Below are 72089 nucleotides of genomic sequence, written 5' to 3'. Positions count from 1 at the left end.
GATTTTAATATATTTGTACTATATTATATGTCTAATATCCACTTATAAGTGAGTATATACCATGTGTGTCTCTCTGTTTCTGGGATACCTCACTCAGGATGATCTTATATAGTTATTATCATTTGCCTGCAAATTTCATGATATCCTTATTTTTAACTGTTGAGTAGTATTCCATTGTGTTAATGTACCACACTTTCTGTATCCATCCCTCCGTTGAGGGACACCTAGGTTATAAAAGAAGGGGGAGATGAAAGACCTGGAGGGGACAGGAGTTTCACAAGGAGAGTAACAGAACCAAAAAACCTGGGAACAGGGGTCTTTTCTGAGACTGATACTCCAACCAAGGACCATGCGTGGAGATAAGCTAAAACCCCTGCACAGATGTAGCCCATGGCAGATCAGTCTCCAAGTGGTTACCCTAGTAAGGGGAACAGGAACTGTCTCTGACTTGTCCAACAGTGGCTGGCTCCTTGATCATCTCTCCCTGAAGGGAGAGCAGCCTTACCAGGCCACAGAGGAAGACAATGCAGATAGTTCTGATGAGACCTGATAGCCTAGGGTCAGATGGAAAGGGAAGAGGACCTCCCCTATAAGTTGACTTGGATTTTTTTCTTCTTTTATTTATTCTTTATTAATTACACTTTATTCACTTTGTATCATTCCCCCCCCCGTGGATCCCTCCCTCCTCCCGTCCCAATCCCTCCCTTCCTCCACCCTCTGCAGGCATGACCCTCCCCAAGTCCACTGATAGGGGAGGACTTCTTTTCCTTCCTTCTGATCCTAGTCAATTAGGTCTCATCAGGACTGGCTGCATTGTCTTCTACTGTGGCCTGGTAATGTTGCTTCCCCCTTAGGGGGAGGTAATTAAAGAGCAGGCCAATCAGTTCATGTCAGAGGTAGTCCCTGTTCTTATTACAATGGAACCCACTTGGATACTGAACTGCCATGGGCTACATCTGTCTAGGGGTCTTAGGTTATCTCCATGCATAGTCCTTGGTTGGAGTATCAGTCTAAGGAAAGATCACTGTGCTCAGATTTTTTTTTTGCTCTTCTTGCTCAAGTTCTGTTGCTCTTCTTGTGGAGTTCCTGTCCTCTCCAGAGCTTACTATTTCCCACTTCTTTCCTAAGGTTCCCTGTACTCTGCCCAAAGATTGCCCATAAGTCTCAGCATCTGCATTGATAGTCTGCAGGGCAGAGCCTTTCAGAGGTCCTCTGTGTCAGGCTCCTGACTTGTTCCCTCTTTTCTCCTTGGACCTGGAATTTAAATGTGATGTAAGCTAATGTTTAAAAATATTTAAATATAGTCTTTCTAAAAAATAAATAAATAAAAATTTAAAAAATGTTTTTTCAAGAAAAAGAAAATGTCAGAGGCAGTCCCTCTTCACATTACTATGTAACCCAATTGGACTCTGAACTGCCCTGGGCTCCATCTGTGCAGGGGTTCTGGGTTATCTCCAAGAATAGACATTGGTTGGAGTATGAGTCTCTGGGAAGTTCCCTGTGTTCAAATTTTCTTGTTCTGTTGCTCTCCTTGTGGAGACCCTGTCCTCTCCAGCTCTTACTATTTCCCAGTTCTTACATAAAATTCCATTCACTCTGCCCAACACTTGCCCATCAGGCTCAGCATCTGTTTGATAGTCTGTAGGGCAGAGGCTTTCAGAGGCCCTCTGTGGTAGGTTCCTAGGTTGTTTCCTGTTTTCTTCTTCTTCTGATGTCCATCCTCTTTGCCTTTCCGGATGGGGATTGGACATTTTAGTTAGGGTCCTCTCTCTTGCTTAGTTTCTTTAGATGCACAGGTTATAGTGGGTTTGTCCTATGTTGTATGTCTATATGAGTGAGTATATACCAGGTGTGTCTTTTTGCTTCTGGGACAACTCACTCAGGATGATCCTTTCCAGATCCCACCATTTACCTGCAAATTTCATGATTTCCTTATTTTTCATTGCTGAGTAATATTCCATTGTGTAGATATACCACAATTTCTGCATCCATTCTTCAGTTGAGGGGCATCTGGGTTGTTTCCAGCTTCTGGCTATTACAAATAAAGCTGCTACAAACATGGTTGAGCAAATGTCCTTTTTGTGTACTTGAGCCTCTTTTGGATATTGGAGCTACCACCATGGCATTAGCCATGAGTCATACTGTGCAGACTGCTCAGACCCTGAATAATCTTTTAGCCAATGTAGCTCATGCCTTAGATGTACAAAAAGGAATTAATGCTCAACTAAAAGGAGGCTTGATGGTGTTCAATCAGAAGATTGACCTCCTGCAGGAGCAAATTGATATCCTATGGCAAATGGCTCAACCAGGCTGTCAATGAAAGTATGCTGGACTTTGTGTCACTAGCATACAACATGAGAATTTTTCCTGTGCTGCAAATCTGTCTAAACAATTGTCTAGCTATATTTTAGGTAATTGGACTGGAGAATTCGATACTACGATGGAGCAGCTGAGAGTGGCCATCATTGTCACAGTAAATTCTAGCAGAGTGGACGCAGGACTAGCCACAGGATTATCACCATGGATTGCTGCAGCCATGAATCATCTGAAGGAATGGGCGGGCATGGGAGCATTAGCAGGCCTTCTGGTGTTGGTCTCCTTGGTTTGCCTGCGGTGTATATGCAAGATTAGAGTCTCACAACAGCGTAATGCAGCCATGATCATTCAGGCCTTTACAGCCATTGAAGCAGGACAGTCTCCCCAAGCATGGTTGGCTACCATAAAAAGCTAAAATGTTATGCTCAGGATGCAAGGCTAAGCACTGCACTCAGGGTCAGCCGCTTTCGACCCAGAGAAGAGCAAGTCTGATTGCATGCGAGTTGATGCCCCAGGTCCCACCTCTGAGAAAAAGGTATAGGACGGGTCTGATGCTCTTTGGGTGGATGACACCTAAATGAACATCAGTACAAAGTCCCAATTTATTTCTAATATCAGAGATCAGACCTCTACTCTTGCCTGATGCGTCTAAAACAAAAAGGGGGAACTGTAGAGAGCTGCGTAATGCCGCGCCTTAAAGATGGAGCTGGGTTCTGCCTTCCACCTTCCCGATGGTGAGTGCTCTCTGTCACAAGCAACTCCACATTTGGCTAAGGCTGAGGATCTGGCTTGCTTCCATGTATGTGGACCTATCTGCATTGCCCACGTGGCACGCCTGGGTTGGCTACCCAGAGGCTATTTAAGCTGTGGGCTGGCTTTCCCCAGGGGCTGATGATTGTTCAAGGTTCCTGAATAAACTGCATTGAAAAAAAAAAAAAAAGAAAAAGAAAATGAACAGAAATCTAATAATTATCCATGATGATGATGATAAAATAGTAACAATAATAAACAAGATAAAATAAAAAACAAGTAAACCAGAATAGAATAAAATAAAGAAACAAAAACAGACGAAAGAGCCAACTCACAAGACACACATACCCATGCACAGGCTCACACATTTGCACATGCAGAAAATCTGTGAAAACACAATCAGAAACTATAATATGTAAGCAAAAGTCCTGAAAGGTTTTTAAAACAGTGCTTTGACAAAGCAGTATGGACAAAAAGCCCTCAAAAATAACACTGAGTTTGTTATGTGTTGGCCATCTACTGCGGGCCCTAGGGCCAACCCTTCAGTGTGGTTTGTATACCCAGTGAGATTCCAGTAGGGAAAACTAATTTTTTTCTTTGTAAGCAGTTATGAGTTGGACTGGATTTGGGGTGAGAGATGGGGGCTTGTGTCCACTTCCCCTTTTAACACTGGGACACCATCTGGCAGTGGTGGTGTGGGCTTTGTACCTGTGAGTTCATTGTCAGTCCTATTGTGTGTCAGTCCTATCGTGTCTGGAAATTCTTGTTTTTCTTGCTGTCCTCCACCCCTACTGGCTCTTATAATCTTTCTGTCTCCTGAGCTTGCTGAGCCCTGAGGGGAGGGATTTGATGGCGTCATCCAAACTTTGTTAGGGCTTCTATTGCTGTGAAGAGATGTCATGATCACTGCTACTCTTATAAAGGAAAGCATTTAATTCATTATTAGCATGGTGGTGCACAAACAGACATGGTGCTAGAAAAGGAGCCAAGACTTCGACATCTGGATTGGCAGGCAAAAGAGAGACACTGGGCCTGGCTTGAGCATTTTAAATCTACTCCACACCCCCCCAATGATACACTTCCCATAACAAGACCACACCTAACCATTCAAGGACACTCCTCCTAAATATGCCACTCCCTAGTGACTAAGCATTCAAATATATGAACTTTTGGGGGGGTCATTCCTATTTCAAGCCACTGCACATCCCATTTCAGCTAAGTATTTCAAGGGCTCTTCTTTTCCTTTCATTGTTCAGTTGTAGGTCTCTGTGTCTGTTTCCATCTCCAACTGAAGGAAGCTTCTCTGATAATGGCTGATCAGGAAGCAGATCTACAGGAGAATGTTGCTAGAAGTCATTTTATTACTGTGTTCCTTTAACAGAACAGTAGTAATTGTTTTTCCCCTAAGCACATGGTCTATCTAGTACCAGGTTCTTGCCCACCCTAGCAGTGTCTGGCACAGACTTCATCTCATGGAGTTGGCCTTCATTCCAACCAGAGAGTGGTTGGTTACTCCACAACTTTTGTGCTACTTTTGCACCAATATATTTTTCAGGACTGTCACAACTATAGATCACAGAGTTTGTAGCCAGGGTGGTGTTTACCTTTGATCTCTGGTAGAGTGTAGAGTACCTTCTAATACCATATACACTAGCCAGTGGGAGGGCAGGCTCTAGGTAGGCACCAGTTTGGCTTCTCCATGTTCAGTAAGTAATGCATGTGCTGACCTCAGCAATACATCCTTACCATCAGTCTGTGGAGAGCAACCGATAGCCTTGGCAATAAGCTGGTTTGTATAGGGGCTTTCATGAGGTCCCTTTGGCCAACAAGTTGAGTTGGCACAGAGGTTTCATTTGGTGGTGAGAGATAGCTAGTTGGGGCCTTCATCTCTCCAGCTATTTGGTTATTCCATTTAAATTTCTTTCATATATGTGCATATTTTAAGAAACTTCAAGGACACTGTCCTCAGAACAAAACAACAGCCTACAGATTGGGAAATGATCTTCACCAACCCTATATCTGACAGAGGGCTAATATCCAGTATATAGAGAACTAATATAAAGAACTAAAGAAGTTAAACAGCAAAAAATCAAGTAATCCAATTAAAAAATGGGGTGCAGAGCTAAACAGAGAATTCTCTGCAGAGGAATATCGAATGGCAGAGAAACAGTTAAAGAAATGCTCAACCTCATTAGCCATCAGGGAAATGCAAACCAAAACAACCCTAAGATTTCACCTTACACCCATCAGAATGGCTAAGATCAAAAACTCAAGAGACAACACATGCTGGAGAGGTTGAGGAGAAAGGGGAACCCTTCTCCACTGCTGGTAGGAATGTAAACTTGTACAACCACTCTGGAAAGCAATCTGGTGCTTTCTCAGACAACTAGGAATAGCGCTTCCTCAAGATTCAGCTATACCACTCCTAGGCATATATCCAAAAGATTCTCAAGTACACAATAAGGACATTTGCTCAACCATGTTTATAGCAGCTTTATTTGTAATAGCCAGAAGCTGGAAACAGCCCAGATGCCCCTCAGTGGAGGAATGGATGCACAAATTGTGGTATATCTACACAATGGAATATTACTCAGCAATAAAAAACAAGGAAATCATGAAATTTGCAGGTAAATGGTGGGATCTAAAAAAGATCGTCCTGAGTGAGCTATCCCAGATGCAGAAAGATGCACATGGTATATACTCACTCATATAGACATATAATATAGGATAAACCTAATAAAATCTGTACGCCTAAAGAAACTAATCAAGAGGGAGGACCCTGGCTAAAATGCTCAATTCCTATCCAGAAAGGGAAAGAGGCTGGACATCAGAAGAAGGAGAAAAGAGGGAACAAGTCAGGAGCCTGACACAGAGGACCTCTGAAAAGCTCTGCCCTGCAGACTATCAATGTAGATGCTGAGATTTATGTGCAACCTTTGAGCAGAGTGCAGGGAATCTTAGGAAAGAAGTGGGAAACAGTGACCTGGAGAGGACAGGAACTCCACAAGGAGAGCAACAGAACCAAAAATTCTGAGCACAGGGGTCTTTCCTGAGACTGATATCCCAACCAAGGACTATGCATGGAGATAACCTAGAACCCCTGCATAGATATAGCCCATGGCAGTTCAGTATCCAAGTGGGTTCCATTGTAATAGGAACAGGGACTGTCTCTCACATGAACTGATTGTCCAGCTCTTTAATTACCTCCCCTGAGGGGGAAGCAGCATTACCAGGCCACAGAAGAAGACAACACAGCCACTCCTTATGAGACCTAATTGACTAGGATCAGAAGGAAGGAAAAGAAGTCCTCCCCTATCAGTGGACTTGGGGAGGGTCATTCATGCAGAGGGTGGAGGAAGGGAGGGACTGGGACTAGAGGAGGGAGAGAACCACGGGGGCGGGGGTGATACAAAGTGAATAAAGTGTAATTAATAAAGAAAAAAATTTTTTTTGCTGAATTGTTCTTACAATTTTATTTTTGTCTTTTTTTTGTAAACAAATACAATAGTTCCAGCACAAAAATACAGTTTTGAATAGATATTAGCATGAGGGAAGTAGCTTTGATTTTCTAACAGTGGGTAGTTTAAGTACATTTCTTTTTTTTTTTTTTTCAATGCAGTTTATTCAGGAACCTTGAACAATCCTCGGACCCTGGGGAAAGCCAGCCCACAGCTTAAATAGCCTCTGGGTAGCCAACCCAGGCGTGCCACGTGGGCAATGCAGATAGGTCCACATACATGGAAGCAAGCCAGATCCTCAGCCTTAGCCAAATGTGGAGTTGCTTGTGACAGAGAGCACTCACCATCGGGAAGGTGGAAGGCAGAACCCAGCTCCATCTTTAAGGCGCGGCATTACGCAGCTCTCTACAGTTCCCCCTTTTTGTTTTAGACGCATCAGGCAAGAGTAGAGGTCTGATCTCTGATATTAGAAATAAATTGGGACTTTGTACTGATGTTCATTTAGGTGTCATCCACCCAAAGAGCATCAGACCCGTCCTATACCTTTTTCTCAGAGGTGGGACCTGGGGCATCAACTCGCATGCAATCAGACTTGCTCTTCTCTGGGTCGAAAGCGGCTGACCCTGAGTGCAGTGCTTAGCCTTGCATCCTGAGCATAACATTTTAGCTTTTTATGGTAGCCAACCATGCTTGGGGAGACTGTCCTGCTTCAATGGCTGTAAAGGCCTGAATGATCATGGCTGCATTACGCTGTTGTGAGACTCTAATCTTGCATATACACCGCAGGCAAACCAAGGAGACCAACACCAGAAGGCCTGCTAATGCTCCCATGCCCGCCCATTCCTTCAGATGATTCATGGCTGCAGCAATCCATGGTGATAATCCTGTGGCTAGTCCTGCGTCCACTCTGCTAGAATTTACTGTCATAATGGCCACTCTCAGCTGCTCCATCGTAGTATCGAATTCTCCAGTCCAATTACCTAAAATATAGCTAGACAATTGTTTAGACAGATTTGCAGCACAGGAAAAATTCTCATGTTGTATGCTAGTGACACAAAGTCCAGCATACTTTCATTGACAGCCCGGTTGAGCCATTTACCATAGGGTATCAATTTGCTCCTGCACGAGGTCAATCCTCTGATTGAACACCAGCAAGCCTCCTTTTAGTTGAGCATTAATTCCTTTTTGTACATCTAAGGCATGAGCTACATTGGCTAAAAGATTATTCAGGGTCTGAGCAGTCTGCACAGTATGACTCATGGCTAATGCCATGGTGGTAGCTCCAACAGCCGCCAATGAGATGGCAGTAACAGTGGCGGCTGTAGTTCCAAGATCCCTTTTCTGTCTGAAGAGAGTCATAGCGTGAGGGGCATCAATGGGCACAGGCACCCAGCGAGGCATGCGAGTAACCAGGGCATACCTAAATTCACTAGCATTCCAGCATTGGGCAAAAAAGCAAGTATCATCACCACAATTACTTGGCTCTATCTGGCTAATAATGAATAAAAATGGGGGATATAAACAAACAGGTGTGGGCTTATAGGAAATATTATGAGAAGCCTTAACCCCCTCGTTGGAACATCTTGCATTAGTTCTAGAACTAGCAGTGGTGGTGTCCGAGGTCTGAGTAGGTTCAGGAGACCATTGCCCCCAGGGGCGAGACATGCTCCATGTAAATTGACTAACTCCATGTTTTGCTCCACTTTTGAAAGTCATTTAAGGTTCTTAAATTATTTTCCCCCTTTTTTAATTTTTCCTCAATTACACTTTATTCATTCTGCATCCCCCTATAAGCCCCTCCCTCCTCCCCTCCCAATCCCACCCTCCCTCCTCCCTCTGCATACATGCTACTCCCCAATAAAAAAAATGAAACTTCATTGCAGCCAGTCCTGAAGATAACCTGATAAGCTAGGATCAGATGGAAGGGGAGGAGGACCTCCCTTATCAGTGGACTTGGAAGGGGGCAGGGAGGAGATGATGGAGGGTGGGATTGGGAGGGAAAGAAGGAGGAGGCTATGGCTGGAATACAAGTGAATGACCTGTGATTAAAATAAAAAAATAAACAAAAAAAAGTAATAAAATCTTTGGTTCAAAAAGCACACACTAAAGAAAAAAAGAAAAAAGAAACTTTCTACAGTATTAGGTTTCCATTCAGTCCCTCAAATGGCCCTTAGTTTTAGGTGTCCCTTCCCATATTCCCTCCTGTTTCTCCCTCTTCCCTTCTCCTCCCCACTTGAATTTCCCAATGCCCCTGTCTGCTCATAACTGTCTACGCTATTTCTGAGGAAGATCCTTCCCTCCCCTTCAGTATCTTCTTTATAACTAGCCTCTGCAGTTATATGGATTGTATCCATCTTACTAGAAGAATTAACAGCTACTATCCACATTTAAACAAAAAAACATACCAAGTTTGTCTTTGGGGCTGTGAGTTACCTAACTCAGGAGGATTTTATTTCTAGTTCCATCCACTTACTTATGAATTTTATGGTACTGTTTTTTAACTACTGAGTGATATTCCATTGTATAAATGTACTACATTTTCTTTATCCATTCATCCACATATGGATATGGACATACAGATGGTTTCCTATTTCAAGCAGCAATACAGAAGAAATAAATATGGCTGAGCAAGTGTCTCTGTTATAGGCTGTAGAGTCCTTTGGCTATATGTCCAAGAGTTGTACAGCTGAATCTTGAGGTAAACCTATTCCCAGCTTCCTGAGGAGTCACCACACTGAGTTCCGCAGTGGCTATAAAAGTTTATGCTCTTACGAGCAATGACTATAAACCAACTACTGTCTTAAATTCTTTCAATCTTCCTGAATACACAGTGAAGTTGATTTCCCCCACTTCTCTTTTTCTGGTTAGGAAACTGAGGCTTAGAAAGAGATTTTTAAACCTAGGACAGAGTAGAGCCTGGGCTTACACAGTGCTTTTGAAGCAAGGTTTGTTCTGGCAGTGTGAGTCTTGCTATGATACCTACCAGTTAAAGTGACTCTATCTTCACAGAGAGATTCTTGACTCAACTGAAAAGTTACTTTTTCACATTGTAGTTGTGACTACAATGATGGAAGTTTTAGTTGAAGTCACGTGGTCTTTTGAATACAGACTGCTAGACATCATCCCAACTGCTGGCACTGAGATGAAGACCACTGGCTTTTCTCATATATTTTCTAACACACACTGAAGCCAGTTGGAAAGAAACACCTAAAATTATGAATAGAAGGGGAACTGTCTGTTCTACTTATGAAAGCAAGCCTTCACTGCAATTGCTGTTCTAGCATTAGGCTTATTGTTGTATTCTAAAAGAAAAATCTGGTTATGATGGGCCATAAATCTTCTGGATCTCTTGTCTGGACAGAAATTTTCATCTCTTAAACATTTTGATAAGTTGGCATTGCTGTTCTGTCAGAAGATCTCTGCTGAGAACACCCACCCATTATTAGTAAAAATCAAAATAGCTATAGCTCTGTCTTATTTTTTTTCCTCTTTAATTTTATTTGTATATTTATTTATTATAATTTATTAATTTTGTATCACCGCTGCAGCACCCTCCCTTGTCTCCTCCTAATCCCACTCACTCTCCCTCTTCTCCCTCTATGCCCTTTCCTTGGGGAGGATCTCCTCCCCTTCTATCTGACCCTAGTTTATCAGGTCTCATCAAGGCTGGCTGCATTATCTTCCTAGGTGGCCTGGAAAGGCTGCACCCCTAGCAGGGGTTGATCATAGAGCCTGCCACTGAGTTCATATCAGAGACAACCCCTTTACCCCTTAACTAGGGGACCCACTTGGAAATTGAGCAGACAATGAGCTTCCTTAGAATAGGGGGTCTAGGTCCTCTCCATGCATGATTCTTATTTGGAGTACTAGTCTCTGCAGGCCCCCCTGAGCCCAGGTATTATGACTCTGTTGATCTCCTTGTAGAGTTCCTATGCCTTCCAGGTCTTTCTAGATCCTTCTTCTTCCATAAGGATTCCAGCACTCTGCCCAAAGTTTGGCTATGAGTCTCAGTATTTTCTTCAATATCCTGGTGGATAGAGTCTTTCAGATGTCCTATGAGGAAGGCTCCTGTCCCGTTCCTTGTCTTCTCCTACTTCTGATGTCTATCCTGTTTGCCCTTCTAAATGAGGATAAAAGATCTTCCCTAGGGTCCTCCCTGTTGTTCAGCTTCTTTAAGACTACAGATTTTAGCATATTTATCCTATATTATGTGGCTAATAGCCACTTATAAATGAGTACATATCATTTGTGTCATTCTGCTTCAGGGTTACCTCACTCAGGATGATCTTTTCTAATTCCCATTTGCCTGCAAATTTCATGATTTCCCTGTTTTAATTGCTGAGTAGTATTCCATTGTGTAAATGTGCCACACTTTCTCTATCCAATCTTCTGTTGAGGGATATCTGGGTTGTTTCCAGATTCTGGCTATTATGAATAGAGATGCTACAAACATGATTGGGCAAATGTCCTTATTGAATGGTGGGGCATCTTTTGGTTATATGAAAGGACACTGTCATCAGAACAAAACAACATCTTACAGACTGGGAAAAGATCTTCAACAACCTTACATTTGACAGAGGGCTAATATCCAGAATATATAAAGAACTTAAGAAGTTAAACACCAACAAACCAAGTAATCCAATTTAAAAAAAAAAATGGGGTACAGAGCTAAACAGAGAATTCTCAATAAAGGAATATAGAATGGCAGAAAAACAATATCCAGCTATACCACTCCTAGGCATAAATCCAAATGATGTTCAAGTACATAACAAGGACATTTGTTCAACCATGTTTGTAGCAGCTTTATTCATAATAGCCAGAACCTGGAAACAACCCAGATGTCCCTCAACGGAGGAATGGATGCAGAAAGTGTGGTACATTTACACAAAGGAATACTACTCAGCAATTAAAGCAAGGAAATCATGAAATTTGCAGACAAATGGTGGGATCTAGAAAAGATCATCCTGAGTGAGGTATCCCAGAAGGAGAAAGACACACATGTTATATACTCACTTTTAAGTGGATACTAGACATATAATATAGTATAAACATACTAACATCTGTACACCTAAATAAGCTAAGCAAGAAGGAGGACCCTGGGTAAGATGATCAACCCTCACTCATAAAGACAAACAGGATGGAAATTGGAAGAAGGAGAAAACAGGAAACAGAACAGGAGCCTACCACAGAGGGCCTCTGAAAGACTCTACCCAGCAGGATATCAAAGCAGATGCTGAGACTCATAGCCAAACTTTGGGAAGAGCACAGGGAATCTTATGAAAGAAGGGGGAGATAGTAAGACCTGGAGATGACAGGAGCTCCACAAGGAGAGCAACAGAACCAAAATATCTGGGCAGAGAGGTCTTTTCTGAGACAGATAATCCAACCAACAACTATTCATGGATATAACCTAGAACCACTGCTCAGATGTAGCCCATGGCAGCTCAGTTTCCAAGTGGGTACCTTAGTAAGGAGAACAGGGACTGTCTCTGACATGAACTCAGTGGCTGGCTCTTTGACCTCCGCCCCCCCACCAAGGGGGGGAGTAGGCTTGCCAGGCCACAGAGGAAGACAATTCATCCAGTCCTGATGAGACCTGATAAGCTAGAGTCAGATGGAAGGGGATGAGGACCTACCCTATCAGTGGACTTGGAGAGGGGCATGAGAGGAGATGAGGGAGGGAGGGTAGGATTGGGAGGGAATGAAGGAGGGGGCTTCAGCTGGGATTCAAAGTGAATAAACTGTAATTAATATAAAAAATAAAAATTTAATTAAAAAATGAAAGAAAATGATCAATGTCCTTAGTCATTCAAGAAATCAAATCACAATGACCCTGAGATTTCACCTCACACCCATAAAAATGGCTAAGATCAAAAACTCAAGGGGTGATGCATGCTGGAGAGGATGTGGAGAAAGGGGAATCCTCTTCCATTGCTCATGGGAATGTAACCTTGCACAACCACTTTGGAAATCAATCTAGTGCTTCCTCAGAAAATTATGAATAGTGTTACCTCAGGACCCAGCTAAAGCACTCCTACACATAAGCTCTGTCTTATTTTCAGTTGAACTTGACCTTAAAGAAATACTGAATGTGACTTGTTTAGAGGGGAGAAGAGGGGAATTACTTCATATTCCTGCCGCTGTCAGCTCATCTTAATCAGGAGTTTTACGCCAGCAGGAACTCATGACATGATGAATTGCTAAGTGCAAAACCTCGGCGGAGGCGTGTTCCTGCTTCACAGTGATGGAAACACGCTCCCGTGAATAGATTTTCATGAGGCAGCCCTGTCACTTTGTCTGCCGAGATGAAGTAATTTCCCTGTTACTGAATCTTTAGATCTTACCTGGGAGAAAAGTGAGGAAATGCTTGTATCGCTTTTTAAGGAAATCGTGAGCTTCTCTTTTCCATTTGACTTTAATCTTCAAATTACACTAAATCTAATTTTACTTTCATTTTACATTTATGCAAAAAAGACAGTAGCAACTTTTTCTTATTGTGGATAATTTTAAATTTTCAGTTTAGTAAATATTTTTATTTAGGATTCTTCAAAAGGCTGTCAAAAATATTCTGGTCATCTTTTCAGTTCCTCCACATTTTCATTTTATCAGCCACTCTCAGAATCATGTCTTTGTGCTTTGTACCAAGGGCTCTGTCTCAGCATCACTGCCTCTACTTTCCATTCTCAGACATTACCAGACTCTTGTTTGTTTGCTTGCTTGCTTGCTTGCTTGCTTACTTAATCTTGAGACAGGGTCTCGTGTAGGCCAGACTGGCCTTGAGCTCACTATGCAACTAAAACTTACATTGGACCTCTGACCCTCTTACCTCCATCTCACTTGTGCTGGAACATAGGCCTGCCCCATCATGCCTCCTTTATGTGCTGCTGGGGATCAAGCCTATGCTTCATGAGTCCTGAGCAAGAACTCTACCAACTGAGCTATAATCACATCCATGGTTACTTTATGGCAAGTGGGAACCGACTTTGTCATAGATCAGGAAGCTGAGAGCCCAGCAGATTCAGCTTCCTGCTAAAAGCTGCTCTCTCTGGGCAAAGTGGTGCCTTCATGCTATGTTCTCCAGAAGAGAAAAAGACTATGCCCTCACAGAAAAGCAGACAGAAGGACAAGTCAACGCTTGCCCAGATGCTGGGAGAAGCCTCTTCTACATAGGACATAATCCCTTTTTTATGGAGGACCTCTCATGGCCTTATCATCTTTTAAAGTTCCCACCTGTTAATACCATCACACTGACCAAACTTCCAGTTGGCCTGACTTTTAGAAAGAGCGTATTTGAACCTTGCCACACACTTGCCTTTTCTCCACCATTTATGACACCACCATACTCGTGGTGCTGCTCCATCTGATGGCATTTCTAAGAGGGAAATCAGACCTCCCTGTGTACAGTGGCTTCCTATTACCAAGAGGTTCATGTATAGTTGTGGACAGAACAGTGGCAAAGAGAACCCCCACAGGAAAAAGCCAAAGGCCATGGAAACCAAATGATTAAAATTCTTTTTATCAGAAGACCTGTAACTATCAGAAGAAGCTCACCAAAGAACTGAATCCACCATGGGAGCAGGGAAGCCTCAAAACCTCTTCAAAGTTGATGAGCGCTGTGACTCCGTGGTGTGCTGTTTCCATCTTGCACCTGTTTGTGAGTGAGGCTGTGGATCGGTTACCTAGTTCCTCTCCCTAACATTGTCTTGTGTATAACAGAAATGAATGGTGGTACTGGGCACAGGATGCCGTTCCCAAACCTGACAGAGGTAGTTATGTCATCCACATCTTCTGATGCACTAAGCTCTCCTCATGTATTAACCAGTTGAGACTTTAAGCTACCCTTCCCTTGTGGAAGTGAAGGGGTAGCTGGTGGTGTGTCTATGGGTTGGTGAAGGAAAAGGTGTAAGCTTATTACTAGATGTCAGACAGACGTGACATAAACTGCTATTTGTCCCTCATTCTCTCCTCTTATTGATTTAACTCTGTATATCAGCAATAAAAAAAAAAAAAATGGTGCCCTCCAAAAAGAAAAGGCATTTTTCTCAGTCACCATTGTAGTTAGATGTGATCATGTGACTAAGTTCTGGTGAATGAGTAGGTTGGGGAGGGGAGGCACGTGCTACATGAGACTTTCAAGGAGTATCCTTAAAAAGAATGTACTTGTTGTCCTACCCTTTCAACCGTCCAGCATCTGGAGATGTGACAGATGTTTGGAAGTGACAGGAGTTGCTAGCCCAGCCATTTTGGACATTAAAGGTATTTTATTTTAATTATTAAAAATGGCTGAACTACAGGTAGAAGGATCCAGGGTCTCCACTGAGAGATAATACATTTTCCAGACAGCATTAGAGCACTTAGAATAAAAATTAACTTCTGGATTATTGGGGCCATTAATATTTTTATTCCCCAGTTTACGTGTTATGACACTAACATTGTAAAAATATTTGATGACTATATCCATAAACCTATGATGTTGGTTTATAATTCAAAACTAAAAAGGAGAGCATTAGCTTCAGAATGATTATGTGTTTAAAATATTATCTAAACTAGCTTCATAAAGTTTATTTGTATTTACAATTTCTCCTAACAATGTTGTAACGAATAGAAGTATTCATTATATATGAATAGAAATATTTCTAGAAATACCATTATTTGGAGCTGTGGTATAAACGCTGAGAGGAGTGATGGTAAGCCCCATATCTAGAAAAAAGAAGGCCTAATAGAAGACATTTTAAATTTTGTGTCATTGGCCACATTTTCAGTTTTTTAGTAGCAACTTCATTCTGACATGGCCAAGATGACGTTATCTATCTCTGTCCTCTGATCATATATTACCATAATATTCAAATTACAACTGACAATGAAACATCCAAGTCAGTAACTAAGGTATCAATTTAAATGTTGACTTTAAGGTACTATCAAGCTTCTGGAGAAGAGGGGTCGTCCCAGCTGTGGACCTTGTGGATAAGTGATAACAAGACAATGATAATATCACATTATGAAATGTGTGGAGAGGGGTATAAATGATGGGTGGATTCTTCATTCCGGATTCTTTCCTCTTTTAAAAGCTAAACCCTGTGACTATACTACCTACCCTCCCCCCCCGAGTGGGGGGGAATCATGCTTAAATGATAAGGATATTGTACCGGATTTAACAGAGCTGTTCGAACATTTCATTTGAAATGCCAAGAGAGTAGTAGGTAGGTATTTACCATTCCCCATCCATCATGAGATCATGCCCAGATGGGCAGAGCACCTGCTCTGACTCGAGACAATCAGCCCAAGCAGAAACAACATGGAGTGGTAAGCCCACAGGCCCCAGCAGCAGGTGACTGACACCTACCAAACAGTTCTTGACTGAACCTCACTTGTGTCTTCTCCGATTGACGGATAATAAGGAAATTTATCTCATGCTATAAGGCCATTAAGGAAAGGATTGGATGAGCATTAAAGATTCTGTAGTGCAGGATAAGAATTTAGTATAAGGCTGGCAAGACGGCTCAGCAGGTGGAGGCTCTTTGCACGGACTGACAACCTGAGCTGGTCCACACGGAGGCAGAGGAGAATCAACCCTAAGGCTTGCCCTGTGATCCACATATCTATGCTTTATACTTTTAAAACATAACCTAGTGTGGGCTGGAGAGATGGCTCACTGCTCTTGCAGAGAACATGGATTTGGTTCCCAGAACCCATATGTCTGCTCACAGCCCTCCTCTCCAGGTGATCCAACACCTTCTGTCCTATGTGGGCTCCTGTACTCAGGGAACACACATTCATAAAAATGAAAGTAAACAAGTCTTTAAAGAACCAAGGACTATTCATGGAGATAACCTAGAACCCCTGCACAGATGTAGCCCAGGGCAGTTCAGAGTCCAATTGGGTTACATAGTAATGTGAAGAGGGACTGCCTCTGACATAATCTGATTGGCCTGCTCTTTGATCACCTCCCTCTGGGGGGGGAGCAGCCTTACCGGGCCACAGTAGAGGACAATACAGCCACTTTTGATGTGAACTGACAGACTAAGATCAGAAAGGAGAGGAGAACCTCCCCTATTAGTGGACTTGGGGAGTGGCATGCAAGCAGAGGGAGGAGGGAGGGTGGGATTGGGATGGGAGGAGGGAGGGGCTTATGGGGGGATGCAGAATGAATAAAATGTAATTGATAAAAAAAAAAAACAAAAAAAAAGAAAGAGGAGGAAGACGAAGAAGAGCTACTACTAAAGCTTACTGGGAGCTGGAGGACCAGAGTTCAGCTCCCAGCACCCACACTGGAGGCTCATAATGGCTGTCTCCAGCTCCAGATTTGATACCCTCTTCTGACCTCCTTGGCCACATGTTCTCATGCACAAATCCAAATGCATACATGTAATTTTAAAAAAAACAATAAAGATGAATACATTTTTTATAAAGCAATTAATGAAAAAAGAGGCCATGAATTCAAAAAAAGAATAAGGATGGGTATATAGGGGAACTTGAGAGAAAGAATATTTTGTTTTGGCATGGTTTTGCTTTTCCGAGACAGGGTTTCTCGATGTAGCTTTGGCTGTCCTGGACAGGCTGGCCTCGAACTCAAAGAGATCAGCCTGACTCAACCATGTTTGTAGCAACTTTATTCATAATAGCCAGAACCTGGAAACAACCCAGATGACCATCAACGGAGGAATAGATACAGAAATTGTGGTACTTTTACACAATGGAATAATACTCAGCAATTAAAAACAAGGAAATCATGAATTTTGCAGGCAAATGGTGAAAAAAAATCACCCTGAGTGAGGTATCCCAAAAGCAGAAAGACACACATGGTATATCCTCACTTATATAGACCTATAAGATAGGATAAACATACTAAAATATGTACACCTAAAGAAGATAAACAAGAAAGAGGTCCAGGGGTAAGATGATCAATCCTCATCTAGAAAGACAAAGGGGATAGACATTGGAAATAGGAGAAAGCAAGTAACAAGACAGTATCCTACCACAGAGCATCTGAAAGACTCTACCTAGCAGTGTATCAAAGCAATGCTGAGACCCATAACCAAACCTTTGGCAGAGTGTAGGGAATCATATGAAGGAAGGAGTAATTAGTATATCCTAGAGGGGATAGGGATCCCCACAAGGTCCAAATATATCTGAGCACAGGGGTCTTCTATGAGACTGTTTATCCAACCAAGGTCCATGCATGGATATAACCTACAACCCCTGATCAGACATAGCCCATGGTAGCTCAGTATCCAAGTGGGTTCCCTAGTAAGGAGGACAGGAATTGTTTCTGACATGAACTCATGAGCTTCCCCTCCCCGCTGAGGGAGGAGCAGCCTTTTGAGGCCACAGATAAGGACATTACAACCATCCTGAAGATACCTGATAAGCTAGGGCCAGACAGAAGGAAAGAAGGACACCCCCCCCTCAGTGGACTCGGAAGGAGGCAAGGAGGAGATGAGGGAGGAAGGGGAGGATTGGGAGGGAAAGAAGGAGAGAGCTACAGCTGGGATACAAGTGAATGTATAAAATTATTTAAAAATAAAAAAAATATATTAAAATAAAAAAAAAAGAAAATACATTCTTGCCTGAGCTGGAGAAATGGCTCAGAGGTTAAGAGCACTGTCTGCTCTTCCAGAGGTCATGATTTCAATTCCCAGTAATCACATGGTGGCTCATAACCATCTATATGGGAATCTCATGCCCTCTTCTGCCATGCAGGTATACATGCAGATAGAACATTCAAATACATAAAATAAACAAATAAATAAAATCTTTTTTAAAAAAAAACAAACAGGTTTCTAAGGGATAATAATAAAATAAAAATAAGATAAATCAAAAATTAACACAGTGGAATTGGACAAGACCAAGAAGCAGAAGGAAGAGACAAAGCAAAGGCATAAGAAGCAGAGACCCTTCGCTCTACAGAAGCTTTTCAGTGTCATGAGGTCCCATTTATTAACTGTAGAACTTAGGGCCTGAGCTGTTGGTGTTCTGTCTCCAGTTGCTGATTTGTCCCCTTTCTAATCAATTCAAGGCTCTTACCCACTTTCTCCTCTAGCAGATTTAGTGGATCTGGTTTTACGCTGAGGTCTTTGATCTACTTGGACTTGAGGGTGATTAATATGGATCTATTTACATTTTTTTTCTATATGCAGACATCGAGTTAGGCCAGCACCATTTGTTGAAGAAACTGTCTTTATTCCATTGTATGGTTTTGCCTCCTTTGCCAAAAATCAGGTGTGCCTAGGTGTGTGGGTTTATTTCTGGGTCTTTGATTAGATTCCATTGATTAACCAGTCTATATCTATGCCAGTACCATGCAGTTTTTATTACTATTACTCTGTAGTAGAGCTTGAGCTCAGATATCAAAATACCCCCAGAAGTTCTATTATTGTATAGGATTGTTTTAACTATTTTTTTCCCAGACAAAGTTTAGAATTGTTCTTTTAAGGTCTATGAAAAATTGTGTTGGTATTTTGATGGGATTGTAGTGAATCTGTAGATTGCTTTTGGTAAGATGGCCATTTTTTTTATTATGTTAATCCTACTGATCCATGATCATGGGAGATTTTAGAAATGAGGGTAGAAATCAGACCTGGGGAGAGTAGGGGCAGGAGGGCAGAAGGCCTTCAGAGAAAAGAAAATACATTCTTTTCTCACATAATATATGCTGATATATCTCCCCACCCCCCGTACTCCCTTTACAATTCTCCCCCACTTCCTCTCCCATCTGAATCCACTCCTTTTCTGTCTCTCACTAGGAAAAAGAACAAAACAGACTGCTAAGGGATAATAATAAAATATAACAAAATAAAATAAAACATAAAACAAAAAACTAACACATGACTTTTGGACAAGACAAACAAACTTAAGGAAAAGGACCAAAGAGAAGGCACAGACACAGAGACCCACACACTTAGGAATCCCATAAAAACACCAAACTGGAAGCCATAATACATACACAGAGGACCTGTTTTCTAGAGAGAGACAGAAAGGGAGTGAATCCAGATGGAAGGGGAGGTGGGAAGGAACTGGAAGAAGTAAAGGGAGGGAAAAATCAAGATCAGGGTGAATTGTGTGAAAAAAAAATCTATTTTCAATAATAGGAAAAATAATACTTTTTTATTATTTTGCAGTGCTGGCAATTGCACTGAGGACCTCTCATGTGCTCAGTAAATGTTCCATCACTGAGTTGTATTGTCAGTCCCAGGACCCTTCTAAGTTTTAAAAACAGTTGAGACTTTTCTTTCTTGCAGTAATGAATTTTATGCAATAGTCAATTGTGTGCAATTTCTTCTCTCTGCCCTTCTCTCTTTTACCTTATACTACACTTTGGATATGAAGTGTCCCTCACAAAGGTTCAAGCGTTGACAGTTTGGACTCCTGCTAGTGCCACTGAGCAGTGATTGGGTCATCAGGGTGCTCATTTCATCAATAGTTCATATAAAGATCAAAGGGGCTATTACGAGAGTGGCCTAAGCAGAGGAAGGAGGGCATTGTGCTGTGCCTTGGAGGGTCATCTAGATGACCAACAGAAACTAACTCAACAGCATCTTTAGAAATTCCTTGTCTCATAATGCCATGAGGGAGGGTGTTTATTGTTTTGTTTTTCTTTTTTACTTTTATCTTATTTTATTTTATTTATATATATTTTCTTCTTTGCATATATATTATGGTTTTCAGTTTAGTGCTTTTATGGAATTGTGTAAGCAAATGAATCTCTGAATCTATATCTATTTTGTGCACCTTTTCCTGGGCTCTTCTCCCTCTCTTTGTTTTGTCCTATTTTTGTAGATTAGGTTTTTTGCTTTATCTTTCTATGTGCTATATAAGAAAAATGCTATTTTTGATAAAAAGGGAAAAAAGAAACTGAAAAAGGAGAAGAAATATTTCCAACCACTGAGCATTTTTTCCGAAGCTCTGTGGTTTAAAAAGAAGTCAACACAAATCACCATTATGGGCAAATGGAGAATTACCAAATTGTGCAATTTGGCTGATTCCTTTTATGCAAGGTACCTTTATTTTAGTCCCATCAGAGTAGCACAGTGTTGCTGATCCTTTAGATGTAAAATAAACAATGCCAACAAAACAACGATTCAAAATGTTGGTGCAATATATTTTCTTTATTTAAAAAAATGTAGTTGAACAGCAGCTGTGGCTTCAAAAGAAAATTCTTTTCAGTGTGCAAAGAGAAACGGACAGAGATGAAAAGTACTAATCCATCCTTTCTTAGTACAGTCAACAAACTGTTTCTCAGTTCGACAGACAACTGGGACAAAACTAATGAGTCAAACGCTAAAACATCTTCTGAATGTTCTCATAGAGAGTACTTACAAATGCTATGTACAGGCTGCCTTGACAGAGCACACTTTGAAAAGTTTCCCAGATAAATGTTCAAAATTCTAACCATCTATGAGAAACGGTTGATGATTTCAAGGGCGTTTTCACAGTAATCAATGCATCAAGAAGCTCTGTTGCTCTCACAATGAATAGAAAGCTTAAGGTGTGATGCGCCTTCCAATGGCTTAGGATGTGCGATTCATCTTTAACCACATTAGTCGTCTATAAAGCCTAAAGAGTGGACACTTCACATGCTATGTACTCGTTATTAAACTTCATTATCAACACTGCAGTCAACACTGACCATATATTTTCTCAAACTTAAAAACAAATGCGAAGAATACACTACAGCTTTTTTTTTTTTTCAGCATTTCAAAGAGTGTATTGAAGCTGGCCACTTATTTCTGAAGCCCTGATGGACAGGTGCGGGGTTTCTCGGCCTCAGAACACAGATGCTTATTTCTTGCCACAGTCACCATCATTACTGTGACTCTCTCCATCCATAACATGGGCACTAGTAAATCTGGAACTGCTCTGTTTGAGAGAACAACAACATTTTTGAGGTGCAGGTCTGCTGGTGTCAGACTGTCTTCAACACCTTCCCAGGACTATTCAAAGACTCGGCATGGTGAAGACCGCCTACAACCCCTCACCCATACTCTCCAAAGACAGACTTGGATTTGTATGGATTTACCCGCATTTCAGCAGGGATCGCTGGAGCAGAAATATTTAATGCTTACCTTTGGACCCTCCAGGAAGATGCTAAAGATGAAGCCCAATGGAAAAGGATGAGCTTCCAGGTTAAAGTCTGAACTCAGCTGAACTTAAAACCAGAATGAACTATGGTGTAGTGCCTCTCTAGAAAATGAGTACAGACATTCTGCTGCTTTTTTAAGTAAAAACCAAGCACCACGTGAGTACAGCCAATGCTCTGAAAACCCCAAATGTAATACAATTATGACCGTATATCCTTACAAAGTACTTTAGGTGGGAAATGGATAATTTGTATGCAGGGAAACATTGCCTACACAATGTGTACGCAGGAATACATATATACATGCATGGATTTAAATAGAAGAATGAATGATAGGTAGATGGATGGATGGATACAGATGATAAAGAAATAGATTTTCCTTCAATTCTCCCATGAGGTAGTAACCTACATTGTACCTCTGTGACAGGAAGATTTTTAAAATAATTTCACAATTTAGACTTAGACTTCATGTCGAGGGAGCACCACCCCTAAAAATATTGAAAACAAATGACTTTGGGGTAGTAGAATTCCTCCTCCAGTGGATTTAAAGTTGGAGATTTTGCCCAGCCCTTCTCTGTGCTACACTCCCCAGGCAAAAGCAGAAGCATATTTGAACAAGATCACCTCTTCAGACCAGCTTTTTTGAATGTGCATCTGCTCCAGACACCCCTTCCCTATCCTTACAGGGAGAGAAAACCATACACAGCAAGAATTCACTCCACTCCTTGTCTTGCTGTTTATCTAACCCCCATGTCTTTGGCTTTCTTTCTATGCTCTGATAGTATGACCATGTTTCTTTCCCTTGATTTCGTTACTCTCCCCACAAAGATACTTATTAAATACACTCTGCTGACAAGAGCTTATGTTATGTGATAAGCAATAATTGACATGCCATCTCTGTCAAGCTTGATTAGGGAAATGGGGGTTGACAAGAAGAGAAATCTTATTACCTAGCCTCTAGGATCCTGCAAATGTGATTGTTCTAGAAATACCTTGCAAATATGTTTTTCTCAGTGCCTTCTGGTAAACTCCCCTAAACTCTACCCCTAAGCCTACAATATAGATTTTGTCTATTCTAATTCAACCCACTTTCTGTTGTCTCAAATAATGAAAGTCTGAAACATTTTTAGAATTCCCTGGTTTTGTCTGATATTATGCCTCTTTAAAGTGTTTGCTTATATATAAGATATTATATAAGAGGATAAACAACATCTTATTCATACCAAGGTAATGACGGAAAGTGACAGATTCTTTTTACTTTTCAACATTTGTAGTATTGTTCTACCTGTGCCAATAAAGTTTTATTACTAACAAAATGTTTAAAAGTTCTCCCTGATATTTTGAAGTATCTTTAGACTGAACTAGCACAAATGTCTGTATTTGTTCTCCTTTTGACATTACAGCAAACTTAACTATAGATGAGATAGTTTTCCAGCAAGTATTCAGTTTGTCACTCAAAATATTGGTAATCTTCATAAAGTTTACTCTTAAGTAAATGAGTGGAGGTACTGCATTTGAACATTTAGCAATTCCCAAATCACATGTTTATCCAGAATACTATGATGATAAGACATGAAAATTATAAAACAGAGAACTGCAAAGCTCATCTTCAAGTCAGGGAGAACTCCCACCTGTCCCACTCCATCTCACAGTGCCAAACGCTTCACCGTTTGCTCAATTATTCTTTCCATCTCTCCAACAAAGGTGGATGCTTACACTTCCTGTTCTTACGTGTCCCCAGACTTCCCTTCATCCATTCCCCATTGGTTTGGAAAAAGGTTCCCTTTTCCTCTTTTGAAAATGTATTTGTGTCTGAAGCAGAGTCATATTTGAGTGTGGTGTGTGTGTTAGTGTAGTGTTTGTGTGAATGGTGTATTGGGGGTGGGGAGGAACACCTCTGCATTTGTTCATAGAAGCCAGAAAAGGGATCAGAGGTCCTGCTCTGTCAGTCTTTGTCTTTTGTGAAACTCTCACTGAACCTAGAGCCAGCGATCTCCAGCAATCCTCCTATCTCCCACCCCGTGCCACCACCACACTCAGTACTACAATTAAGGCATGCAGGTACACCTGGCTTTTTGTGAGTGCCAGGGATTCTGATGCAAGTCCTCAAACTTGTGCAGCAAATGTCTTGTTCACCAAGCCATCCCTTCAGCCCCTTGGCTTCTTTTTTATTCAGTTGTTCTTGACAACTTCCTATCTCTTTAACAAATCCATCTGAATTAACCCTCTGCATATTACCCAATCAAGCTATATGGCTCTAAGGTACCCCTCTCCCTCGAGAATATTATTGTGGAATGATAGCCATTTCTGGGATAGTTTACCAAAGACCCAATTAATGTCCAAGAGTTCCGGCAGAGAGAAAACCTGGACTCTTGGTGTCTTCTCCACTTCTACTGCTGTCTTGCTGTGCTATTTGTCATCTTAAGAGAAGGTACTTATGGCTATTTCTCTCCTCTGGCTTTATCGTTCTCAGTTATAAATTACATGTAGGACTTGGCAGGTCCATGTGTTACACCATTTGATCACCAAAAAGTAATTTAATGGTTACATCCCCATTTTCAGATAAATACACCAGCGCTCAAAGTGATTGAGTTATTCTCCCAAGGACTCACTGTGAAAGCATGAGAAGCAAGTCCTCAGCCCTCAGGAACTTACAGCAGTATCAGTGCTATCTGCCGGGCCTCGGTGGCACCATCTTTTAAAGAGCAAGGTCTAAGTTCACACCTCTCATAATTATAAGAGTGGATATAATAGGTAATGGGATCAAGATGCTTCACTCTGTACTTTTCCTCTTTTAATCTACCTAGAGACATTCCCTTTTAATCACCTGCAATGAATGATTGCTTATTACATAATTTTATGGCCCAGATAAATGCAACACTAAAGCTGATTGAATTACCCTTGGTAATTATAGCACGCGGGGAAAAAAAAATAATCACACTTGCTTACCTTGACCTACTTGAATGAACTGATAATGTTCATTCTTAGCAGCCATCCCGCCAAATGTTCCCTATCTCCATGCAACCGTGGTGCAGCCAGGAATAAAAGCCCAGTGAATCAGAGAGTTTTAGGACGGGTTTTTACAGAAAGCTCTACTAATGCTGTTCCTGAGCTCTCTGTAGCGATTATACAACTGCCCTGCTTCCCATGATGCACTGAACAGAACTGTATGCTTCTAAGTTTTTGCATAGGTTTGTATTTGTTGAATAATACAACTAACCTGCTATCTAGGAGGCAACACATTGACCTGAAAAGGGGAATAATATGGGTGACCACATCTCTGGAATAGTCAATCCTATTCTGCCCTTTCCAAATTACCTCATGGATAAGTCCACTAATCAGCCACTGATGAATTCTGCAGACTATGCCACTCACATGAGACAAGGACTAGAGCCGGCAATGCTGAGCAGGGGTGGTGGAATCACAAAAAACATCAGTAGCTCTCCATGGTCTGAATGAGTAATGGGATATGATGGCCATTTATAGGTCATCTGCAGATTTCCTTAATGAAATGCCAATGAAAGCGTGAGCCCTGGCTTCTGAGAGATTCTGAAAAAAGCATTCAAAGTACAGCATTTACCTCTGTTGAGTGGGTTCAAACAAAGGTATCACCTCCACATTTTAGCCCTCAGCCTTTGCAGTCATATCAGCTAGAATAGAGGTTTGGGGGTCCATTCAATGCAATATTCACTATGCAGCCAAAAGAGACTTGCCCCAGATATAAAAGGTTCTAGTTCCTGTCCCATGCTGTCCTTGTGACCTTGGGAGAAGAGTGCACATTCTGTACCTTAGCCGATGATCAGGAAAAGTCTGTCCTTCCTTTTTCACAAGGCATTGGAAAGTTAACTTAAGACAAAGGAGCTTTCACAAGAACAGACAGTATGAAAGAAATGGAAAAACATCACTGTTAAACAAAATCCTAGTGGATCTAGCCTAACATTTTTTGTTTACCTTGTCACTATAAGAAACCTGAAGTATATCAGAACCTCTAGAGGTGCCTCGGGTCACCACCCGATGTTAGCTCCCTGTCACACGCAGTGTGGCAGTTGAGAACTCGGGTTCAGCGGATGTTGCACAGGCCCCAGAAAACCTTGCAAAAGTTCACATGCTGTGGAAGCCTTTTCTGAGTTTCCATTTCCTCCTCTGAAATGGGGTGATACATTCGTGAGAAAATCCCAATGAATTTGACTATCATAAGTAAGGATTAAATGAAGGAACTAACCCATGTAAGAGGATTTAACATCAAATCCAGCACACAGTGAGTGCCTGATCAGTGTTATAAATATTATCTCTTCAAATGTCTTCCATATGACAAGAATAGAACCTCCAAGCAGTAAGGATTTCTAGAATCAATTAAGTTTAGAAACAGATAAATTCTAATATAGAGACCAAGAAGGTGCTTAGAACTATTAGTGAACAGGCCAGCCCTTCAAAATGGAGGCATGTCATCAATTCTTTACACGATGTGTCTGAAGATTAAAATGCTTTTTTTCTACAAAAACTTTGCAGATCTGGGCTTGAAGCGGTCAAGCTTTGAGAAATATTGTTCTCACAGATCATATCTTCATTACATTATGATATTAAAGCTCCTCAAAATATAAGAAAGAGAGCCAGCAAAGGGATTCAGCAGGTGAAGGAACTGGCCACCAAGCCTGAAACCTTGGTTCAATCCCAGAGACCTGCAGGAGGGAAGGAGAGAGCCAACTCCTGCTAGTTGTCTTTGACCTCTAGCATATATGCTGAGGATGTGCTCCTTACCTTGAAACACACAAATAAATGAATTTAATTTGGAAACATTTTTAAATTTTGAGGAGATGAGAGAGGGAAGAAATGGATGGGTGCATCTAGTTCATTGTTAATTCACTAAATTTCAAGGCACTTTGAATTATCTCCTTCCTGTGAAATTCCTGTTTCTGTTTGCCCTCCAGCCAGGCTCATGAAAGAGAAAAGGTTGTGTGCAGTTGGCCGCTGCCCAAGCTGAGTAATGAATATAAAATACCTCATTACAATATTTATTTACACCGTGCATCCTCCTTTATGTGTGCTTTAAAAATTCCATGGAAGTCTTAGAAAACACATTAAATGAACCAGAAAAAAAAATGAATGTGTATATTTAGACAGGCTGTCATGTATTTCTTTCATGTATTACATTTTATTTATTTCATTTGCGTGCTTTGGGCTGACATGCACACATGTCCCACGACATGCAAGTGGACGGCAGAGGAAAACTTTCCTGAGTCAGTTCTCTCTTTCCACCAGTGTCTGGACCAACATGAGACACACATCAAGGGAGAGAGCCAGCCCCTGACACTATTAATGATACTCTGCAGTGCTGGCAGATGGGAACCTAGCATAGCTGTTCTCTGAGAGGCCCTACCCACCAATGGATAGGAACAGATGCTGAGACTCAGAGCCAAACATTGGATGGAGTGCAGTGAGCCTTGTGGAAGAGTGGGAGGAAGGATAGAAGGACCTAGAGGGAACAGGAACCCCATAAGTCCAACAAAGCCAACTAACTAGGGCCCAGAAGTGGGAGGAAGTCTTATAGAAACACCAACCAAGGACCATGCGTGGACTGGACCTAAGCCCCCTACACATATGAACCCATGGGCAGATTGGTCTTCATGTGGGCTCCCTAGTAAGGTGATCAGAGGCTCTCTCTGACATGGACTTTGTTGCCTGCTTTTCACTTTTCAACCATTTACCCCTGACAGAACTGCCTTACCAGCCTTATCACAGAGGAAAAGGATGATCTAAGTCCTGATATCATTTTATGTGCTGGGCCGGGGGAAGAGGGAGCTCACCTTTTATGAGGGGTTAGGAGACAAGAGTAGGGGGAAGAGGGAGGGAGGGTGGAGCCAGGAGGAGAGAAGAGAGAGGGCTTACTATTGGGATGTAAAGTGAATAAATTTATTTAAAAAAAAAACTCACTTTGATGAATTCGCTAACCTGCCTATCACCAAGGTTTGCGTCCATGTATATGTCATTTCCCAGATGGCCAGTTTCACAGTCTCATGAAGGGCCATTCCCTGTCATGGAGCTTGTGTTTATAGTCCACTCAGAATTTGCATGGCACTTGAATTTGTTTCCTACCTCTAAAGTTCCTGTTTCCTCTCATCCCCAGCCAAGCACAATGACTTTCATCTTCACTTAAAAATAACCTGCAAATTTAAGGTATCCACTTTTTTTCTAATTTACAGGTTTAGGGGGGGAAATGCTGCTATATTGAATCATGGAGATAATGGCTTTCCAATCACACAATACATGGATGCAGATTCAGGTTGACCTGCTTTGACTGTACATTCTCCAAAGACTAAGTGTAGACAATCTCAGGGGTCTTAAAAGGCAATAATTCAACTTCCAGAATTCAACTACCTCCATGAAAAGTGCACTTCCTGTCATAAAAACACATTTTCACCAATTCATATCCACGTCTACGTAATAAAAACAAGGCATAGTCCAGATATGGCCTGAAGCCTCCCCAGATGAACACACAGCCTGACACCCTTAGTCAAGCTTTTCAAACGAGCTTTCACAAGATTGGTTTGGCAAAAACAGGGCGCCTTATTCACTAGGCAGGGGTGGTAGGCATGCCTGACCATAGGAGGGTGGGTTTCTAGTGCTAAGTAACAATGTCACTGTTTAAAATAATAATAATAATGGACTTGATGCTTCTAGGCCATGCCATTATTTTATATTGCTTATTAATTTCTTTCTCCTAACAGGATAAATAGGACAGAGGTGAGAAATCAGAAAACTAGCATTTCGAAGCGACCTTCTCTGCATGTACTAGCCACAGTATAAGCATTCTGATTATGCCCTTTTCAATGGGCAAGTTGATCATCCTGTTTGTAGAAGCAAAGATTATGCTTCAGGAAAAAAAAAAAAAAAAGCACAAAATTAAATGCAACCCTAAATGTCTCATATATATGGCAAAAGGATGAGGACGGACAGTGTGGGGTCCACTTCTCAAGGACAGCTTCTCTCAAAAAAACCCTTTTGCCCACAGTCTGTTGTCTTGCAGACTCTGCTCCCCAAGGTTTTTCACCCAGCTCCCTTCCCAAGCCTTCAAATGGCCACAATTGTGTTTCAGACTTTCCTATCAAAGAGGAATGAAATTCGTTGTTCTTAAAGTAGACTATACATTTGCCCAAAACCCCCTCTGCTGTCACCCGAACCATTCAGTGTTCTATGTGTCCATGAATCCATTAGGCACAAAGAGTTCTTCAGCTTCTGCTCAGGCCTCTCTGGAGCCAATTTTTGCCCTTCTGTCTGTGCTTAGAAGCTTAATCTATTAAGATTCTGAAGAAGGCACACCTCCACCTCAAAGGCCAACTCCCTCCATTCACTAACTCGCCCTTTCTTGTTAGAGAATAAGGACTCTGAGAAGTAGACTCGTGTCTTGCTCAATATTACAAGCCAGTTGCCAAAGGAGCCCAGGTGGTGGAACGCACCAGCCATGAAACCTACATCTGATGAAGGCTTTAGCAGTGTTATTTCCAGTCTGCCCGTTCTTTCCAGACAAGCTCCCTGTCATTGTTTTGTGAGTTTAGAACAGTCAAAGAAATCTATGTCCTTGTGCTTGTCCTTTAAACACATCTGAGAGACCTTTGGTCCCACTTTTAATGACAGGGAGGTTATGGCACTGTGGAGTCTAAGGATTTCATTTCTTCAACAAATGTGTGGAATTATTATTTTTTTGAGAAAAAAATTAGTCAAATAACACATTCCCGTGGGGGGTAGGGACATCTTTATGATGGTGGCTTCTGAACAGGTCTTCCTGGTACATCTCAAGTGGACAATCTGCCCACAGAACAGATTTCTTAATTAAACTGAATTGTCCTGTGCCAGACTCCATGTCACAGTTGCTCAATCAGTTTCAAGAACAGGCCAGCTTGTGTATCAGATTCTTGACTGCAAATACATATAAATACACACTGCAGCTTACTGTTCTGGGCATGGCTCTGAATTGTGGGGAAATAAACTGGGCATTTGTTTCCAAGCTGACTGGCATGTTTCATTTGAGAGTGAACAGAAGGGATGCTCCATGAATTTAAATAGGCAAGGTTCTGATTGGAAGGGGAAGAAATTCTACTTCATGTCAATAACTAAACTTAGAGGTTTCAAATAACAAATGATATTTATTCTGATACCCAGACTTCAACTCAGCTAAGTATAAACACTTGCTCATTTTTATTTCCAAAATAGTTCTAATTTTCAATGATTCTTCCTCTTTGAGCTTTCATCTGCCCTTACCTAATTTCGATATTTTTAAATCATAGACTGTATGAGAAGTAGCTGGGACATTCACTTGAATATAGACACAGAAATACCAGTCCACATAGTGTGGAACAAGGCCAGGTAATTCACATGTTAAGTAAGTTTTGTGGGCAATTCTGATAAGAGGCTTTATTTGGTACAGAACAAGGACTGATATTCCATCTAAATGGAAATCTGAAAATAACTTATATGCCCTAAAAACTCATGCTTTCCCACACTACCTAGAAACAATGGAAGCTGTTGACCTCAGTGTCACGTTTTTCAAAGACCTTTATGACCCCTCTTCTTGGATGTTATCTAACTTGGCAGTACCTCCAAAGGCACTGTTCTACACGAAGTGGTGTGCCCATCCTCATAAAACCCTTTCAAGACTATTTCCGAACAACTCTCACCTGAGACTTTCTCTTTCAAGGTCCCCGGGTCCCATCTCTGCCCACACCATGTGGTTCAGAACAATCAATCCCTTTATATTCTTAAAGTCCCCTGGTAATATCAATCGTAGCATCTCCCAAGCTGTGAACCTCAGCCATCTGCTTACTCGTGTGTGTTCTTTTTGTACAAGAAGAACATTTTGTTTTGTGCCTACCTCCTCCACAGAAAGAACTCAACAAATGCTGTCTACTTGAATTCATTCTCAGGTGGGACTGCAGCCCCACGCAACTGATTTCTTATTCCATGAGGTTAGAGCTTGGTGTACAGCATTTTAAAGGGAATGGCAGTCAGCTCTTAGTTCTCCATTGCATTTGTAACTACAGCACAGAGAACTGCATCTGTAACTACAGCACAGAGAGGAAAGTATTTTCAGGGCTACTGATAAAGATTTTAAAGCAAGCAAGAAGAAAGAAGAAACTCTAGGTGCAGAGTAAATCTCTGTCAACCACAGAGCAAAAAGCACAGATGTCACAGGTCAACTGAGAGAGGGGAAGCCCATGAACAGACTAAGTCAATTCTCTATGTCTTTGTTTTTTGGATAAAGAGCAAAGAATATTCCCTGAAGTTTTTAAGACAATGAAGATGATTTGGGCAAAGATTTTCTATTAATTACAAAAGTATTTATTTTATAAAACCTAAGATTGGGGAGTTAAAAACTTTTTGGACCATAGAGTCTCTGAACTATTTAAAAAAAAAATGAATGGTTTGTGCCAATACGGTTTTATTTCTGAAAGTAGTCAGTGGGTTAGGTCTGACTCAAGAGCTGTGGTTTTCACTCCTAAAACACATGAAAACACAGCAGGAGCTGAACCTTAGATGTTATTGTTTTCCTTGGAGAAATTTTCTAATTGATGAGCACCCTGAACTTCAACCTTTTATACAACCTTTATTGTGTTCCCACAGTGACCATTCATACCCACTGGAATCAATAAAACATAGGCTGTCACCTGGGGCTCACTACCTCATATTTCCCATAATTCTAATCTACATTTATCATCAGAAGTGAAAGCAGTGGAATGGATCTGGGAGAACATCACTTCTATAATTTTAACCATTTTTGCTGTACAGAAGCTCATTGGAAATTCTCTGTAAGACACTGTACCATGACCAGCAGAAGCCTGGCTGATAGGAATGATTTTCTTCTACTTGAAAATTACTTGTATTGATTGACAAACTGTTAGCTAAGAGCTTTGTTAAATGAAATCCCGACAATGCTGAATAAAACTAAGGCACTAAACTGCTGGATGTGGACTCAATTGTCCCCCCTTTCCCTCTCCTATTACCTGACTGTGACAGCAAAGAAGAAAATTCCTAACCTTCAGAATTATTTAGGTATTTATGACCCGCAGGATACAGTATCAAAGCAACTTCTCTGGAAACTTATCATCCCCTAGCATGAGACACGAGACAGATACTATAACTATGGTTCATGTTGTTGCTAAATCGTGGGTATAGTAACCACTTCTAGAGTTTTCTCTAGAGGGTTAGGTAAAAAGTATTTTAAATATAAATCTAAAGAATCCATACCTGCCACCTCTATGTATCAGCATTTATAATGTTTTTCCCCAGTTAGTCTGGAACAAGTCATTGCTCTCCACTGCCCATACAGTCACCAACTCTAGGTCCTCTAATGCCTATCTTCACTGGCAAGGCCTTGGACCAGCTGCTTCCACACAACGGGACAGGAAGTACTCCTGCACACTGGCTCTCAAATTCCGACACACACCTCCATTCTCCCTCCAATTCCTACTATATTTAAACAGTTCACATATACTTCAGATGCTGTGTTTGAGGCCAGCCTGATTTCCAGAGCTAGGTCTACACAGAGAAAACCTCAAAAAAAAAAAAAGAACCAGCTGTTTATCTTACAGGTGTCTATCTGGTCTAGCTCCCGGGCTAACCAAACTGCTGGTTTCTAGACCTGTTCATAGTCTCCATCCATCACTAACAGAAATAGCTTAAAAGGTGGGGCAAGGATATTCTCTCATCTTGGAATAAAATCTTCCCTAATTTAGAGAGGTATCTTCTATGTGAGCGTGCATGACCCCGACCTGACCCCCACCCACCCCACCCCACCCCCCTGTCCAAAGAGAAAAGACTCACACGTACTTCGTACTCAGGGTCAACTACAGGATAAGATTATATTTTGGCTGGCTACCTCCTCAATCCCCCACTGGCAACAAGTGCCTACAACACAACACTGCTTTGATAGTGTTTTTACAAATTTCAGTCCTGTGCACATTTTTCGAGAAAGGTGCCAACGAATCCATTCTGGAAACATGGACAGTAACCTGCCGCCTTAATGACATGATTCTCCACTCCCAACCCTTTAAAATATTTCATCAACCTGTGCTCTCATATCAATTTGCCTGTGCATGGGCACAGAATATCAAAATGCATAGCTCTGGAGGTAATTCTGGGCAGTTTGGGTAAGCGCCACATGCCTCCTGGAAAACCTGGTTTGTTTTTTTCCAAATGGATCACAGGATCACATGCTTCACTCTTCCTCTAAGAAGCTGGATTTTATTCATTCTGAAGTATATGTATGTGAGTCAGATGGGCATTAGAAGCAACAGCACTTTCAAAGTAGAAAACAAATAGGAAAGCGTAACCTTGGAATCTAGGGAAAATATCCTGAACAAACAAGCTCAGAGCAGTAGATAACCCCTGTTAATAATCGTCCATGAAGAAATGCTAACCCATTCAATTCACTGATGCCATGAAGAAATGCTAGCCCAACCCTTCACTGATGCCATGAGCAGGTGACTAGACTCTGCCTGCCGCCTTCCAGAAAGGTTCTCCTGAGATTCTTGATGCTTTACTGTTCCTTTGTCCTACTGAAACACACTAATGAAAGCGCTCTCCTCACGGAACACTAGTGCCCGGGATCCAGCTCTTTCAGCATACCAGCACTTTGTCTCACACACCTGCCCTTTGGCTGAGATGTTCAAGTCAGTTCTGATTATCAGCATGCACGATGAGACCAGTCATATAGCCACATGGTTCTTAACAGAACCATTATTTACCCAATGCCAATAGGCACCCATGTTGCCTTATTAAGTTACAGATTCTGGATCAAACAATAATGCGATGCCATTTCTACATTTCTAATCAGTGCTTAGGAAGCATCCAAATCCTGGGTATACAGACGATGTTTGGGGTGACAAGATTTTAAATCACACCATCATGAAGACTGGTAGGTTAAATTTCCTGGGCAGGCCTTCAGGAAGAACTCTGCTGCTTTATTTTGCTGTTATTTGGGTATTTTTTTTTTTTAAGATTCACTATGTTATCTCCATGCCTGGTACTTAGTAAGAATATGAGTCTCAGGAAAGACTCCTGTGCTCAAATTTTTTGGTTCTGTTGCTCTCCTTGTGGACCTCCTATTCTAGAACCCCTGCACAGATGTAGCCCATGGCAGTTCGGTGTCCAAGTGGGTTCCATAGTAATGGGAAGAGGGACTGCTTCTGACATGAACTGATTGGCCTGCTCTTTGATCACCTCCCCCTGAGGGGGGAGCAGCCTTACCAGGCCACAGAGGAAGACAATGCAGCCACTCCTGATGAGACCTAACAGACTAGGATCAGAAGGAAGAAAAAGAAACCCTCCCCTACCAGTGGACTTGGGGAGGTTAGTGTGTGGAGAAAGGGGAGGAATGGAGGGGTTGAGAGGGGAGGAGGGAGGGAACCAGAGGGGGGATACAAAGTAAATAAAGTGTAATTAAAAAAAAAAGATTCACTATGAAGCCCAGGCTAGCATAAAATCCACAATCCCCCTGTCATTGCCTCCTGAGCTCTGAGATGACAGGCCCAGGTTCCAACCTGCGTTAAATATACCATCCAGATGGGAAGAAGAGGTAAGTGAAAATTCCTGAACTATCTTGAATGCCAATTAAGATTTTTAATTGTGCCTCTGCATATTCATGTATGGTAGGGAATTGTGTTCTTAATTCAGCAGCGTTACCAGAACATTGTTCATTGTTGTTCTTCTATCGGAACCAGGCAAGACTGTCCAACTCCTTTACCCCTGCTGGAGACTCTTACTGGAATGGACCAAGCCTCCACTCTCCTCCAGTACACTTCCAGCACCCCCAAATGCAGCTTACATAAAAAGCACCTTCTCCAGTCCAAGGCCTAGCACTGTGATGCCCTGTGGAAGAATGACAAATGGCTGTTTCCACAGAATCTTTATGTTTCTCACCTCCTCAAGCAGAACGGGCACCTCCCAAATCTGCAGGGTGTAGTCATCACCCAGCATACTTAGAAGAGCTCTTGTTACCCCTGTCAATCTCACATGGGTTGATTAAGTTGCTCCTCTAATAAGGACTCCACTTCAAGGAGTCCAAAGGTTCCTAGGAAACTTACAGACTTTGCATGAATTTAAAACAAATCATAGTGATGTAAGACTGTCCTTATTCACTAGCTATGACAACTGAGACAATAGAAAATTAAGATCATCTATCCATACATCTGACATGTCTGGTATCAGGTAAGGCTAATTCCAAAACTACTCTGGTTCCTATGTGCTATCACTGTCTTCAAAGAAGTAAGCATAAGCCTCAAGGTCCCAGGTCACTGAGTGAGCCTCATTTTGTTGTGTCCTGGGCAAGAAAACTAATTCATTAAGTTCAAATGTGAACACACACACAGAGTTTTCACACATTATCCATCATTTTCAATGGCAACAAATGGATTGAGCTTCAGAGCCCCTCACAAACACCCCACATCTCTCTTCCTTTCCTTGGAGCAGAACATGTACCCATACTGATTCTTAAAACCTGTCCCAGTATCTTTCAGTTTCTCAAGTAAACTCTGATGACATTCAGAGGGTCCAATCTAGAAACTTCTATAGTTGTAACTATTTGTTAGATGACACAGATGTAGATAATATAGGCATAGAGAGAGATGTAGATGATACATAGATGTATGAAGAGTTGGCAGTATTTTCTGATGCTCATGCTCAATTCCTAAAAGATTGAAAACACACATTCCACCTCTTTTCTATTTCCCAAAACATTCAGGTTACTGGATATTGCAGACACATAAAAACTCCTGATGGGAGTGAACAGGTGACTTTCGCATCTACCTAGAGGTGCTCTGCGTTGAGACCAAAACAAAAGAGAACCAATGAAACTTTTGTACAATGTGGAGTGATTTTTCTCTCAGTTATGTCTTATGTGATATAAATCTGTCTACTCTAAATCTCATGATGCACTTGAGACATGATCAGTGGAGACTGCAGATAAGGAACACATGTTTAAAGTAACTGAGAAAGGTCATTTAAACGCACATTCGTGTTTTGATTCCAGTCTATGTAGTAGAATTATTCTGCACATTACCATAACCGGTGAATACACGTGTTGAAAGTTGTTCAATCTTTTAAGAGCAAAATATTCAAGTTCACAATAGCCACAGTGGCGATCTAGGGTTTTCTCTATAGAATACCTATAGGATTCTCTATAGCATGAGGTTTTAGGCTATTTCTGATAACTGAGAACATGCTTTTGAACATGTTTTTCTTACTGAGTTTCCTATAATTTTTGAAGTTCTTGCCTTCTGCCACCTTTTCACAAGAATCATACACACTATTTAAAATTGAATAATACAGAATCTACCTAGATACCTGTAGACTGGTAAATGGATGAACATAATGTATTGAAAGGGGAATGTTGTGCACATGAAATATTATTTAGCCTAAAGAAAATTAACATTCTGGCGCTTGCAGCAAACTAGCTATAACTAGAGTATATTACATCGAGTTTACAAAGTTAATAATCTCTCGTGTGTGAAAGTTAAAATAAAAACGGACCTGAATGTAAAATAGAGATAACTAGCAATTAGGAAAAAAGAAGAAATGGTGAAAGAGAGGCAAGACTGAGCCTCATTAGTGTGCACAACGAATAACATTAACCAAAAGCAAAGCGAAAAGAATAATGGCCGTTACTTTGACCCTCTGGATGACAAGGCCTGGCTCCATCACAACAATATTAATTATGAATCCAAAGCTGCTGATTGCTTCATCACTAGCCTTTTCCTATACATCTTCCCTAGATCCCCTCTGGCATTCTGGCATATATAGGGCTTACCATCATGGTGGTACCTTCTAGACCTTTTCTATCCATTTCTTAGCACTTGCTGACATTTTACCTCCCTGTGCTCCTAGGCTTTGTCTTTTCTATTTCTCTGCACCAACTTAATGGAACCATTACTCTTCAGAATCTGGTTCAATAAGTGATCTATAGATGATCAAAGGCAAGAGTGTGTTCTTCAAGAAAAAATTAAATGGAATGATGTATTTCGTTGCCAACAGAGTTGCAAATAAGCTTAATGTTTGATTCTTAATAAAATTGCATCTGAATGATCAATTAGAGTTTTACTCCAAAATACATTCCTGTCACCTTACTCTAAAAATAATTGAAATATTTAGGTGTGGGGGGATTTTACTATGATTCTTGAAAATCAACTTTTCAAGTTCATAGGGAATTTCAGTTTCCAATTTCTTCTCATAACCTTGCTCGACTACTATTTTTTAATGGGATTAGCTACATTTAAATGGCTGCCCATAGAGAGAAGGTAATTTAAAATAAGGACCGGCTGGGCATGGTAACACACTTCTTTGGTTCTAAGACAAGAGAGATGTGAGGTGAGAGATGTGAGGTGAGAGATATGAGGTGAACCAAAAAAAGCCTTGGATATTTAGTAAGAATCAATAATAATAATAATAGTAACTAGTGATAATTAATAAGTCAGATGTCTAGGATTTCACATTCTCTGTTTAACAACGTTCCTGTTATCTCCTAAAACATAGCCTGATAGTTAACCACTTGGTTCCAGTCATTTCACTTCCAAGTATCCTTCAAATGGCAAGCACTGAGCCTGTTACCAAGAGTTCAACCAGTAAGTGTGGCCTGTTCAATGATCCTGATGCCCACACACAGGCATGCTTGCTACTAGCACAAAATGCAGGTGGGACTGGGAACTGAGGAGGTGTTTGGTAACTGCACAAACTCTGAATCACCAGGTGTCCTGGGGCAAGCAACTCCAGCTCAGGACACCTCAAGACACCTCTTTTGCCTTAATACTTCCAGGTCTTTTGAATTCAGGACTTTTTCTTGATCCAAGCAGATTTATTCCCAAGCAGATTTTCCAAAGCCTTCCTTAACTCTTCTATCGCCATGCAATGGGTTGCCATAAAGTAGGAGAAGGATTCCTACTTCTTAAGACATTTTAAACCATGTACATTGCCCTTCCTTCATCCAAGGTCTCAAAAGTTGCGATTTCTTTACAAACCCCTATAAAGCGTGAGAATGTATACACCAGACATGTAGTTCTAGACATTACAAACACGTAAGTTCCTGGCCAGTTTCTGCAGAACAGCTGTTGTCCACCTTTCTGCTGAGCATCTTCCCCTACTTTAATCATAAGAGGGATTGTCAACATGTTGATAGTGCATCCTCTCTAAAAGGGGGCCGAAAGGCTTTTCCTATTCATTCTTGAACAACAACTTTCTGATACTATTGTTTCCTCTCTCCATTTTGCAAGCCGGCCAAAGGCACCAAGTTAGGATGCAAATGCAGGCAATCTGAGCCTGTGCTCTAAGCCAATGGCCACCTCCATCTAGGCTTCTCATTCTCACATCTCTGCCTATAAATAGCTTGCCTCTCCCTTCTAATGACAATTGTGTCCTCCCTCAATCCTAACGTAGTAGCCCTAAGTCCCCGGCAGAGCTGTTAACTTTTTTTGCTTTAGTCACACAGCTTTGTTTATTGAATCTACTTAACAATTATCTTAAGCCAACAGCATATATGAACCCCTTCTTCATCCCTACTGCAGCCCCAGAGGAAAATAAATACAAGCTGAAGATGTCATACACAAAGGCCGAAGCCTTGAGGGAGCAGAGGCTGATTCTCTATAAACCTTCAAATGCAAGGAGTAAGCAGAGCACCAGTGCAGGGGAGAAGTCGGTCACTTTTGGCTTTTCTTGCTGGCTGTTACCAGAAACAAGGCTGACAAACAAGGCTATGTTCATGGTAGACTCAGACGTGGACAGAAGGCAGAAGCATGGAGGAGACCTGCCTGAACCTACTCCTCAGGTAAGGAGAGAAAGCCAAATGAACACTGACGAAATGAATGCTTATCTGGACCTGCTATTTCATGCCTTCTTATTCCTCTTCTTAGCTTTTAAAGGACACAAATCTGTCTTTGAAATCCTCCTCATTCATACTTGTATCTCTTTAAGCTTGGGCTTCAAAAGGTACTTGTTGAAATATAGTTAACAGGAACAAAAAGAACTGAAGTCACAAAGAACAAGCAAAGAAAAGAAATAGCACTTACAAATAGTACTTCCATTTAAACTACTTCCTTAGCTCATGATGACTGGTAGTGCCCTATCCTATCCACTATATATAAGTAGCTAGAACCTAATGAAAACCCAGGTGAATGAAACTGCCATTCATGGGAATTATTTTTATTCAAATTCAGAGTATAAAAAAACCATTTAGGGGTTTCAGACAAAGCTGATTTCCTTGAGGATGCCATCCTATCACTACCAGCATAAAATTTGACCTTCAGTCAGCATAGAAGAGAAGATCTGTGAGAATCTCATGCCTTCCAAATAACCATGGCCCCACACTGTCCCACTGATCAGCTGCCTAAGTAAACCCCAGATACAGCATGCCAGGCCTACACTAAGAAATGATGAAGGAGATGATGATGATTGATGATGATATCAATGATAAAGGAGATCTCAGGGTGGTATATGTAAAATAATACCCTAATAAATAAAACTTGTAAACATTTTTCTTAATTTCTCAGGCAAATCCTGTTTGGCATGGGGATAGGTTTATCATTATAAAAGGGAGAATATCAAGGACTTCCTTCCTAATATTCAGAAAATCCTGGCCTAGTTTCCATTTGCAATTTCCCAACAAACCCTGGCTTCAGGAAAAAGAGGGGGGATATACAAAATATAAAAATATAATATAAAGACAAGAGTGAGGCCACGGTTGCATGTTAGGAAGAGTGGAGAGGCAAGCATGTGAATAAGTGTGTCCATGAGGGATGCTGTGTCCATCTTCATACCTCTTGATGGATCTCCAGCACAGCAGAAGACTTCCTGACTGCGGTTACAGTGTGCAGCCTGGAAATAAAAGGAGAGATATGAAAATGCGTATAGACAAATACACCCACGCAATGCATATACTATCACCTTAACTACCACCACCGCTTGCTTGGCAGAGCCTAGATATGATCTAGATATATTGTATACATCTATAAAATTTTCAAAAATGTCTTTTTCATATAAAGTGGTAAAAAATAAATAAAAACAACTTATGAAAAAAAAGACTTTGCACACAAGAGCACATCTTAAGAGAGAAAAGACTAATAATTTAGAATATTCAAAATGAAAAAATATATATCTTTTAGACAAAGTTTTCCACGTACAGGTTTCTTTGCAGCCCATTCCCCATGGTGTGAAAGATATAATACAACTGCACTCATTCATATCTGGCAAAGCAGCTTGCAAATGAGGGCAGCCAGGAAGACTTAATGGCTCACAGCCATCCCAGAATTTGGGATGCTCTTTTCGGCTGGACCTCATCTCTGCAGTATTAGAAAAGTGAAATGCCTCCATCCTTTCTAGCACAGCCCTCTGAGTCTTTGGGTGTTGTTTTCTGCACAGACATCTGAAGTCTACTTTCCTGTCATCAGCCACAGGTGGCTTCATTCCCTGAAGCAGAGAACTCTAACTCTGCCCTCCATTGCCAGTATTCTCCCGTCTCGACCTCTGCTTTACCACCTTCCAAAGGTTGCTCTGATGAGAATCTCCTAAGAGAGTGATTCAGTCAAAAGGTTGAAACTCAGGCCCAGTCTGGACCAATGAAAAGACAGTCTCTGCTGGTGGGGCTTTCACAGTTCCTGAGGAAACTCGACTACGCAGCCATAAGGGGCTGTATCTAGACACCACAGTGAGGAGTGCAGTGTCGTTTCAAACAGGAGTGTTCTCTATGTTTGGATTTTTACGGTCTTTTTTGTTTGTTGACTGACTCACTACCCTCAGGGAGCATAGCTGTGGAAAGGGACGTTTCAGTTTTGCTTTTCTAGGACTGTTCAAGTTAACTCAAAATTTATTTTCACAAGCTCATATTCTAAAGTTTTCTTCTTCAAAGCAAATACATTTCAAAACCCAGAAACAGAAAGAGCAAAGATACCATGAGTTAATCCCATTTCAGGCCAGTGACTTGTTCTGAACTGGCTTCACATCTCCTCACCTCACCCTAGAAGCATTTAGTCACTTAAAAGCAACAAAGATAACTAGGAATTTACTTTATTCTCTTTATTTATAAGATAAAATCTGTTGGCCACTTTCCACCCTTCTGTTCTCCTCTGGAGCGGACCATTCTAAAAGCTACAGCTCAAGACCACTACAAAATGGCTTCCCAGAAGACACTTCAGCCTGTGAAATCCAAGACCTCCTCACTGCCTCAGTCTGATGCCAGACTCCCCAGAAGAAGCAAGAACTCCAGGGGGATACACTCGCCCTCGTCTCCTTCAGAAAAGCAGTCACTCTGCTTCATATAAATGTTTAATGAGAACGAGAGAACCAAGCTGTCTCTTGCTTGACTGAGTCTTCTAAAGGCTTGTGCCCCAAAGTCACTTTCTGTCCCTTTTTCCCTTGCTGACTGTTGAATATTTATGTGCTGCTCACACTTGTGAATAAATGTGCAAACCACAGAGCCAGACTGAGGCAGAATTCTGACCTAGGTGAAATGTGTTTCCAGCCATCCCTGTCACCTCCCCCCTTTTAATAAAGAGTATCCATCCCTTTACTTTCTCCCAAAATTATCTGTGAAAATTATTCTCTCTGCCTGCATTCCCAAAAAAGAGTCAACAGCTGATAAATGCAAAGCATCCTAAAGAGATGCATGTTAAAATTTGGATTTAACCATTCCTTTCCAAAGAAAAGACATGAGCTTTTAATAGTGTGAAAGGCCACCAGCAGTTGTCACACAGGTTTTTCCCATATATCCTTTTGTTCAGTTATTACAACTTCTTATCAGCACATCCCAACCTTAGGCTCTAGGCAACTAAAGTGCCTCTCAAAAGTTGGACTATTGGAAACTGCTGTCTTACACACAATCTCCCATCTCAAATCGTAGATCTTGTCCCTTTGTCGGGGCAACAATGAAAATGTTGCTATTCATTTGTAAATTTTTATTACTTTTTTAATTTGATCACATACTCATAAGGTAAAAAAAAATAATCAAAGTTCAAGGGAGCTGTCTCTTGGTCAAACGGTGTCAGAAGACAAAATCCCATGTCTTCCTTTCTCTAATATGCCTTATTGAAGGAAGGAAGTTCTGGAAAGTACCTTGTCACCGAGTAATAATTAAAGGAGGTTGGAGCTCCACTTCCTTAGCCTAGACTTGAGATACATTTTCCACTTTTTACCCAACGATGGGCTATGAATGGACACAGAAGACCTCCCTACCCTCACCATCCCAGCTCTTTTCTTTCTCTGAGTATTGGACCTTTAGGAAAAATAGTCGTTGAGCCTCAAACTCTTGTACACTGTGTAGCAGAAACAGTATAGATGGGAAAAAAGCTAATATTTAAGCGATAACTCCTACCTTGCTGCCTTTGGGCTACATAAAGATGGGCATCTTCCCTGTCTTAACCTTGCTTGAACCTGTTTCTTCGTCTACCAAGAGAACATCTATCTCTCAGAACATAATTAAAAGAAACTGACAGAGAAAGCAAACAAAGGGGAATGGCTCATTGGCCCTTCTGCCTCACTTCTGCCCAAGTCCTTTGGTTTTTAGCCAAGGATTCTGATGGCCCAAGCAACAGTGGCAAATAATTCTTTCACAAGAATTGACTGTTGGATCAATGCCACATAGAACAGTGCTCTTGGGCTGATATGGATTTAATCCCCCAAAAGGAAGTTTACAGCCACTGATATATAGTGATTGCTCCAAGACTCACAGAGTGGCATCCTGGTTGCTCTAGGATCAAAAATAAAATGCCTGATCCTGATATCTGGCTGTCATCATATCTGTACATATATGATGAGTTGGTTTCAGGAATTTCGATGGACAGAGAATAAAATCCTCCCAACTTAGCTCCTTAGAAACTTAGCTCCAGCACAAGGATCAGCTTAAACCAACACAGCATTTTTTTTTCAACACAGCATTTTAAGACAAAGAAAATATAATTCCTCTCTAGCTTCTGAGTTTTACCTAAAGTCTTCCAAAGACTTCTTCTTTGTTGCTCTCAAACCACCAGGCTGGCAACAGGCGAATCTGTAATCAATGACCTGGTAGATGATTGGATTGTACATCGCTGCAGACTTTGCAAGGAGGGTGGGCACCACAGAGAGCTGGATGGGAATGGAGTCTGGCCTTCCAAAAGCTGACCACACGGAGACCACGGCATAAGGAATCCAGGCAATCAGGAAACCAGCACAAATCAGCATCGCCACCTAACACAGGGAAAGTGACAGACAGCAGGATCAAGAGAATTTGTGAGCAATCCAGAGTGAGTGACAGGTGTAAAGGAGGGGCAAGTCCTTCACCAAAAAGCCCCTTTTTGGACACAGACATTGCTTTCTCATGGACTTCTGAGAAGTTGGCACAATTCTTGATGCCATTTACCACATCCTCTCCACGCTCCACTTTAAAAAAGAACCAAAACACAACCCTGTAACAGCTGTCAGATTTTACCTACATTTGGGGCAAAAAATCATAATAAAATGATGCCAGTTTGCCTGAGCTTGCCAGAGTTCTCAACCCACATTCACTTAAAAACCTGACAGAAAATAAGTTCATCTTGATGAAATCTTAAATCATCCCCATTTGCCTCAGGAAACTGAGAAGTGTTGCCCTGGTTTGAAATTCTAATGTGCACTTTCTTCAGAGATTTTTATTAAATGCTATTTCTTCTGGCCCAAGTTTTTCACAAGTTTGAGGCTCAGATCACAGAAACTTCCCAAATATAAAGAAGAAAAGATTTGTGAGGCTTCAGGCAAAGGAATATGGAAGGAGACTTTTCTGCCTCAAAGTTAGCCCCTTAATTTTCAGACCACAGAATAACTAAAAATACAATGCAACACAGCCCTGCGTGTTTTTATCATTCCCCAACTCAGCCCCTGTAATGGAGTAACACTAACCAGAGCTGCTGATCTGGACAGGTTCTCTCAGTTCAGGTCAACAGTTTCAGCAAATGCTTTTGGCAAGACACTAAACTGAGTGCTACTGGGTGTCCCAGAATGCCCCTGTTCCTGAGCTGTCTCTCTCTAGAGTACAAATACTGGCAGAACACAGCAGAATATGGTTTGCCTGCCAGCTCAGAAGAGAACAAGTTTTGTGTCTTATAGGAATACATACGAGCTTCGTGGAGAATGTTGCGTAGACCCTGCACTTGGGCAAGTTGAAATAATAGCAGTCAGAGAAGCAGTGGGAAAGCTTTCCATGAATGAATGGAATTTGTACAGAAGCATCTGGAGGGAGTCATCCAGATGTGGGAAAGCTGCATGGGGAGAGGAGGCCAGGAGGAAGGAAAATACTCACGTGCTCAGGGTTTTGTGAAACGTATTACTGAGCTTTTCTGAGTTCCACATGCTCTGCGGCTCTCAGAGGTTTGTGAAGGGAAACATGGAAGATTAACCGACAGGAAGAAATTCCCTGGGAGAAAACAGCAGCTAGAAAGACCTGTCCCTTCATCCAACAAGCGGTATTGAAAAGCTGTGTTTTGTGTAGGGGACACAGAGAGGAAAAGCAGACTCATCCCTGCCCACTTAGAATTTCCACTCATAAAGATTTGTTTAGACAAAAAGTAAGAGTTTCAGTGAAAGTACTAACACTAGAAAATGAAGTCCAGGATCGGATTTATATTTTAAGTGAGCTGTTTCGGGCCCTACTTGAAAGAGAGAATTACTAAGTTCTAAGTGTCCTTTCACTGCTATTCTTCCACTAAGACTAAACAATAAAGCTACATTTAAATCAATACTCTGAGTATGCTTTTTCTTTTGTTTGTTTGCATGTGTGTCAATCCTCCTGGTGTATCTCCAACTTTAGAAATCCCAACATCTTCCCAACTCCTGGTTTTAAGAAGTTGACATAATAGGAGGCCCATGACCCAGATCTGACCAGTTGGAGGACTAAAATCCCCTGACTACAGAAACAGGAATGAGGAGCTTAATCTCATTCGCCACGGATATTTAGTGATCTTCATATTTTATTCCAAGTTTCCCCAGATCTTGGGAAGATGTAGGAACACTGTAACAAAGGTCTCCTTGCAAGGGCTGGAGAGATGGCTCTGTGGTTAAGAGCACTGACTGCTCTTCCAGAGGACTCTGGTTCAATTCCCAGCACCTACATGGCAGCTCACAGCTGTAACTACTGTTCTAGGGGATCTGAAACCTTCACACAGACATACACATAGTCAAAACAGCAATGTAATAAAATAAAATAATTGTTAAAAATAAGGCTCTTTCATCAAAGGTCTCCTTCATCCTCCCATCATGTAACTTAAAAAGACAGCAGCCACTCCTGATAAAATGATCGTGACGATCTATGAAGAGGATCAGTGACAAGGAGTGAGACCCAAAGGGCTGTATAAACATGGTGAAATATTTATAGATGCTCTTTTGATTTAGTGGCACAAGCTGTATGTTATCTTTCTGACAATAATGCTATGTGTGTGTGTCTGTGTGAGTGCACACATATGAATGTGCGTTTACATATGAATTAGTAGGAGCATAAATCATTCAGCCCTGGGAGTGATCCAAAACTTGTCTGTGACCTAAAGAGCAACATGGATGTGGGATGTGTTGTCATGGAAACCTACCTTCGTGAGATATGTAAGAATGAAGTTTAAGGCAGAATTTAGCGATAGGATACTTGTTTAGCATGTTTTTTATCCCCAGAAACACAGGCATACACACAGCTTGAAAAATATGTTTTCAAGTCTGAGGCCACAGAAGTTCACTCAAAATTTCAAGGCTCAGGAGGCTGAAAGGAGCACTCTGCCCTTTCAGAGGACCCACATTCAGTATGTAGCTCTTGTAAACACTTGAAACTCCAGCTCCAGAGAATCCAGTGCCTTTTCCGTCCACGGGGATACCAGTACTCACCTGCACATTTTCACACACAGATATACACACACACATACACATGACTAGAAATAAATTAAATCTTAAAAGAACGAATCTCAGTGATCATCTTAAAAATTAATGGCAGGCAAGAAAAACCTCAGTAAATCTCAGTTTGTTCCAATTTTCAGACAATGTACACCCACAAGAGGTGAATCAAACGAGCCCAGAACTCCTGCTCTAGGGTTCTGCAACCATGCTTCCACATCGTCAGTTAGAAGTTCTCTTCTGTTCCTAGTCTGTGAGGTCTCATCAGGAGTGGCTGCATTGTCTTCCTCTGTGGCCTGGTAAGGCTGCTCCCCCTTCAGGAGGAGGTGATCAAAGAGCAGGACAATCAGATTATATCAGAGACCGTCCCTGTTCCCATTACTATGGAACCCACTTGGACACTGAACTGCCATGGGCTACCTCTGTGCAGGGGTTCTAGGTTATCTCCATGAATAGTCTTGGTTGGAGTATGAGTCCCAGGAAAGACCCCTGTGTTCAGATTTTTTGGTTCTGTTGCTCTCCTTGTGGGGCTTCTGTACTCTCTAGATCTTACTATTTCCCACTTCTTTCATAAGATTCCCTGCAATCTGCCCAAAGGTTGGCCATAAGTCTTAGCATCTGCTTTGATAGTCTACAGGGCAGAGCCTTTCAGAGAAGGAAGGAAAAGAAGACCTCCCCTACCAGTGGACTTGGGGAGGGACATGCGTGGAGAAGGAGGAAGGAGGGAGGGATTGGGAGGAAAGAAGGGAGGGATTGGGAGGGGAGCAGGGAGGGAACTACAGGGGGGATACAAAGTAAATAAAGTATAATTAATAAAAAAAATATAAAGTTCTCTTCTGTGATCAACACATTGCAACTAAACCCAAGCCACTCTCTCTCCCTCTGAACTTGCTTTTCCATCATTCCACAAAAGCTTACCCAGGAGTCCCTTCTGTTTGGATTAGTGTGATTTTGTTTGTAAACAGCAGATGCCTTAAGGTGCACAGTGAAGCCTATTTCCTCCTATATTTCCAAATAAACCCCTATGACACAAGTAAAGCCTTTGTTAGCAGCTGTGTAAAGACTTTACATAGTTCCTATCTTTGATTCTAGGGTGAGTCATAGGATGGTTTTATGCCATCTCAAAATCCATTTTCTGCACTGCCGCCAAAGTCATTGACAGAAGGAAAAAAAATAGATTATCAAAAAGCCCGTAATATGTTCTACTTCTACGGGAATGTGCAATGAAAACAAGAAAGATTAACAACGTTGGTGCTGTTTCCCTTTCTTAAAAGACAGAGCACTGGATCTGCTGTGGTTTTTAAAACGCGGCAGACTGAGGACTGCAGGTGCAGCTCCAGAACAAACCACCATAGGCAGAAATCAAGTCCAACGTGGAAAGAAGGGGTAAGGATGAGATGGAAGCGACAGTGCCATGATGTGGACACAAAGTCAAAACGAGGCCCAGCCATTTCCTTTGACCTCCTTTTAAATTATGTCGCCCAAAAACGACAATCGTTTAAATAATAAAATAGGACTGGTGAGATAGCTCTCAGAGTGAGGGTGCTCGTCGATAAGCCTGACGGGCTGAGTTTGATTCCAGGGAACAACTCTTGCAAGCTGTCTTTTGATGTCCATGCATGCAATGTGACACACACATGCACAGACACCAATTAATAAATGAATTAGTCAATTAACGCTTAAGCCATTCTAATGTATTTGCCACATACTTTCTAAAACCTTTGTGATATTTTTTTTCCAGAGCTTGGACTGGGCTTAAACTTTTCATCAGCCCATTCCTCATTTTGCCCAGTTCATTCTCATTTCGCTTTACCAACATTTACTTCCCAGATATCCTTAAGCCAGTGCTTGCAGAGGCCCCAGCACTCAGCATCCTTCTCAGGTTGTGTACTTTTTTTTTTAAAGTGACTTCACTCCCATCACTGTTTCTCCCAACACTGTTTCTCGGTTCACTGACAAAGCACTAAACCCTCCAGTTCCTAAATTAGACAGTTTTGTGGGAGGAAACTCACAGAATTCATGTTTAACTTGTACAAAAGAATCACACATCTGCAGCTCGGATCATTTTAAATAAGCTTTGCTGCAGAACACCCGAGGATGTCAGTATCCCCCAGCTCTGGCTCAAGTTGGCAATAAGTATTCCAAAGTAATGTGGCCCACACCTGCTCAGCTCCAGTGAACTACTTTAGACAGTCCTCAGACAATGTGGCTGAGCTTAAATATTTGAAGTTATACATAACCCTGATTCACCAGGGCAAGCAAGGGAGGGAGGTCCTACCCTCTCAGTGTGTGTGACAAGGTGGAAGGACAAGAGGAGTGTTTGGCTATGACGTACTGTGTCTCTCCAAGGTCTCAGTCCTACTTTAGCCCCAGTGACTCGAAGAAGAACCAGCAACTCTTCACAGCCGTTTCAGAAGAGGAGTCAGGTTCCCCCCACCAAGCCCCTTTTGCCCAGATCTGAGTCAGCGTCAGTTGCACACTACATTGAATGATGAAATAAATGGGAGGAGACCACGGGGTTGATGGAAAAGGAAAAGCCAAGGACCGAGGAGGTGGCATGAACCCTCCCTCAACAGCAAGTATGAATTACATCACTAAACAAACTACAGTAACGTTAATTCAGAGGCTAGAGTGAGACCAAGTGGCGGGGGTCATAAGGGGTCCTGCCCGCTGCAGGAGAGTATGGAACTGGCCCAAGCATGGGCTGAAAAGACCCAGGTATGTTACCACAGATCTAGCATACAGAGCTGACCAACAACCAATGAAAATACGATTGAAAGACAATAACGCCATTTCTGGGACAGCTGCCTTACAGGTAGGGGTATACCTGTCTCTGAACGATACTAGCAAAATGCAGAAAAGTAAAAAGCCAGCATGGGTGCACACCAGAAATCCTAGCACCCAGGAGGCAGAGGTAGGGGGACGGCCATGAGTTCAAGGCCAATATTGGTTTCAGAGTGAGTTCCGGGCCAGCCTGTAATGTGTAGTACGGTCTTTAAAAAAAGAAAAGCGAAAAGAAGAAGAGGAGAAGGGGAGAAGGAAGAGAAAGGGAGAAAAGAAGGAGGAAATTAGAGGGGAGATGAACATAACTGCTGCTACAGCTTCTGTGTTCCTCAGTTCCCTCACACATCTACAGAAACAGGAGTGACGTGGTGATGTCTAGGCTCCCAGGCTACCTTCTATGGGCTTAATTCGTTCCACAGCCTAAGCATGGCTGTTTGGAGTTCTTCTGTTTTACCCACAGAGTGACAACGAAGGTCAGCTGTCTCACAGCCTCTTCCATAAACTTGCAAAGAAACTTTCCTGCAGTCTTTGGTGTGCCTGGCATCTGTTAGCCCTGGCTACGATCCAAGCAGAAAATATGATCTCATGCTTAAAAAAAAAAAAAAAAAAAGATTTCCACACTTTCCAGTTGCAATTTTCTCAAACCTTAAAATACCACTACTCTAAAAACAAGCAAAAGCTGTGAATGGAAAAAAAAAAAAAAAAAGAAAGGAGGCAAATTAGGTCATGTCAGCTTGCCCATCTGTTTCGGGGAGTTTAAGTCTGAACATGATATCCTGAGACTAAGAAATGGCTTGACCTAATGAATGCAGGATATTTTCGAAGTGTCTGTCTATTCAACAGAGTAAGGGACCTGAGGGAGAGGTGTTCATTACGGGTGAGCTAAGGTCCTTAGGTGGGCCGACCTTGCTTAGAGTGAAACACAGAGCTACAGAGACCAGCTAATAGTGCTTCTGTCAAGCTACCACAACAGGCCTTTAAACAATCCGACTTGTATAACCATGTTAGCAGAACCTCAGAGTTTTGATGTCAATGATGATGTCTCCTCCCACCTCTCTATCTCACAAAAATCTAAGCACTGAAATGGTTTCCCAGGGTGTGTGAGTCCAGAGTCTGGGCTGTAAGTAATAGCACTGATTTTGGCTGGGTACAATAGAACTTATCAAAATATGTTGCCTGAGGCACTAACTTGGAATTGAGACTAATGAAAACATGATACTCAAACAGCAGTGACTGGATGGTTCTGATGTAGAACACACCAGCCTATCAAAGACACTGGCTTTTTATGCTCTCACCTAAACCCTATACCCGTGTCCCAGCATGGAGGCAAGAGTAAGCTGTCGAATTTTTCTGCATTTTTAATTTGAGTCATGTAGCTCTCAGCCCTACTCTTCCAAAATGACTGAAAATGTTGGAGATTTCTCAACAGAGGATTTCAAGCACTCACGACCAAAATCAATAATAAATGTTAACAGTGTATGTCCTCTCAGGGAGCTCGTGGCAAAACTGGAAATGACTACTCCTCTGAAATTCTTTTTTATTACTATATCTCTCTGGCCTAGTTTCCTTTGGCAAATATATATTAAGCACTTAGCATGTTAGAGGCAATGTGTTGGGTTCTGGGGACACGAAGTGATGGAAAGACAAGGTGTCCCCGCAGGCCCTATTGACTGGTCGTAGAGAAGGATATTGAAGATGCAATCACAGGAAAGAGTCTGCACAGTCCTGATGAGAGCTGATGGGCTAGGATCAGAGGGAAGGGGGGAGGACCTCCCCTCTCAGTGGACTGGGGAAGGGGCATGGGAGGAGAAGAAGGAGGGAGGATGGGATTGGGAGGGAACGAGAGAGGGGGCTTCAGCTGGGATACAAAGTGAATAAGTTGTAATAAATTTAAAAATAATAATAATAAATGTTTAATAAAACAAAAAAGGAAAAAATGAGTCTTCAATTGCAAATTAATTAAAAATTTGACAGTCCCCAAGAAGTAATCATGTTTTGGTGAAACATAAGAGGAAGACCTGAATTCCATTGTTAAAAATGCTTCTCTGAAAAGTGACCTTTAAGCTCGACAAAGCTAAGGAGAGCAGAGAGGAAATAAGTAATTAGTCTTAAAAAGAGCAAGCATTTCTGCTAACAGCCCTTAGCATCCACACAGGCAGTCCTCTGAACCTGATATCTCACTAACAGGTAACAGTCAAAGGGAAAACAATGGAACAAGTCACCTGAGGGAAAGTGAGTCCGTGAGTTCATAGCCCAGTTTTGTGTTTTCTTTAAGGCTTCACAAGAGTGAAGTAAACCAAGTGTCTCACAAAAAGAGATTCCCAAGCAAGAGGTCAAAGGACTACTTCACAGTTATCAATCTTAATCTTGTATTCAATGGAGTCATCTTGGCTACCACCTAGCAAGTGCTGGCTGCAGAATGCAGAACCAAACAGAAATGTAACACTTCCCTGTACCCTACTCACTCCCTTGCACATGGAAAAGAGACGAGTAAGTGGCTCAGTGTGACAGGTGCCTCTAAAAGCAACATGTCCAGTGCTCTGGTGACCTGCAGTAGGAGGACTTAAACTGTCTAGGGACAATTACGGCTGTTTTAGGGTGGTGACGGGCATTAAGAGAAATTCAGCATCTGCATACTAACAGGCATGAATGTGATAAGTGACCAGTGTATGCTAAAAAAAACAAATAGGGAGTGCCAAGGTACTTGGCATAATAATATTTGAAAAAAGCAGATGTACCCTCTCTGACAACTACCTTCCAGCCACAGCACTACCCCCTTATTAGATGAGCTTCAAAGCGCTCGCTGCACTGTGGGTATACTTTTTAACCAGCTGAAATATGTAGGGGAATAACTAAATATTCATTATTTTTTGGCTTCTCAATTTCAAAATAGAAATGTAAGCTTAGCTGGGCATGGTAAAGTACACCTGTAATTCTAACACCTGGGAGATAGAGGCAGAAGATCAGGAGTTCAAGGCCAGTCTCAACTACACAATGACATTCAGGCCACTCAGGGCTACATGAGACATGAAGGGAGGAAGGGAGAAAGGGAAGAAAGGAGGAAGGGAGGAAGGGAAGAAAGGAGGAAGGGAGGAAGGGAGGAAGGGAGGAAGGGAGGAAGGGAGGAAGGAAGGAAGGAAGGAAGGAAGGAAGGAAGGAAGGAAGGAAGCAAGGAAGGAAGGAAGGAAGGAAGGAAGCAAGGAAGGAAGGAAAGAAGGAAGAAAGAAAGGAAGGAAAGAAGAGAGGGAGAGAGGAAGGGAGGGAGGGAGGGAGGGGGAGGAAGAGGAAGGAAGGAAGGAAACTACAGGAGAAAAACAATAGTTAAGAATAAAAGTTATTTTTAAAAAAAAATTAGTGGGATAAAAACAATTGAGTGTTCATACCTATGAGCCTAAGTGATGTTAAGAAATTACAAGTCAATTTTCCACTCCAATAGGTGAAACGTCTATAGTTCAGAGACAAGAGAGGACTTCAGAGGAGCTGAAGCACGTCCTGAACTGGGTTTTTCTGAGCTGAGCACCAGACAGCAGGGCTTCTTGAGCAAAGCAACAGAACCCCTTGCACATGTGAGGGCGTACAACCTGAAAACACATGCCTGTCTTCAGCACAATTTTAGCCATGTTCACAGTATCTGCTCCGCTGGTTATAGCAGACGGGAAGAGCAGAGGGGACACACTACCTATAGATGCCTTGTCACTAGAATAAAGAACATGCAGTGTGGTACACGACATAAACAGAAAGAATTAGATAGCTCAACAAAGCCAGGTCAATGAGTGATAAAAGCCTGACCAATGGGCGCCATGACACTTTGAAGAACCCCTTGGGCCTCACAGGGAGCTCTGGGAACAGAAGAGGATTCCCTGGTGCTACTGAACTTACCTTTATTTGCCAGTAATAAAACTTGTTTCACAGGGTCAAATGTAGGCAGCAAAGTGACATTATGTTGAGCCATAGATCAAAAGAGTAGGAATGCATTGTGCACCCATGTGAATGATACAGGTATGTATATATAAATATGCACCATACTTCTGTTTGTGTCACGTGTACTATGAAAGTCAGAGAAACCATCACAAAAAGAACAAGTAGAGAAGCTAAGAGGTTGAAGGAGGTCTGCAGACAGATGCCTTTTCATATTCTGCTAGATGAAATCAGACCAACGGAAGGCAGATGAAGATAATAAACCATGAAGGAGGGCCCTGGATAAGATGATCAGTCCTCACTCAGAAAGGCAAACAGGATGGACATCAGAAGAGGGAGAAAACAGGGAACAGGACAGTAGCCTACCACAGAGGGTCTCTGAAAGACTCTACCCAGCAGGGTATTAAAGCAGATGCTGAGACGCATAGCCAAACTTTGGACAGAGCACAGGGAATCTTATGAAAGAAGGAGGAAATAGGAAGACCTGGAGGGGACAGGAGCTCCACAAGGAGAGCAACAAAACAAAACAAAAAAAATCTGGTCCCAGTGGTGTTTTCTGTGACTGATACTCCAACCTAGGACCATTCATGGAGATGACCTAGAACCCCTGCACAGATGTAGCCCAGGGCAGCTCAGTGTCCAAGTGTGTTCCCTAGTAAGGGGAACAGGGCCTGTCTCTGACATGAACCCAGTGGATGGCTCTTTGATCACTTCCCCCTGAGAAGAAAGTAGCCTTACCAGGCCACAGTGGAAGACTATGTAGCCAGTCCTGATGAGACCTAGAGAGGCTAGGGTCAGATGGAAGGGGAGGAGGACTTCCCCTATCAGTGAACTGGGGGAGGGGCATGGGAGGAGAAGAGAGAAGGGTGGCAAAGGATGGCAGCATTGGGTGGGGACAAGGGAGAGGGCTTCAGCTGGGATACAAAGTGAATAAATTGTAATAAATAAAATATATATATATATATTTTAAAGAAAAGAGTTAAGAGGGTGGAGTCCAGACCTGGGAAGAGTTAGGGTGAGAGGACAAATGACCTGTAGAGAAAAGAGAAACTGGAGCGGGGGGGCATCTCTGTGATAAGCTGGAGACCTAAGTCACGGTAAGCTCCTGGGAGAATATGAGGCTAATCAAGCAGAGACTCCTAGTATCAGAAGCCATAGAGACTGAACAGGACAGCCACGATCTAAGACTCCTAGCAGAGGGAGGAGAACACCAGCTCACCCACAAAAACTTTGAACCTAAATTTACTCTGCCTATAAGATGTTCAAGAATAAAGATAGGGCAGAGATTGAAGGAATGCCCAACCAATGCCTGGCCCAACCAAAGACCCACCCAATCAGAGAGTGCCAACTCCTGACACTATGAAGGATACTGTTAAGCTCGCAGACAGGAGCCTGTCAGAGTTGTCCTCTGAGAGACTCTACCCAGCAGTGCCTCAAAACAGATGCTGAGACTCACAGCCAAACTTTGGGTGATCCTTACGGGAGTCTTGTGGAAAAGTAGGAGGAAAGAGAAAAGGACCTAAAGGTGACAGGACTTCCACAAGAAGACCAATGAAGCCAACTTACCAGGACTCAGAGGGGCTTGTTGAGACTGAAGCATCAACCAAGGCAATGCATGAATTGGGCCTAGATGTAGCAGACGGGCAGCTTAGGCCTCATGTGGGTCCGCTAGTAATGGAAGTGCAGACTACATGGGAAACAGACTCAGTTGCCAGCTATCTGATTACTTTCCCCTGGCAGAACTCCAGGGGAAGAGAACAGACTCAGTCTAGATGCAACTTGATGAGCTGGGGTGGATGGGAAAGGGAGCACCCCTTTTCTGGAGAATAGGGGAGGGGGGAAAAGGAGAGGGGTGAAGGGAGGGTAGAACTGGGAGGGGAAAACGGATGGGGCTACAACAAGGATGTAAAGTAAATTTAAAAAGGAAAAATAATAATAAAAAAGGAAAAATTAGTATTAAAAAAGATAATAACCCAGCTAGAAATACTTAAGACACAGAAAATGAGCTTATTTTTGATACTAAAATCTCAGACTGTAGTCTTGAAGTTACACAGTTTTAAACTACTGGTGTTGTAGAGAGCAGGAGCCCCGAAGGGGTGAGAAGCTGAGCAATCCTGAGCAAACACTGAGTGGAGGAAAGGATTTCTCAGGACAGAGAAAAATACGACCCTGTGAGACTGTATCTTCTTACTCCAGCAGAGATCAATCAGAAACACGTAAATGTACAATGGATGTACTGGGAACTTGCACTGTTTCTTTTTGTCTACATTTACTTTTTGTGTACTGGTGTTTTCCCTTCATGCGTGCACAACCTGAGCACGTCGGTGCCTGAGGAGGCCAGAGAGGATGTCAGATGCACCGTGAGCCACCTGTGGGTGCTGGAAGCCACACCGGGTTCCTCTACAAAAGCGGTAGGTGTTCTTAACTGCTGAGCCATGTCTCCAGACCCAGATGTTACTGTTCTGGTTACACTGAGGAAATGAGCTCTAGGAAACTGGATGTTGAGGAACCAAGATGGGACTCGGCCAGTAGTGTTTATCTGTTTGTCAATATGCATGTGCATACGTGTGTGAGTGTGGACGTGCATGTGTAAAACAATAATCAAAGAAAGCAAGGGGACATGGGGAGACTGGAGGAAGGAGATGGCGGGAGGAAAGGGAAGGGAGAAAGGAATGTGATTATATTTTAATTGCAGTATAAAAAATAATCAATTTATTTTAAAAAGAAGCTAGATGTCTAATGCCGGGTTACAAACAGGCCAATGTTTATGATACAAACACTTTTGTCACATTCCATGTTATTTTCCTCTTACCACAATACATAAAGCACTGCCAACTACTCTTGCACATTTACCAAAGAATCCCGTCCTTCAGGAACAATCTGCAATAAACTTTTTCAGTAAACAATGTGGACGGCAGGAGGTATTTGAAATGCCCACCAGAGTCTAAGTATAATGATGCGAATATATATTTCAATAGAGAAAATAAGCCCCGCTGAATCCATTATACAAATTTGGTAGAAATTAAAAATGTGTGCATTTGTGTGGAGAGGGCTATGGTAGAGAAGAGAGAAACTATAGTGGCTTAGATGAGCCCTAACAACGTCCAGAACTGCATAAAAAATCAATAGTGATTCTTGCTTGGTTTTTTCTGGTCCCTACCCCTTCCTCCCTCTGACATTTTTAGTGTTCAGGAAACACACCTATGAAGGGACTGCAGTTACCTTGGTCAGTTTCACCTCGAGCACGTGGCTGCTATGGATCCGACTGTCGAAATGAGCTACCTCTTTGGAAGAGGACTTCACCTTGGCAATGATCTTCGCATATGAGAAAACAATCACAGCCGTTGGCAGCAGGAGGCAGAAGAAGAGGATGCTTAGGATGAACACCTGACCCCCACCTGAAGCCTGGGCCAGCCACCAGTCCAGGGTGCACGAGGTTCCGAAGGGCTCGGGTGCATAGTCCCCCAAGCCCACCAAGGGCATGGTGGTCCAGAAGGAAGCATAAGCCCAGATGACTGCCAGGCAGATGTAGGCATGCTTTCTCTTCAGCCAGACCCCTGGAGGCGAAAGAAATAAAGCATTACCCGCATGTAACCTGCCCTGTACCCAAATACCTCCCCTGGACATATCAAATTCCATCTCCAAAGATTTACTCCACTGAATTCTGGGAGACGGAGACGTGGACAGATAATTGGAGCCTGGGGGAGAGTGAAGTCAAGGTAGGAAAAGTTCCAGAGCTGGAGCCTTTGTCCAGGAGGATGCAATTTGAAGAGAATTCACAAGGAAAGTTTTCTCTAGGCACCTAGGAGCTTTGGGAGGGAGAAGTGACACAGGGTGGAAAAGCAGACAGCAAAGAGAGGAAAGGACACTGAAGACGATGGAGGAGCTTGGGAAAACATCTCAAGAGTACGTTAGCGGGTGGTCCAAGAATTGAAAGGAGCATCCTTCTCAGAAGATGAGAAATCCCAAAGGATTTGGTTGTGTCTTTAAAAAGCGCCCTGATTCCTAAAGGTTTTTGTGTGTCTATGTCTCTTCCTCACCTACGAATTTGTTGAGGGGGGTTGGTAACTCTTGATACTGACCCTGTGTTGTGACGCTATGCTGGGTGACTGTGCTTAGAAATGCAGGCAAATTTTTGAATCTTTGTTATTCATGGGACAGTAGAGAATACACAGGCATGGTGGGAGAGCAGCAGACAACCTGATTAGGTTGTCACACATGCTGTGAAAGTCACTCTGAAAAAATTAAAAAGTCTTCAAGAAGATGGAGTGGAGGAGAAAGCTCTGTGTTGCAACAGTAGTTTCTTAACCAAAAGAGAATTCCAAGAGAGAGAGAGAGAGAAAAAAAAGACAACTTTGTATTCATTTGTTTTTTTAAAATTAAATTGTAAAATGCTAGTCATAATTTCCCAAAGTTCAGCACGGTCACCAAAGCCAGTCTCTTTTGCAAAAGTCGCCATGGAAATTTTCTCCTCACCTCCCTTAATTATATTGCAGAAGGAGAGTCAGGAGAGTGGCTCCTTGCTGCTTCTGTTCTGATCAAGTGTCATTTAAGTCACTAAGACCACAGCACCGTTCTGAGTGCAGTGTGTAGCTTCAGCCATGTTGTCTTTCTAAATGCTCAGCGTTCTCAACATTCAGAGAATGCTGTGGTGACACATTGCTTATGGGTTTGTTGTTAGCTAATTTGTTTGTTTGTTTGTTTTGAGACAAGGTCTCCAGCCCAATCTAGCCTCAGACTAACTATGTAGCTGAGGGTGATCTTGAACTTCTGATCTTTCTGCCTCCATCTCCCAAGAACTGGAATTACAGTGTCTCTGCCGTAGTTTAAGTTATGCTGGGGCTGGAACACTGGGCCTGGTGCTTGCTAGGCAAACTCTCCCAACTGAGCTGTATCCCCAGTCTTTGCATAAAGATTTTGATGAAGTTTAAAGTAATTAAATAATATCAACTTTCCAAACTACATACTTGGACATTGACATGAACATTTACTCGTGTGTGGAGTGTGTGTGTGTGTGTGTGTGTGTGTGTAATCACTAAGAAGAAACAGAACAAATGGTTTCTATGCTCAGTCATCTCCATTTACTCAAATACATGGCATTGAACATCATGAAGTACAAAAAATTCCTCAAGACCAACCAGAGAAGGGTAGCGATCAGGTAGCCACAAAGATTCGTCAGCTCTTGGTTATCCATCATAACGCATCAGAGACTGGCAGAGATCATAACATATATTCATAAGGACGTGCATACGGATAAGCATTGAGAGTGAGGCTTACTTAGTGAGATGCTTTTATACTTACATTCCAGTATGGTGAAAGGCTGTCAAGTACAGGAGGGAGTAGATTAGTAGATGGGTTCTGTGGTGCTCCAGAAGTCAGAACTAGGACCAATGGGTGGAGGTTACTGGGAGGCAGTTTTGTCTCAATATAAGGAATAACATTGTAACAATGAGAGCAGACCAATCAGAGAATGGGCTGCCTTGAGCAAGAGTAAGCTCCCCATCACTGGTCACTGGAATTATTCAAGAGGCCGAAAGGTCATCTCTCCGGGATGACCGCTTATGACATTACATGGTGAGGGGGGATCTGTATGTCCCCGAGTGACCTTTTAAATTCCAATATGCTAGAGAACACTGTGTGAAGGGTCCAATAGTGAATCATGTCACATGATGAGCTATCACTGAGGGCCAAGCTTACGAGAAGCTAGGGGATATATGCATTTCTCCTACAGCGTTAATGCCCTGCCGTGTTTCCAGGGGTAGATTAAGCATCCTTTCTTTAGTTGACACAAAGTTTAAACTCAAGGCGACATTTTAAAACAGATATCAAGGTTTAGTACTCCTCAAATATTCCAGGAAGCTGAACTTCTTTTCATGTCTATGAAATGTATGGTTTTATTAAAAATCTGTTTGTTGTGCTTAAAAAAAAGTAGGATTACAGTAAGAATTAGACTCTGATGTCATCCAAACTGCATTAATTATATGGTTTTTGTTTTGCATTTTGTTTGTTTGTTTTATCTTATTGGAACTTTTGACTCAGGCTGTTTCTCCTGGAAGTTTTAGATGTTTATGAAAACAGATGCACATATTTAACGAGTATTAAATCCTGAAGATATTTACAACTACCACCCCCTGCCCCTGCCCTCCCCACACATGGCCTCTTTCAGAGTCCGAGAACTGTCATCTTTTTGGGCACCAAAGAAAACTTGCTTTGTCCTGTATGTTTACTGGCCATCCTCTACTCTATGGCCTCAGGCACTCTACCTAACAGACTGGCTGTCTAAGCATCTTTACACAAAGGGAGTCACAATCAACTCCCTGGTTAGGGCTGATTCTCGCTTTTAAAATTAAGTGCCCCCAAATTTTCTCCTTCCGGTTCAATAAATTCTCGGAACCCCAAGAACCAAAAGTGCTAAAACTTTAATTGGTAGACTAGTCTAAACTTGAAAATAAAAGCCCTGAAAACTCCATTACTGCTGCCTCACCAGTTCCCTGAGTGAGCTTCTAGTCTACCTACCAATACCACCAGAGACATGCAGAGCAGTGTTTCAGTGTGTGTGTCCTTTCAGGTAGGAGCATCTGCGAGGGTCTCTAAACCTGGAGAACACTCTGGAATTCCCCATCTCTGAAACCTGAGGGAGCCTGAGTCCTAAAGGAAAATCACAGATAACTGTTCTTACGATGGCAAAAACTCAGTAGGTCATCAGCTAAATACCCCAGACCTGATCTTGTTCATGCATCCTCTCTGTTCCTGTTTTTCAGATGAGGAAATGTGTAGACCCTTCCAAACTTTATAACAAGACACTTAGACATTTAAAAGCTGTAAACGTGATTATAAAAGTGGTACTAAAGGAAACATACATCAACACAGGTCAAACCTAAACATATCATAGAACAAGATAGGCTATGAATAGAAGTTTTCTTGGTCACTGAAGTTACTAATAACCTTTATTTACTGTGTAAAATATGTACATCTCTGACACTCAAACCATCTAGCCTTCACCGTGAGGGAACAAGGACCCTCTCAACTTACCATAAGATAGATAGCAGATCTTGAGGTATCGGTCCAGGCTGACAGCAGTCATGGTAATAAGGCTTCCGCAGCCAAAGAAAAATCCGGCCCATCCATACCAGCGGCAGCCAAACCAGCCAAACACCCAGCGGTGGCAGAAGCACGAGACGATGGTGAACGGCTTGCCTACGACTAGAGCACCAAGCAGGCGTCAAAGGAAGTCCCTGGCTGCTACAGCCTCTCCATCCGCTCATTCAGACCCATGTCAACGTGTGAGTGTGCGCACGTGAACACAGGCACACACACTTCATTACACAGAACTGACAGACCAGTAAAATTCTGACGGTTCATGTGGCCTACCACAACTAAACACAACAGTCTTGGTCAGAGGAATAAAGTCATCAAGGTCAGAGGAAAGGGGAGGAGGTCCTCCCCTATCAGCAGACTTGGAAAGGGACAGGGAGGAGATGAGGGGTTGTGGGATTGGGAGGGAATAAGAGAGCAGGATACAGCTGGGATACAAAGTTAATAAACTATAAGTAATATCAAAAAAAATAAAAAATAAAAAAATAAGTGATCAAGCTGGACCTGGCCTGAAAGATTCCTCCATGCTAGCTAGTTCTCAAAGTGCTTGAAGATCTATGCAGGCTGCCAGGGGAGACTTGTCCTCAGGAACCCCACTCCTGAGGACTGATGCGTTCATCAGGCTGAGGATGATGCATTCAATAATAATATCATGAATCTACTTGTGCAATGCTGAGTAATTCCATGACTGCTGTAGGAGCAACTGACTATTTTCTGACTGGACTTGAGACCTGCTCCAGAAGCTCACATATGGACTTGTGAACCTCATCAAAAGCTGAGGGCCTGGGAGGCCCTGGGCAACGTGAAAAAGCTATTACTGACGACCTGCTAAGGAGGTACAATGAGCCTTCTAAATAACGGAGTTTCCGTCCACAGATTAATGACGCTTTCAGCTTTGGTCAGAGAAATGTCATTTTGCAAGTTAACAGTAGTGACTGCAGAGATTCACAGCTGACCAAAGTTCTGAGACTGAATGACTGTTGGATGTCAGGCTGTTCTCTCTCTCTCTCTCTCTCTCTCTCTCTCTCTCTCTCTCTCTCTCTCAGAAATGTGACCTTCAGCAGTGTACACTGGTAAGGTGCCCATGTCCCTGTAAGCAAGCCTAAGGAAATTCTCACACACACACACACACACACACACACACACACAAAACAAGCAAACGTAAATAGTAGATAAAAGGCTATTAAGGAAGTGGTAGGGAATTAGTGAGAGAGATGAGCAAATGAGGCTAACAGAGGAGTGAATATGATTTGAATAGATTATGTACGTGTATGAAACTGTCATATTATCTTAAGATATGCTAATAAAACCATTCAAAAATACACTTCAGCTATTTTTAACATGGCAGTTACTTTTCTTTTCATAAACCAAGTTTGAAATTACCCTGAGAAGTTTTCATTCATCCCAATCACCAAAGAACTTCTTTAAACTAAGTATTACTTTGCTTACTAGTGTAACTGTCTCAAAGGGACTTGGCTTCAAGGAATACAAGAGATGTGATTCCAGAGGGCAGTGACATCAATATGATCATTTTTAATCTTTCATTAAAGTGGTTAATTTAAAAGATGAGCAAGACGGACTGTATGTTTGCACTAAGACACTCAAGAGAAATGTTCTCATAAAGCACAATATTTCTAAATTGGTTTTCCTCCTTGAGTGTCCAAGACTTCGTTGTTTTTCTCCCATCCAAAATTAAACATTCAAGATCAAGTGTTCAACAAGTGTTCTGGGAACAAGGTTTTCTACAATACCCTTAAAACATCTATTTAACCACACCAAGCTTCTTGGCAGAATTATGTCTCGGCCTCCAAAACAAACATACTTAGCTAGTCAAACAATACCCAGCAAAGGGTACCTACTGTAGTCTTTGATGGTAAACGTTCAAAACATTCATAAATTGTCCATTCAGAAAATGTTTTGGGCCCAAATGTATTGACTATAGATCCCTGCTGACCTTGTTACCAATTACTACACTGATTATGAAATATGCTTCAACTAAATAGGAAGAAAAAACTAAAATAAGACTCCTTTGTCTGCCCTCGGGACTCTTTTCCTCCCGGTAGGTTGCCCTGTCCAGCCTTGGTGTGATGGCTTTGGCCTTGTCTTGCTGCATTTTATTTTGTCATGTTACGTTGCTGTCTCTTGGAGGCCTGCTCTTTTCTGAAGGGCGATGGAGAGGGAGTGGATGGGAAAGAGGGGAGGTATTGGGGAGCAGGGAGGAGTGGAAAGGGGGGGAATTGTGGTCAAAGTTTATCATGTGAGAGAAGCTATTTTCTATTTTTTAAAGCAAGAAAATATCTTTTAGACCAATAAATGCTTCAATAAAATGATTTCTAAACTTGATGTATGCTATTCCCTAGCTTCCCAAGTCTGCTGGTGCTCCACTGCGCAATCTCATGGACAACAAATAATTATAGCTTTAAACTCATTTGATTCCTAGTTCGTGTGTTGTTACAACACCTAAGATTTACGGAATACTGCTGAGTAGATGTATCATAGTACACATCCATGTACTGACTAATTTCAAGAGGGATGCTTGTTAATGGCTTCAGTTGATGCTGTAACTCAATTGGCTGAGTGCTTGCCTGGTATACACAAGATCCTGGTTCAAGTCCCAGGGTACACAGTTCACACTTGGTGGCAGTAGCCTGTAACTGCAGCACTCAGGGAGTAGATGCTGGAGGAGCAGTTCAAGTCAAACTCTAGTGCATAGTGAGCTGGCTGTCCTCTGGGCTACGTGAGACCCTGACTCAAGACGTGAGAGAGAGACAGTTTTAAATCTTCTATTACTGAATGTGCTAAAAATTTTTTTGCTGCTTTTTAATCAAAGACACTCCTTCGCCACACTAGTTTGTCATGAATTTTTTTAACCAGAAATACCTATTAAGTTTTAGTAAAGCTTTTCAGTGCACCGCTCATGAATTTTTCTGCACTGTTTATGAGCATTCTGTTCTCGTTGAATCTGTGAATACAATCACTCCAGGTGAACATGCCTTCTCACACCAGATGTAACTTCATACACCCCGAGTTAAGCCCTGAAAAGAGGGGGGGAGACTTGGGAGAGAAAAGGGGAAGGTTGTCTATGCTTAAAGTCACATTTTGAGCAACCATAGGCTTTTCATGCCATTAATTCAGAACAGGTAGATTAAAAGGCCACAGAAGTGTGTGTCTCACTCATCTCTCAATTTTGAATTTATTTAATATATATATATGTATGTATGTGTGTGTGTATATATATATATATATATATATTGTTTCCAGGGAGACAATAGCATTCAAGAACATGAAAAATGGGAGGAATCTTGGACTTGGAAGGAACTTTTCTAATACAATGATTTTCAAATGTTCCACCCTCGGGGAGTCCAGGACGTTCCTCTGAAACATTCATATTTCTGTGTTTGTATACGCATGTGTGTACATTTATATGTGTCTATGTGTGCACCTGTATGCATGGCTCAATATGTGTATATATGTTTGCATGTACACCTGTCTGTGTGTGGGTGTGTACAAGGGTGCACAGTCTGTACATAACTCTCTGTGTGTGAGGAGAGACTGTCACAGAGAGCCCAACCTCATTCAGTCAAGAAAAATAGCATGTCTTATTTATGACTATTTTATGACATCATTTGATATTTGAAATTGTTTAAGAACAGAAAAGAAATAATCAGGGAACAAGAAAATACCAGGAGTGGGTAGGGGTGAGGGGAAAAGGGAGAGGAGGGGAGAAAAGGAGGAGAGAGGACAGTCCTGCAAGAAAACTCATTACTTTGTATACTAATTCTGAATACTAACAAAAATTATATAGCAATCACTCCAAGCTCTTTCATTTTTAGACAAAAAACCCGATTTTCACGTTCTCTTGCAATTTCTTCCTTCTCTATCCATTCTTTATCTCACTTGTTCTGTTGAGTTCTATCTTATTCAAATACAGAGACAAGCCATTTAATAAGTATAAGGTTCAAACACAAGATAGCTATTAGTAAATGCAAGGTTCGATGTGTTTACAACCAGACCCAAAGAGAAGAGAGAGAGCAAGACAGCATCATGAACAGGAATTGGTGAGGTGAAGAAAAATAGAGTACAGAGACAGAGAGAGTTGTTTTATGTAAGGGAGTGATATTAAGGTAGAATGAGAAGCGGTAGACTGAAAAGTCTTCTGGGCAGGAAAGACAGCAGACTCGGAAGCTTGAGGAGAATCTCCTTGTGTGGAGGACACGGCAGTGGGAAAGATGAATGTAGCCTAGAGACCAAAACTAGTATTTGTCCTAGGTCTCCATGCAGGATGGAGTCTTTGTTTGTTTGGGTTTTATGTTTTGTTTTGTTGGTAGGTTTGTTTGCTCTGTGTGTGTGTGTGTGTGTGTGTGTGTGTGTGTGTGTGTGTGTGTGTTGATTGGTTGGTTTTTCATGTAACCCTTACTGGCTTAAAACTTATTCTGTAGCTGAAGATCCAGGATGACCTTGAATTCCTGATCATCACACCTTCAGCTCCCAAGTGCTCATGCTGGGACTATGTGCTCTAAAATTATGCCCAGTGATGCGTCTTGAACGTCATCTACCACCAACCTCAGTATCTCTGTCTCTACTCTTACTCTGTCTCTGTCTGTCTGTCTGTCTTACTATGTTTCTGTCTCTCTCCCTCTTGCTCTCTCTCTCTCTTGCTCTCTCTTTTCTCTCTTTCTCTCTGTCTGTCTGTCTTCTCTCTCTCTTTTCCTCACAGTAGAATGCTCCTTAGCCTGGTGGCTGATGGAGTCACTGCAGTTGTTCTCTTTTCATCTTGCTTTGCTTTAGCTTTCAACGTCCAGGACTTCAAACGCCTAGACCCGCTGATAGGAGGAGGAATTTCTTACACGTCTGGAGGAAATTCAAGCAGCGGTTTACTGTCCCTAACCCTCCAGCATGCCCTCTGCGATCTGCTCCTCTGTGCCCAAAACAACCTGATTTGTAGCATATAGGCAACACACCTGATTCTAGAGTGTGTTTCTTTGGTGTTTAGAAGAGAATGCAGCTGGGTAAGGGGAAAAGACAACATTTTTTAGCATCTATTGGAAGAACGTGTGTTATAGACACTTAAACGTGTCCTAGATTTACCAAAGGAAACTCAGGTGTTAGAAAACACCTTCTGGTGAATTCTTCTAATTTCATAAGCTCATCCGCAGGGAAAGGAAGGAGGTGGTTTCTGTGATCTCAGAGCAGACTGCCAAGGCTGAGAACAGTTTCAAAGTATCAGCCCAATTAAGAGCCTTTTTTTTTAAATTCGAGTCTTATCTGTGTCAGCCTTAAGCAGCAGTCAGGTATTACTCAGTGGTGAAGGATGTTCCTGAAATGTTCACTGGGACAGACGTTTTACACTCCGAACCAAGAGGGGAGTCTTGGGCAAACAGATGAAGAAAAACATGGCATCCCCGCTGCTCTAGCGCCATCGCGTGGCAGTAGCCAAAACGGCAGGCAATTTGCAACCTCTCAAAAAGTGCAGGGTTCACACACAGAAAGGGGCATGCAGAACCTCCTCTTTCTCTTCTAATGAATGTACACATTTGCTACCATAAGAGCTTATGAAACTGGTGCCTATCCATACCCAGAAACCTGGAGCAGGTAAAACTCTCAGGAAGAGGGCAGCACGTCTGCTATTTAATGTTGCAGCAAAGCTTTGTATGTGCATATGTGTGTGTGTGTGTGTGTGTGTGTGTGTGTAATAGCGGCTGTATAAAATGCAGGTTATTAAGAGACTACAACTGGATAACAGATGTTTGACTCCAAATAAAGGTTAGGGTACAGGTAGGCAACCCTGGGCCGAGATGTGAGTTACAAGAAAAGAAAAAAAAGTATTACAGCTCCTCTTTGCTGGGTTATCCGAAAAGCCTAAGAAGCAAGAGAAAATCTAGAAATTTTCAATATTATTCATATAGTAACTTATCTGGAAATGCGTAAGTGCAGATGTGGTGTGTGTGTCTGTCTGTCTGTCTGCATCTCTGTGTATTTCTGAGTGTGTGGTATGTCTGTCTGTATGTCTGAGTGTCTCTCTGTGTGTGATGTGGTGTGTGTGCGGGTGCCAGTGCACACATTGGTATATGCAAGTGTGCAGACCAAATGTCACTGTGAGGTGTGTTCCTCCATCGCCTACCACCTTATTTGGGGGCACCAGGGACTTTCCTGGAGCTGAAGCCTCCTGAGGTTCCTGTCTCCACTTCCCAACACGGGGACTGCAGGCAGTGGGCTGTTAGATTCTGCATCCATAGCTCAGTGCACTCTGAGATATACACAGTGCCCAGTGTTATCCAAAACTTGTATCCTTAACACTTAACCATTCCTGGGACATAGCAAGAACTCAGCAATGGGCTTGGGAAATGGCTCCATGGGTAAAGTGCCTGTCATGTAAGTGTAAGGGCAGTGTGAGGATCCTCAGCGCCCATGGAAACACTGGGTGGCCAGCCCCATGGGAGGCAGAGGTAGTGGACTCTGTAAGGCAAGCTGGCTAGCTAGAAAAACAAATTAGAGAGCTATGAAGACAAGTGAGCAACCCTGCCTTGGCACATAGGGTAGAGAAGAACTGGGGAAAACACTGATGTCGGCTTCCTGTTCACACACACACACAAACACATGCACCTCACGAGCCCACACAAGTGTGAATATGCACACACATATACATACACACATGTGTGTGTTCAAAGAAAAAATAAAAAAGAAAAATATTCAACAAAAATAATATAATCTCAATGGTGCCTCATGACCGTGATGCTACCACTCAAGAGGATGAAGAGTTCAAGGTCATCTTCATCTACATAGTAAGCCAGGGAACAGTCTGGGCTACAGGAGACCTTGTCACAACAGGAAAAAAAAAGGAAGGGGGAAGAAAGGAAAGAAAGAGAGAGAGAAAAGAAGGAAGAAGGAAGAAAGAAAGAAAGAAAGAATGAAAGAAAGAAAGAAAGAAAGAAAGAAAGAAAGAAAGAAAGAAAGAAAGAAAGAAAGAAAGAAAGGACTTTTTGTTTTTCTGCCTTCATTTTTTCATACAATATATTTTGATCATGTTTCCCCTCAAGCTCCCCCCAGATCCTCTCCACCTCCCCACCCACCCAACTGCATGCTTTCTCTCTCTAAAAAGAAGCAACACACAAAAGAAGAAAGAATGAGTGAAATGAAATTTAAAAAAAATCAAACAGAAAACCACTAAGACCCCCCCCAAAAAAAGCCCACCAGAAAAGAACATGGAGTTTGTTTTGCATTGCCTAACTACTCTTGGTCAATGGCCTGCCCTGGAGTATGGCACTCCACTGGAGAAAAAATTTTTCCCTTTCCCACCAGGTATCAATTGGAAGTATCTTCCAGAGGGTTCCAGTTTGAAAGAAAGATGTAGTCATAGGTCCCATGCCTAACCAAAAATAATAAATGATCCCTTAATAATATGTTATTCAATAACATTAAATATGTTAATAAATGTTAAATGATCTCATTAGCAGGCATCCCAATGACTGTCTATATCCAGTGCAGTACACTCTGCGATGAGAAGAAACATGTGGTAACAAAAATGAGCCCTGCGCCGGTGAGTGATTTGGAATGGCTAATATTTTAAACCCACAAAGAAGGAACAGCATGGCGGAATTACCTGATATCCCCAGATCACAGACTGCTAAATTGATAGTCATTATTTCAGCAGGTCTCAGCTTCTTCTTGCGTCTAGAAGACATATAAAGGACATACCCATTTCCAAAGGTAGAGAGAATCCCTACAAAGAAAAAAATAAAACGTCCCATCATTAAAATGAGGATTAGCACTCAACTTTCGTATGAAAACACTTCTCAATTTCAAAAATGGACACCACAGATTTAGAGGGTAGTGAGAGGACACTAAATAAAAATCTTAAATTAAGAAGATGAAATTAAAAGGCATGAATTGTGAGTGACAGGCAAGGGGTTGCCTGGGAAGGGATAGGAGTCAGGAATTGCAGGACTGAACTTACCCGGATGGTGGAATTGCTAACTTCCTGGTTAGGCTCAGGAGGATGTGGGAAGCCCCGGGACCAGTCCTCATACCAGCCCCCAGGGCAGAGTGCTTTCCTCTGCCATTTTGTTTTTTGGTTTTTGTTTTATATATATAGTATTGGCTTCATAAGATTCCCTCCCTTGGACAAGTGGGATCGACCCCTTAGCTCTTTATAAACCGTGAAGGCGAAGTCTACCAAGAGAGGGGACTCCGGGCGCCACTCTGGGCTCACTCAAGTGAGAGCGCCAGCCTTCGGGGGAGGTGTGGTCAGAGGTGTGCCTGTTGTGACCCCCATGCAAGGAAGAGGTCGTCTCCTGAACGCAGGCCCCAGGACTTAGATTCCCGGGGTGGTGTGGACCCTCAGTATCTGGAATGCAGGACACCTTCAGCTACCGCTGGACTAGGTGTGAAAGGGTACCCGTGTAACAACTGATACCATGAGCACTCCCCCTCCCACCAAGGGGAGAGAAAAAGTGACTCTCAACCCACCAGACCTAAGAACAATGACATACATGTGGTCCCAAGTTTGAATACGCTTTTATTAATGACGAATTGGTTTGGGTATTACAATGAAACTGTTCAAAATCTTTTACAAACCCAGTTAAAATCCAAAAACAAAAACAAAAAAATAGACCCATTATCTACTGACTGTATTTAAGAAAAGAATACACCTACTTCCATAGCTTAACATGTAGAGTAGATTTCCTCAGGAATTCTTGCTTCATAGTGTGGCTGTGTATAAATGAGAGTCTGGTACAGCTGCCTTCAGTAGTAAGGAATAAGGAGAGTATTAACAGGAGAGACCCAGAGTTTTCTATTTTAATTTCTACTTTAATCCCTCCACCACAATTCATTGGGGGGGGGCAAGAAAATGTGTGTGTCTGCTGATGGTATGAAACCACCAGGACCTGACTGCGTTTTGCTCTTACAATGGTCCATGAAAGCCTCCTTAGCTTTCTTAAAGCAAAAGGGGAGGAAAACTGGAGGTTTTGTAAAGTCGTAGAGCAAACCAGGTAACAGGCAACTCCTAATAAGAAACCATCTAGCAAGGCACGCTGGGAAAGGATAAAATGCAAAAATGCAGCTCAAAAACAGTAAAGCAAATTCCACCTATGTCATAGCTAAAGAAGAGCAAAAAAAAAAATTAAGCATTCACATGCAGTCATCTAGAATGCTCCTCTAACACCATTTTGCCTGCCAACATCTCTTGAGAATATTTCTTACTTGAGTTTCCTTGAATTTTTTACTAACCCTATTCCGTAGGGTTCACCCAGTGCCCATCATGATCTTAAAAAAAATAGTGAACTCTGTTAAATGCCAGCTTCTACTGCTTCCATGAGCAACTTTGTCTTTGGATGAGCATTAAGAGAAATCAGAAATATATTTTAAGACTAAGAAAAACAAGACTAAGAAGATACAGACTATGGAGTGGACATATTTTTGATCATCAAAATCCTGTATCTTTTGCAAGTTGCCTTCCTCTGTAGGCAATTAATAAAGCAGGTGTTACCATGAAGAGTGGAAAATGGGTCTCAGGTTTCTCTCTCCTGCATACCAAACTGGGGTTTCAGTTTTCACTCTTCATTTTCCCCTAAGATTCCTAGGATTTAACAACAACGACCAAGAATTTTGCTCTGTCCACTGTATCCTCAAAGGATCTAGACATGTGACAACTAGACATGGGATCAGACCTGAGACATGGGTCTAAAAAGAGTTCAAGCCCTTCCTCCAAACCCATCCTTCTTTCATAATCCCAAATGGTTATTCTGGCTTCAGTCTGTGCCCCCCCCCCCCCTTCATCTGATGCTCCCTTCACTTGGGTACTCCCATTTTTAACATTTTTAAGCTCCGCTCCAGCACTTAAATCTGATTTTGATTCCCTTGCACCCAACCTGCATAAAGTGAGAACCTCTCTCATTCCCCCACTGGACTCTCTCACTAGAAAGGGAACAGGCTAATTTGTCTAAAGCCATTTATCTGGTTAAAGACACTGTTTTCAACATCATCTCTTGCTGCTGGCTGAATTTATGAAATGCTTCCTTGTCTGCCTTTTCTGATCACTGGGCTTAATAAACACCTGATGTGGAGTTTACTCTGAGGCAGCCTCTAGTCCAGCTTTTGTTCACTGCTCTATTCTCAGCCACTTAAGAGTAGCGAAGAGTGGGCACTTCCTATATTTGTGTTTGAAAGGACACATTTAAATAATTAAATTTAAACGAAAAGCAGTCAAATGCTCACAGTAAGTACAAAGGACCCTGGGAATTATCTTGCAACAGAGCGTGTGATTTAATCTTATAAATTCTTTCTGCCTCAAGAACATACCATAGGGAGAACTTTTTAATGAGTTTGTTTTCTAATTTCAGGAATTACATGAAATTCTTCACCAGTCATAAGCAGATGAGAGAAGGGGAGGGAGAGGAAAGGGGAGGGAGGGAGAGTGGAAGAAACAAAGAAAGGAGAGAGAAAGAAAGATTGAGAAAAGTTTGAACCGACATCTGAAATATTAAAGACATATATAAACCTAAAGATGGAACCCACCTGCACACCGCACACCTGAATTTAATATAGCAACTTCGAGTTAACGAAAAGCTCTAAACACTTATTCTAAAGACAGGTACTATACTGTAGCCCTGGCTGGCCTGGCACTCTCCTACTGTGGACCAGTTTGGCCAGGAACTCACAAAGATCTGCCTGCCTCTGGCTCCCAATTGCTAGGGATAAAGTCCTGTGCCACCACACCCAGCCGAAATGTAATAAATCTTCATTGTCTGCATCAGTGCGATCCAATAGAAATTAATAAAAACCAGAAATATGAGCTACACATACGTTGCATTTTTTTCTGGTAGCCACATTAAACAATATAAAAACACATAGGCAAGTTTGTTTTAATAATTTAATACTTAATCCAATTCATAAATTATGGATAAATCTAATCCATAAACTCATGATCCAGAAATTATGAAATTAATGGGTATTCTATATTTCACATTATTAAGAAGATGTTTGTACATTATCTTCCCAGACTAAGCCTCCAATAGGAGGCTCACATTTCCACTGCAATACATGTATTTGAAAGGTAAGAGCCTGTGTGCTCAGGAGCCACCAGGGGCTGCTGGTTTGGATAATGTAGTCTAACATTAAACAGATGCAACCCTGTGTGAATTAGACATAAAAATCTCTTCACCCTAGGCTGGATTTTCATTGATCACCAGTATAATTTCTATCTCAGCAGTGATGATATGGTGAAACTTTTAAAACAGTGTCCACTGCCACTGTGGTACAGGGCCAGAGTCCCCTCAGCTCTGAGAAGGAAGCTCAGAGGAGCTAAAGTGATGTCTAAGAGCCATTATTTTTAAAACAGAAATACATTCGTTATCACTCCTTTGCTATTCAGAACACAAACCCACTAGTCAAGTGACCAAATGAAACAGTCTTGAGAATTCACCGTGAAAGTTCTTTGGATTATCAACGGAACATCTATCCCCGGTGGTGACAGTAACAGTCATTCCTATAAAACATTGATTGACTGCCATAATGCCAACCTACCTTCCCCACCTCCACGAACACCCATGTAAGTATCAGAAGCATCTGTGCAAAATCAATACAGCCTTGTGAATTCTCTCGATGCGGCCTCTGACATAGAAGCATTAAGGGAGCTTACCGATTATTGTTAGGTAAAACCCAGCCACTAAATCCGCTTCCCAGGAAAGTTTGGAAGCAAAGGGGTCCTCCTCTCGAAGATAGTGTGGCAGGTTCTCATCCTGGGGCAAGGCCGTGTGGTTCAAGGCCATGCTGTTTTCACACCACCAGGGGGTCTGTAAGGTAAACCGGCAGAGATCTCAGCAGACCAGAATATCGAATCCGTTTGAACCCACTCACAAACGAGCCTCGACAAAAGACACACTCTGGATCCCGATGGGGGATTAGTACCTGGAGGGAGAAAGTCACCGTTTTTTTTCTTATATGACGTAAATACACCAACACGCAGTTGTTCAATTTGCAGTCTAGGCAAGCCTGCATCTTCTCCTCAGGCTTCCTCTGAGCCATTTCACACCTCCCTCAGTGAATAAGAGGTGGAGGACTAGCTTGTCCTGTCGCTCCTTAGCAAACTTTGTAAAGATCTGAAGTAAGAAAGGCCACTGTGTGAAATGTGGACAGGAGGTGCAGCGTTCGAGTTAGCCCACGCTTCTCCATTCCCTACATGCTTGGTGAGATGTTCGAGTTTGGCTAAGGGAAGAAAGAGAGCATTTAGTGCAAAGGAACATGAACACTTACTTCACTAAAGGAATCCACAAGGTCAGAGGTTGACGGGGTTAGCCTAAAAGTTGAGGCTGTTCATGAATGAGGGAGGAGTGTGCCAGCCTCCTTCCAAAACTGAGAAGCTATTGACAGTTGATGGCTGCCAAGGGAAGGAGGTTTGGGGACGTGACCTCTGGCTGGTAAAACATGGCCCTTCACCCGTGTGTGTGTGTACGAACAACACAAATTAGACTCAGTGAGTTATGAAAACGACTACAACACAATATTGAGTGGTGGGGTGATCTGGGAGACTTGGAGGAGTGGGATGTAGGAAATTACATGTGATATGAAGTTCTCAAAGAATAAATGTTAAAAATATATAGTAAAAAATTAAGAGCTCCGGGAGTATCCTAGTCTGACCTTAGGCACTGGCACATTCTCTCTCTCACACACACACCCATACACACACTCTCACAGACATACACAGAATCACACAGAGACCACACAGAGTCATACATACACACACACACACACACACACACACACACTCACTCACTTAAAATGAAATAAATCTTAGAAAAATAAGGAGGCTATTTAGAAAAAAAAAATTGGTCTTGATCAATACA

At 42.0% G+C, this 72089-nt stretch overlaps 1 protein-coding gene across 1 annotated transcript; it reads right to left on the bottom strand.

Moving 5' to 3' along the window:
* Positions 1 to 20612: 20612 nt before the first annotated feature.
* Positions 20613 to 71019, bottom strand: Opn5 (opsin 5). Its single transcript, XM_021650416.2, has 7 exons — positions 70886 to 71019; positions 66848 to 66967; positions 59185 to 59355; positions 55375 to 55709; positions 42551 to 42792; positions 39393 to 39450; positions 20613 to 21380 (listed from the first exon to the last, which is right to left on the bottom strand). The coding sequence occupies exons 1-7, from the start codon at positions 71013 to 71015 to the stop codon at positions 21303 to 21305; spliced, it is 1134 nt and encodes a 377-aa protein (XP_021506091.2). The 5' UTR covers positions 71016 to 71019; the 3' UTR covers positions 20613 to 21302.
* Between the last annotated feature and the right edge of the window lie 1070 nt (positions 71020 to 72089).

This window comes from Meriones unguiculatus, chromosome 16 (genome assembly GCF_030254825.1).
Source record: "Meriones unguiculatus strain TT.TT164.6M chromosome 16, Bangor_MerUng_6.1, whole genome shotgun sequence".
NCBI lineage: Eukaryota > Metazoa > Chordata > Mammalia > Rodentia > Muridae > Meriones > Meriones unguiculatus.
Note: the sequence above shows the minus strand (reverse complement) of the source record. Positions and strands in the feature narration are given on the sequence as shown.

Coding starts and splice junctions, on each gene's coding strand:
- Opn5 (XM_021650416.2), bottom strand. CDS start 71,015: ATGGCCTTGAACCACACGGCCTTGCCCCAGGATGAGAACCTGCCACAC. Junction 55,710..59,184: donor GATCTGCTATCTATCTTATG/GTAAGTTGAGAG, acceptor TTTCGCCTCCAG/GGGTCTGGCTGAAGAGAAAG. Junction 42,793..55,374: donor TCGAGGTGAAACTGACCAAG/GTAACTGCAGTC, acceptor TCCCTGTGTTAG/GTGGCGATGCTGATTTGTGC.